At 50.1% G+C, this 70,799-nt stretch overlaps 1 protein-coding gene across 3 annotated transcripts; it reads left to right on the plus strand.

The window, feature by feature from the left end:
* The first annotated feature begins 6,897 nt into the window (after positions 1 to 6,897).
* SIRPA (signal regulatory protein alpha) lies at positions 6,898 to 49,715 on the plus strand. Of its 3 annotated transcripts, none has more exons than XM_036825321.1 (9): positions 6,898 to 7,268; positions 8,122 to 8,209; positions 26,008 to 26,361; positions 32,091 to 32,411; positions 32,997 to 33,326; positions 35,150 to 35,260; positions 38,277 to 38,301; positions 44,767 to 44,806; positions 47,213 to 49,715. In XM_036825321.1, the coding sequence occupies exons 2-9, from the start codon at positions 8,131 to 8,133 to the stop codon at positions 47,465 to 47,467; spliced, it is 1,515 nt and encodes a 504-aa protein (XP_036681216.1). In that variant the 5' UTR covers positions 6,898 to 7,268; positions 8,122 to 8,130; the 3' UTR covers positions 47,468 to 49,715. The 3 variants fall into 3 exon arrangements, with proteins under 3 accessions (XP_036681216.1, XP_036681218.1, XP_036681219.1); XM_036825323.1 differs by lacking the exon at positions 6,898 to 7,268 and adding an exon at positions 7,583 to 7,637; XM_036825324.1 differs by lacking the exon at positions 6,898 to 7,268 and adding an exon at positions 7,815 to 7,821.
* Positions 49,716 to 70,799: the final 21,084 nt, after the last annotated feature.

Genomic DNA, 70,799 nt, shown 5'->3' on the forward strand with positions numbered 1-70,799 from the left:
CACCTTGCTTCCACTAGGCCAATATGTCGCCCAGCAGTCCCTGCCTCTCCTGGAGCCTCTGTTTGCTCATCTGTACAAGTGGGTAGACGTAAGTGGAACAAACTCCAGCCGGGCAAGGCTGACATGCAAGCCCAGTCTTTGCAGAGCGTGGCTGTGAGGCTCCCATGGGGTAAGGGGCCAAGGAGCTCTGGAAATGAGTTCTGGGGGGACCTCCATCCCACTGCCCTCCTCCCTCCAGGGGCAGTGGCGGCGTGGTACCAGCATGGCCACCCGCCACCCTGAGGCCACAGCGCCAACTCTTCAGAAGCTGGGAGCAGGGAGCGTGGTGTGTGCTGCTTCAGCTTCCCCTGAGAGCCAGGCCATTTCCTGCCCAGGGACAGATACTTCCTCTTGGGAACAGGAATGAGGCCAACTGGAATCCTGGCCTCCCCGCCTAGGAAGGAAACCCAAGTTCAAGGAGGACATCTGTTTCTTGAGGAAACCCAGGCCAAGCGGGGGCAGGGGGCAGAGGAACCTGCACCCTCAGGGGAGCCGCCAGCGCCACGTGGACAGAGCTGCTCCCTGCCGGGCTCCTTTCACTCTGTCAGCAGCTGGTGCGGAGGCCCCACTCTGCAGACAAGGCTCCAGGTGCTGGAGAGCAAACACAGAGACCCGCATGGAGCTCGAATGGGGTGGGGGAAAGCTCCAGCGACCAAAGAGTATGTCGTATTTACATGCCACCAAGAAAAATAAAGTGGGTTGGGGTGTAAGAAATGATAGGACACTTTTAGAAAGAGTGGTCAGGACAGGCTTCTCCCAGGAGGGGACATCTGAGCAGAGACACAAAGGAAGAGACGGAGCAAGCCGGGTGGTTAGCTGGGCAGAGTGGGTTCTAGGCACAGGGAGCTGCAAGTGCAAAGGCCCTAAGGCAGGCACCTGCTGGGTGTACTTCTCTGGAATACGGAGAAGATGAGTATGGCTGGAGTGGAGTGAGCTGGGGGAGAGGGGGTAGGCGAGGTCCGAGACGGAGGAGTGGGTGAGATCACAAGGGGCCTTGTGGGTCACACTGAGAACTTTGGGGTTTATTCCAAGAGATGAGAGGCAAGACTGTTGGAGGTTTTGACTGAAGGAAGGACCAGATGAGGAGTCCAGTGAGAGACAGGAAACCAGTGAGGAGATGGAAGGAAGCAGGTGGGACCAGAAGATAATACGGGTGGTAAGAAGTGATCAGATTCTGGGTCTCTTCTGATGGTTGAGCCAAGAGGATTGGCAGGCAGGACTGTGAGTGGGGCGGGGGCGAGGAAGAGAGGGTTCAAGGAAGACACGAAGGTATTTCACCCAAGCAACTGCAGGAATGGAAGAAGACAGGACAGAGGCAGGTGCCAAACCGGCTTCTCACTGCCGTTTGCACTCTCCCTCTCTCTCTCCCTCCCTCACTCCCTTTATGTCCATTAATCCTGCCCTCAAACCTGTTTCCAGACGAGGAAATGGAGGCTGAGATCCACCCAAGATCACACAGCTAGTGAGGGACAGAACCTGCAGTTGAAAGCACGCCTCCCAGCCCCCGAACTGTCTTGTCCCATCACAACTGGAAAGAGTCAGACTCATCTGCTGATTCATTATTTCATTCACCAGATACTTTCATGCTTGCAACACGTCAGCAGGCCTGGTGCTCAGCACCACAGAGGGGCCTGGAAATCAGCAAGCCCCTCCATGGTGATGGAGACCCAGGGACTGTGCTGTGGGGCCTCCAGGCTCATAGCAAAGTATTATAGAAGTCAGAATGTGCAGAGGTTTGGAGCAGGGGCTGGGGAATGAGAACTCCTGGATTCAAAGTCCAACTCTGCAACTCACAAGCTGTGTGCTCTTGCACAAGTCCCTTAACCTCTCTGCACCTCGGTTTTCTCATCTGTGAAATGGGGATAAGAATTGTGTCCACATAAGAAAGTTGGAGTGAGAGGAGCGTGAGAGAATCCACTGAAATCCTTCCGGCCTGGGGCTTAGTTAACAGTCCTACATTTTAGCTGTGATTAGTATTATCATCAGGCAGAGTCAGCACTTGAACACAGGTCCCCTAGTACAGGCTGAGCCAATCAACTCTGTCCTGATGCCACCCTTGCATCTCCACCCTGCAGGGGACCCCCACCCAGAGGTGTAGGGGGAGGCTAGGCTCTACACAGCTGGGCTCAGCTCCAGGCAGAGCCAGATCCCCAGAGCTTGAGAACAGTGTTTAGGGCCTGGCAGTGCAGTCCCACCCCTGACGAGCTCAGGCGAGCTTCCTACCTGCCTGCCTGCCAAGTCGCTTAGTCGCTGACTTCCCCTGGAAAACACTAATTACAGCACGGCTCCCCCAGGCCCTGGCTCTGTGATCTGTCAGAGCCCCGCAGCTTTGGGGCAGTAGCTGCAGTCTCTGAACCAGTACTGTTGCCCCCTCTGCTTTCCCCTGGGCTGGGAGGACAGAAAACAGAGGGATAGACCACCGGAAAGCTGAAACCGTGCTCACGAAACAGTCCCACCCGTCCATTCAGTGGTTCTTTGAGAACCACTGGACCAGCAGCAGCCGCATCACCCGGAACCTTGTTAGAAATGCAGATTCTCAGATCTTACCTGAGACCTACTGAATCAGAAACTCTGGGGGTGGGGCCCTGGGATCTATGTTTTAACAGTCCTTCCAGGTGAGGATGATACCTGCTCAGCTCTGATTCCTGTTCAGCTGTGGCCGGAAGGTGGGGGCTGTGGAGAGGTGATTATAAAATAGGATGCGTTGAAGCACAGGCTCAGAGAAACCCTCCTTCAAATCCAGACTCTGCCGATGTCTTAGCATGTGATCTTGGGCAGGTCACTTTTGTAATTGAATAGATATTTACTGATAACCTACTGTTCACTATTAAGGCCCTGGGGCCGCAGTGCTGGGAGAAAACAATGACAACAGCCAACATCTTTTCCCAGATTAACTCATTTCCCTTACAAGAGACCTTTCAGGTCTGGTTCCATCAATCCCTGAATCTGGGTAAGTGAGGCACAGATGGGCACAGTAACCGGCCCGACGGCTGGTCTGAGGCAGTGCTGGGGTTTGAGCCATAGGATGTGCTCCCACGGCCGGGCACTGGGCCCCAGGGCTAGGCTGACCTGCAGCTAGTTAAGGAGATGGACAACATGCAATGCAGATGCACAACGCTGGCAAGTCGTGATGCATGCAATGAAGACAAAAGAAAGTAGGGAAGGAGGTAGAGCACATTGGGGTGGGGGGAGATGACTTTTAAAAGGGTGGTCTGGCAAGGTGACCTGTGAGCAGAGACCCCTCCAAGGCAGCTTAGAGGAATTATGGGTACCCAGGTGTGGTTTGAATATGTCGCAAAAATATGCCTGTAAAGCACAGTAGATGCTGAACAAACGGGAACTGTCGGTATTATTTGGAGAACTGAGTTCAAATCCTAACCGGCTTGGTCACTCACTAGCTGTGTGTCCCATGTCCGAGCAAGTCACTCCATCCCTCTGAACTGCAGTTTCTGTGACCTCTGGAGATGACCCACCTATGGGTCAGAGAACAGAGCCAGGTACAGTGAGGACAGTCCCTCCTCCGGCCCCCACCGGCTTCTCTCCAGTCCCTCAGCAGCTCCTCTCTGGGGCAGTCAGTTCCCTGATCCAGGCTGCCCAGGAGTCCTTGCTGGTTTTATTTTTATTGCTCTGGCTCCACAGCTGAGGCCTCTAACTCCAAATGGCTCCTCTTGCCCAGAAAAATAGGTCGTTGGCAGCTCCGGCCTCATGACAGGCTCCACACAAAGGTGGCTGGCGGGCCTGCGTGTTGACGCCAAGCCCAGGGTGACGGGAAACGAGGAGCAGAGCCCACAGGGCTGGTGCCCGGCAGCACTGGGTCCCTGCAGGTTCCTGTGTGCCCTGGCAGAGTGACCCTGGTCCAGTCGCTTTCTGTCCCTGGGCTTGTTTCCTCACCTCTGGAGACATAGTGGGGTTGCTAAGGCTTCGAAGACATCAAAGGGCCTGGTACACACGGGGCACCATCACCCCACCTGCGGAGGCAAACTCCAGATATGCTCCCACCACAGTTGCTTTCACATTTGTGCCACCACCGACCCCTTGATGAGGGGTAGACCTTGTTATTCTTATTTCACAGATGAAGAGACAGGCTCATAAAACAAATTTTCCCCAAGTCCAATGAGTCAAGTAGGCAGTCTTGACTTCAAGGCCCTGACCCTCCCCTCCACACACTCATTCAAATCTTCTTTCCACCGATGCTGGACAACAGGGGAGGGACGTGGGCTGACCCCTGGCTGCTGAGTGGAGAACAGACAAGGGTGGGAAGAAGGAGCCCAGGTGGGAGATGATGCAGGCTCAGACCCAGGTGGTAGCAGGGAGGGGTGAGGAGTGCTTTGGTTCTGGATGTGGCGGGAAGGTCCAGCCCGGGGATGTGCTGACACATTACCCCAGGGAGTGACAGAGAGTTGAGGACCAATGCCTGGATGGAGCCACCTCTGGCTCCAGCTCACATTTTTCAGGTCTTTGCCCAAATATCACCTCTTCTGAGGCCTCCCCTAATGCTCTCCTCTCTCATTAGCCCTGGGCCCCTACCCTGCTTTATTTACCCTGCAGCCTATCCCCATCCCACAGACTAGCTATTTTACAGACTGACTGGCTTGCCTCACCAGAATGTCAGTTCCTTGGGGTGGGGTTTTTGCCTGTTTTTCCCAACTGCTGCATCCCCAGTGCCCAGCCTGCTATGAAGGGGGGCTGATTCACCTCAATTATCTGCCATAATCTGTGTGACCTCAGGCAAATTGTCCCCCCACCTCAGTATATCCAGCTGCCCATTGGTCTCAGTGACTTCCCAGCCCTGACAGTCAGCCACGGGTGACTTTTATGTGGATGCTGGGTCAGGAGAACAAGGCCAGGGCCCCCACGTGGGGCGGAGGTGAGGGTGTTGGGAAGCCCTGCTGGGCGCCCTGGCCTAAGGTGCTACATATAAATAGCAGCTGGTTCCACTATTATCCTTCCCTAATCCGCAGTTTCCTAATCCCGGGCAGGTTTGTGTGTGTGTGTGTGTACAGTGAACAGCAGAGCCTTCTGGAAGCCCAGGCCAGAGGCTGCCTCATCTCTGACCTTCAGCAGCAGCCCCGGGCCCCACTTCCACCCAGATGGATCCGGGTGATGGATTTTCCCAGAAGCCCCACTGGTCACCTTCGTGGTCTCAGTCACAAGTGGCCTTGAACAGTTAGAGACTCCCTACCCTCACCTCAGATACTAGGAGGACCCTAGAAAAACTCCTCATTGGTGTCCTGATTCCACACTCCCTGCCCTCCCCAGCCCACTCTCCACTTATAGCCAGAGTGGCCTTTTAAACACATAAGTCAGACCATGCTTAACACCCGCCAACGATTTCTTTCCTGCAGAATAAATGCAGGTGCTTTAGCAAGGCCTGCAAGGCCACCCAGCTGGACCATTCTCCCCCATCCTTCACTCGTTCCCCTCCAGCCAAGCTGGCCCCTGGGCCTTTATATGTGCTGGTCCCTCTTCCTGGAACAAATCCCCAAATCCTCACCTTGCTGCCCCTCTGTGATTCAGCTCCCAGCTTCTCGGGAGGCCTTACCCCTATCTAAATGAGTGCACCCTTCTCACTGTGTAAGCTCGACCTTCTGTTGTTCATTAATTATTTCTGCTTGTCTACCTATCTGTCTCCCCACTAGAATGTAAATTCCTTGCAGACAGGGACATGGCGTGGGTCATTGCTGTACTCTCCCACCCAAAGAAAAGAAAATCCCCTTGCACTTCAAATACTGCCCAGATCCCTGTGGGTTCCCAAGGACTGCTGTCAAATGCTTGACTTATTTATCAAACGCTATGTGGCACTTGGTACATGCCAGGCACTTTTTAAAGTGTTGTATAAATATTAATTCATCTAAACCTCACACCAGTCTTTTTAGGTTGATACTCCTGTTGGCCTCATTTCAGATGAAGAAACTGAGCCACAAAAATGACAAGGTATTTTCTCAAGTCTACACAGCTCACAAGAGGTGGCTGGCAGGATTTGAACCTAGGCAGCACCCTGCCTGCCTCCTTGTCTTAGCACCATACCAGGACCAGGCACTCGACAGGGAGGCTGGGGTAGGGTCCGGGGAGGTGCGGGAGAAGTGGGGGCTGTCACTGTACAAAGATCTTTAGCCTGGGAATCAGAAATTCAAATCTGGTTTCTACCCAGGCCTTGCTGTGTGGCCTTGGGCAAGTCCCCTCCCTATCTGAGCCTCAATCCCCACTCAGTTTATAGGACTGGCCCTTCTCCCACCTTGCTTGATATCGTCCTAACGGCTTTTTGAAGCCAAACTGGCTATTGTTATTTACAATTAGCAGAGGGTCTTCGTCTCCCTTCCCTCCCACAGTCTGGAGCCTTCTTTGTCCGGGTGACCAGAGGATTCCCACCTGCTATCTCTGGCCTGGCTGCTATTGGGTACACAGCTTTCCCTCAAAGAAGGGGAGAAACAGAGAGAGAGATTGAGAAAGGGAGAATGGTTGCTTTTTTCTCACCAGCAGGCTCTGTCCTGCCTCCAGGCCTCTGGCCCCTGCTCTCCTCCCATCCCCTCATCTTCCTCACCGCCAGCCATCTTCCTGAAGCCCAGGCCTTCAAGTTCCCCCTGGCCCCGCACCCCTGCCTGGGCCTTCTGCACCCCTGAATCAGCCAGCCTTGACAGAGAGGAACCTCGCTAAGAGAGCCCACCTCCCCAGGGAGGCCCGGACCCTTCCCTTCGGGTTTCCTGGCCACAGCCCCTCTTCTACTCCCTCTCCTCCCCTCAAGCTTTTCCAGGCGGTACTGAAGTCCTTCCTACACACACGCTATTTTTGTACCATCACTCTTTCCTTCCTCCCCCCCTTCCCCCTACCTTCACTTACTTCCTGCTTTTCCTTCACCTCGGCCCAGCTCTGAAAGAATCGGGGTCCCTCTGGCCCTCACCCACCCCGAGAGGGGCCTTCGGCTTTGGGGCACAGGGGCAGGGCCACTGGGGAGGGGCGAAAGGCAGGCTCCCCCTTCCTTCACTCCCCCGCTCCTTCGCCGCCTCCAGCCTCCCGCGGCGGGAAGCGGGGGACTGGCCGCGGCCGGAGTCCGGAGGTGAGGGGAGGCCGGCCGCAACTTCCCCAGTCCACCTTAAGAGGACGATGTAACCGGCTCGCGGCGCTGACCTTAGAAAAACAAGTTTGCGCAAAGTGGAGCGAGGGGCCCGGGCTCTGGGCAGCCCCGGCGGCTCTTCCACCGTCTCGCAGCCCTCGCCGGCCCGGCGGCGCAGGTCCGAGCCCGGCTGGCCGAAGGAGGGGGCGAGGGGGAGGCGGTTCGGGGCCCGGGGCCGCCGCGCGGGCTTCTGAACTGGCACATCGTCGGAGCCCGGGCTCTGGGTCCAGTCCCGAGCCGAGCGGTGCGCCCCCGGCGGGGGCCGCAGCCTGGGCCCGGGCGGGGGTGCCGGGGCCGCGCGCGCCGCCCTCCCTCGCGGGGCGCGCAGCCGGCGGGCGCTCGGCTGAGGTGCCGGCCGGGCTGGAGCCCCGCAGCTTCCCGCGCGGCCGGCGGGAGGAGGGGGAGGGGAAGGAGGGCGGGGGCCGTGGCTGGGACTGTGGGCCAGAGGAGGCGAGCCACGGCGCCGCGAGGAGCCCGGGCGGGGCAGGTGGGCAGCGGCGGGGGCGGCCGGGCCCGCTGCCCCTCGCCCTGCCCTCGCGTCGGTCCTCCCTCTCCCGCGCTGTCTCGATCTGCGCGCCGCCTTGCTCACTCCGAGCTCGCTCGCTCGCTCGCTCTCTCTCTCCCCCTCTCTCGCCTCTCTGTGTCTCTGGCTCTCTGCCTGGCTCCCTTGGGTCTGTTTCCCCCTCCTGCCGCTTCTTTCGGGCCGTCCCTGGCTTCGTTTCTCGCGTGCTTGGGGTCTCTCCCCCTCTCCGTCTCTCGATCTCTCCGGGGGGCGGGGGGTTCTCCGAAAATCGCGGCGCTGACGGCGGCTCCTAAGCCGCTCCAGGCGCCCGTACCGGGAGGTGGGGGCGGGGGGGAGCCCGGCCGCGAGGAGAGGAGAGAGGAGAGGGGGGAGCCTTAGTCATTTCCCCGCTCCAGTCCGCGCCCGCCCGAGCGCGCACTCACGGCCGCTCTCCCTCCTCGCTCCGCAGCCGCGGCCCATGGAGCCCGCCCGGCCGGCCCCCGGCCGCCTCAGGCCGCTGCTCTGCCTGCTGCTCGCTGCGTCCAGCGCCTGGTCAGGTAAGCACCCCCACCCCCCACCGCTGCCGTCCCCAGATTGCGAGTTCAGGCCTCTCAGACCGCCACTCGGCTAATGTCGAGCAGTAATGGGGGAGAGGTGCCCGTAACCAGGGTTACAGATGCGGAAACTGAGGCCCAGAGAGGGACACGACTTGCCCAAGGTCACACAGCCAAGGATGGAACCCAGTCTCGACTCTGACTGTGCGGCACTATGCTGGGCACCCGGACAGACCCAGATGAGTTGGTTCACCAGCCCCTGCCCAGTCTGATGGCGGAGGCAGCCTGTCAGCGGCTTTCAGAGCAAGGCGCCCCTGGCTTCTCTAGAAGCTCTTATGTTTTCCACATGTTTGACTTCAGGGTCTAAGAGAAGGGGCAGAGGTCCTTCCAGTACTGACGGGATGGAACAGAAGCAGGCTGTTGCAATTAGGGAAGAGTGAGCTATCCCTCTTGTGCGCAGAGTAAAACAGTGTTAGTATGGGGGAGAGAGAGGAAGGGAGGCCAGGGTAGCCCTGGGGTGAGCTGCTGCAATCCACAGATCCTGATGTGAAAACACGGCGGATTGTCCCCGTGGTTGCCCAAGCCTCTCGCTGGATGGTCGTGCTCCCTGCTGCTCTCCGGCCCCTCCTCCTTCCTCCTCCCTTCCCCAGGCTTCCAGGCAACTCCCTGCAGCTCAGGTGCTCTGTGGGGCTGTTACCTGTGGCTCTGAGCATGTCTTTTTGTTGGCCTACATCAAACACCTGGCTGTATCCAGCAGGCGGGCTCAGAAGTCTACCGTGTGTTCGCCAAGGGGTGAGGTCACCATTCAGGAGCCCTGCTTCTTAAAGGGGTTTTGCAGCACCCTGAGTCTCCTGGGAGGAGGTGGGGGGTGGAGAAACTGTGTTAAAGGAGTTGTTGGGGGGAGAATGGGAATCTTGTTTTTTTGGCTCCTTGAAGCTGCGTTGTCAGCAGAGGGGTCTCTGCACCTCCCCTCCCCTGAGGAAGGAGGTAAAGATGAGCTCGGTATACACCTCCCCCCTCCTGCATTTGCCTAGAGACTGGTAACCAGCTGATAGCAGTGAGAAAGGGAGAACTAGCAAACAGCGGGTGGAGGGAGAAGTGGGGGTGGACAGCAGCTTCTCTCTGCCCACAGTTTCCCCTGAACCCACACAGGCATCCCCCCACCTCCCCTCCCCCAGTCTTTCAATTACAGTTGGGTCCTCTCTGGACAAGAGGAAGCCCTGATAGATTTCATGGCTCTCTGGTGAGCCGATCGCATCTCCGATCTACTCCTTCCTGCCTGAGCTGGCCATTTACACCCAGCAAAAGTCCGAGGCCCTGCCCTGCCGTCCTTCCTGGCCTGGAAGTGCACGAGGGTCTCTCTCAAGTGCTTAATTTTCCTGAAGCAGGGAACTGGGCCCAAGTTAATTTCTAAATGTCTATTCCAGACCCTTCTCTAACCAGGACCCCGTGTGGTTCCATCCCTGGCAAATGAGGGGTGACGCTGATTAACGAGTGGGCAGCTGCCTTTCCCAGGGCTGCCTGGGAACACCAACACCCTTCTCGGGAGGAAATTCTCCCCTTTTGCCTGTAAAAACCAATCTATAAAATGGTAAAGGTTAGGCCATAAAACTTCTGGTTCCATCCATTCAGCATCAATAGCCTGAAAAAGTGGAGCAGGCAGAGGGGCAAAGATTAACTTTGAAATAAATAAATCTTAGGAGGGTAGAATAAACTTCTTGGTTGAGGGTGGTGAGGAAGGCGTGTCCACCGCCAGAGCTCAAGCATCCAGCATCCTTCACTCAGTTCTGCGGGTCCTGGTCACCCTCGCCGTGGCATGGGAATTCACCTGGTTTGGCTGAAGGATGGGGCTTCAGACCCTTCTCTCAGGGCTCCAGGCATGGACTTTATGACAAAGCAGAAGAGAGGCAGGACAGAAGGGCAGGAAGGTAGAAGGAGCAGTTGTCCAATTTTCTAAGAAAATGGATTTGTTTGGGAACTCAATGTCAGGCTTAGGAAGGCAGCTTTGGATGAATGACTACTTAGTGTCTCTGGCAGAACTGTCAGCCTGGGAAGTGTCACATGATTGCTATGGCTTCACATGATCACTGTTTGGAGGGTGCTGGTCATGTGAATTATCTTGGTTGGGGGAGGCAGGGAAAGAAGTTCTAAAGATTGCTTTCAGCACAAATGCTGCCAAAGGGAATTCTGAAAAGAGGCTGGTGAAGTCACCCACCTGTGTTCTTGGAGCCAACGTGAGGCCTGTTTCTTCAAACAGCTTCACGGAGGGAGATTGTGAGTCTGGCAGAAGGGCAGGGGGCCGGGGTGGGGACAGCTGGGCAGCCGGATTCTGCAGCACAGCAGCGGTGCCTGACACTGAGCCTGCAGGCTCCTCACTTGGCCCCACCTAGGTCTGGGGACCTCTGGGACCCCTGCTGAACAGACTTCAGATAAACTCCCATTCACTCCTCGCTCTAACTTGGAGAAGCCCAGGCCAAAATGGGGGTCAGGCTGTGGGGGAGGGACAGCTGGCCCTCTGCTGAACCTCTCACCTGTCGGAAGAGGGTAGCGTGCTGGTGACTCCTCTGTACTTTCCTAAGTGGTGAAGTTCATCTCACTTCCTCTTTCACAAGGAGAGAAAGGGGGGCGGAGTGCTTCGGCCCCAAAGAGCTCAGTCTGTGGAAGGTCCTTTAAGGCCTTGGTGTTCTCTGGGTACTTTCTTGCCATTAATTATTCCTTTACCAACCCCGTGGAGACTTGTGGTGTGATTCATTCCTTTACTTGCTGTCATCCAGCACGTATGAAGTCCTGATGGGAACCGTGTGTTGAGAGAAGGGAGGAGAACCAATGTTCCTTGAATGTTACCTGTATTCCAGGCTGTGTGCTGAGCGCCTCATCTGCGTAATTCCATCAATCAGCGAAGCAAAGCATGAGTTGGCTGTTATCCCCATTTTGCAGATGAGGAAAATAAAGTCCAGAACTGGGGAAGTAACTTGTCCAAGGAGTAAGTGGTAGGGAGCCTGGATTTTGAATCTTGTCCTCATGGCTAGGCAGCCTTTGAGGGAAGAAATTCAATGACTTAATCAGGGTTACTTAGTCCAAGCTGAAGAGAGCCAGAGGGGCCCCCGCCCAGCTCAGATGGAGGTTTGTGGAAGGGTTCCTTCTGGGGCAGAAGTTTTTAACTGAGCCATGGTCATTTCTCTAAAAGCGCCCAGAGGATGCAAGCACTGGCAGCCCCTTGGTCGTCATAAACGACAGCTCTGGGGGCAGTGGGGCTCCCGTCAGAGCCCCCGATCTGGGCTGCCGAGCTCTGGAGGCCCCAGAGCTGGAATCTTCCTCCCTGCATCTTCCTGGTGCCCTTTGCGACAGATGGAGAGGGGGTGTGTGAGAGGAAGGCAGTCTAAAACTGTTGTACAGATCCCACACACGCTCGCTTGCTGCTTCCAATGGCTCCGTGCGACAGATTATTTTCTTATTTGTAGTCCTGGACTGATGGAAGGTGCCCCCCGCTCCGCCTCTTTTTAATGTGCTCAGATTTCTGGTCTGTCAACACAATTCTAATCATGTCACTCCCCTGCTCAAAACTGTTGAGTGGGTCCAAGTTTTCTTTTTTTAAAAAAAAAACCTACAACAAGGCCTGGCTCCCTCCCTGACAGGCCCTATTTCTCAGCTACATGTTTTCCAAAGAGCTGACCTGTTGAGATGCTGCTAAACGACCAGGTTTCCTCCCTGCAGCCAAAGCTTTCCTGGCAGCTCAACTGCATTGGCACCTAAGAGACCCTGAGAAGGCCTGCAGTTGTAGAAGCCCCAGCCAGACCTTGTTTACTCCAGGGCTCCCCAGACATATGAACAAGAAGCATTGGGTTTGTTTAATGCCCATTAACACACGGCCTAACCCAGTTTGGTAAATGCCTTTGTACAAATCCACACCCTCAGCTGAACTTTCTCATCTCTGTGCCTTCACTTATGCTGCTCCTGCCACCAGAGATGCCCTTCCCTGTACGTCCCTATCTTCATATGTCTGAATCCTACTCAGCCTTCCATTTGTGCTGCCTCGTGTTCCGTGGGATCTCTTCCTCCTCTGAACGTTCACCCCAGGATTTATCTAAGGCTACTTATCACTTTCCCCTTGCTTTATCACATATGAGTGCATGTTTAACTCTGGTTCACATAGTGGTTCTGCATTGTAGCCTCTCCATGTACAGACACAGCATACCCTACTTGGACGATTTATTGAGCTCTGTGTTTCGGTTTCCTCACCTGTAAAATGGAGATGACATCAACAACTGTATTTCAGGGACTAAGTCAGCCAACCCATGTATAACGCTTGAAGCCATGCCTGGCATGTAGTAAGCGCTCAGTACCAGTTTACTGCACGTTACATTCAACCAGTGTTGTAATCGTCATTGTTTCGTTCTGTTGCGTATTCTCATCTATGGGAGTGGCACTGATGTTGGTAAAGCACCCAGCACAGCTCCTTGCACACAGTAGGTGCTCACAGAACAACAAAAGCTGTTGAGAGTGAACACGAGATTGGCATTTTTCCCTGTGGCTTTTGTGCGGTTGGGGAGGACAGGTTGCGCAGAGACCGACCAGCTGGCGTGACGGAATAGTTACTGGGACTGAGCGCCCGCCATGGGCACAGCCTGCCTCTAGGTGTCTCTGTCCGGATCCACAGGGCTGGAATTGTGGATTCCTAGACCTGGAAAGCAGGAGGGGGCCTGAGAGAGCCATCAGTCAGCACCTCTTTGTGCAGCTGAGAAAACTGCAGCCCAGAGGGAGGAAGGGACCGGCCAGGCTCACACAGCAGATCCCTGGCAAGGCCTGGGTGGCATGCCAAGCCCCCTGTCATCCAGGCCAAGGCTCTTTAAAACTGAGCTGTGCTGGAATTTTCCATCGTTAAAGCTAGAAATCTGACAGGATCCCAAATTCCCTGGAAAATACCAAAGTAATAATAATGGGAAACATTGTTTCTGGCCACTTACTGGGCTCAGCACTGGGCATGTATGATCCCAGTGGTACTCAGTTACCCTGGGTGATGTGCATGGTTGCCATCAAATCCATCTGACCAGTGAGGAAACTAGGCTCAGAGAGACAGAGCAACTTGCTCAAGGCCACACAGTAAGTGGCAGAGTCAGGACGACCATAGCACCCATGAGGTACACTCACTAGGCGTCACTTCGCCCTGACAGGTAGAAACACTGAGGCCCTGGGGTACTGGCGTCCTGCCCTCTTGGCGCTCCTCTCATATTTCTGTCAATCAGTGTATCCTTCTGGGAGGCAGAGGCAGCGGGCGTTCCCAAGATGTGTCTCTGTCCCATACTGAAGAAGGAATCATCTATTTTCACAACTGAAACTGCTTTTCTGTTAACTTGGGCGTTCCTGGGACGGGTCTTTTGATGGAACCTTCCGCAAGGTGGATTTTCCCTGCCAGGTGTCCTGCCAGGCCCTCAGTCCAGAGAGATGCAAAACAGCTGAGGTGGAAGCTGGCCATTATACAGAATTGGTTCTTTGTGTCTGTAAGATTTCCTGGCACGTCCGATTGGGAACGCAGAGTGTGAGATGGCTGCAGAGTAAGCCAGGAGCTGAGGGAGATCAGGTGCCCAGATCAGGGGGAGACTGGAAGCCAGGAGTGAGGGATGAGCCTGCAGGCTAGGGGGCCGGAGCCGGAGCGTGTGGGTGGCAATGCCATGGTGGGCTCTAGTGCCCTCATTGTTCAGAGCCTGCAGTGTCCTCCAGAAGTGGCAGCCCATGCTGGAAGAAAGTAGTGCACGGTGTGCTAGGGACCAGCTGAGCTGTGAATCTGTGCTGCCTCTTCCTTATCTTTTTATTTTGGAAAATTTCAAACATTTGCGAGATGAGGAATGGTGTGAGGAACCCCAGCTTCAACACTCATCTGCCATTCATGTTTCACCTGCCCCTCATTTTTCTGGGGGTGGGAGGAGGAGGGAGGATTGTAAAGCAAATGGTAGACATCAGGCATCATTTCATCCATCAATACTTGGATGTGTGCCACTGTCTAATCCTTACAGTGAGCCAAAAAGCATAGAATCCTTCATCCCCATTTTATGGATAAGGAAACTGAGATTCCCCAAAGCTGAGCTGGGCTCCTCCCAAGGCCACATAACCAGTGAGAGTTAAATAAAGCTGGATCCAAGGCTTGGTTTACTCAGCCACTTTTCCGTCCTTATTATTGTCATTTTAATTACAGATATTCATTCAACAAATATTTTTGAGCATCTATGTGCCAGGGGTGGCTCTAGGTGCTAGGGATACAACCACAAACAGACAAAAATACCTGCTCTCATGGCACTGACACTCTAGTGAGGAAGGAAAAACAGACCCAAGTAAATATTATGTCAGGTGGAGACAAGTGCCATGCAGAGAACTAAAGCAGGTCGAGGGAATAGAAGGTTGAGTGGGGAGAGAGGGAGGGCCTCTCTGAGGAGCAGAGGCCTGCATAAAACTGAGGGAGCAACCATGAGAATATCAGGGGAAGAGCAGGCCACACAGAAGGAGAAGCAAGTGCAAAGGCCCTGAGGCTGGGATGGGTTAGCTGTGTTCCAGGAATAGCCAGTGAGTCTGGACTTAAGGGAGATAGGCAGTAGGGGAGTTAGGAGAGGTCAGGGCCAGACCAAGTAGGATCTGGTTCACTGAGCACTTGACATTGAACGTGTGAGGTCATGTGATATGATCATTACTCTGTACATCATCTCATTTAATTCTCACCACACAGTTCTGTAAGATGGGAACTATTATTATACCCATTGGACAGATGAAGAAAGAGAGATTCAGAGAGGTGAAGTGACTTGCCTAAGGTCACACAGCTTATAAGTGCAGAGCTAGGATTTGCGCTCAGACCCCTAAACGCTGTAGCATCCTCATCACTGCTTTCCTGTTTTCACTCTTACCCCCTCCAGTCTCTTTACCCATAGCAGCTGGAGTGAATCAAATCCTCTTTGTCCTTCTCCAAACTTTTCAGTGGTTCCCACTGCCCTTAGAATAAAATCAAACTCCTTACAATGATCCCTGAGACATGGCATTTTCTGGACCACATCCGTCTCTCCAGCCCCAACTAGTACCACACTTGCCTTGCTCCATGGGCTTCAGCCACAGCAGTCTTCTTTCTGGCCTTCACATGCACCAGCTGCTTTCCTACCCCAGGGCTTTTGCACTTGCTGTTCTCTCCTACTGGAACACCTTCCTTGGTCTTTGCTTCCTTCAGGTTTCAGCTGCAATCTCACCTCCTCGGAGATGCCTTTTACAACTGCCCCATTCTAAAAGTAGTTCTGCTTGTTATTCTCTATCGTGGCATCAAATTCGTTTGCACTCCTAGCCATTTCTATATTTGTTTAATTATTTCAGCCCTGTCTCTCCCACTAGAATATAAGCTACATGAGAGTAGGAACTATGTCTATCTTATTCACTGCTGGGCCTCCTGGGACCTTACACAGGGCCTGGTAACAGTAGGCAGATTAATACATATTGGTTGAATGAAGAAAGATGCTCATTTTAAAAAGGGAGCTCAGAGCCATGAGGTCACACAGGCAGTAACCCTGGTTGGAAGGCAAACCTGTGCTCTAACCACTATACAGTCCTACCTCTGTAACGGGGGCCATGACCACACTGCAAATCCCTGCCTATCGTGCTGAAATAGGGATCCCTAAAGTATCAGGAAGCACAAAATATCAGTGCCAGCTGGGATGGAGGTAGGGGCCCAGAAACCCTGGAATTGGTACTTAAATTCTGGCTATACAGAACAGCTTGCCCCAGTGTAGACACCCTGGTGAACCAGCAGGCAAACCATGAAACATGACGCAGTTCGTGCTACGCCCTTTTGGCCTTGATTTGGTTTGGAGGGCCTGACTCGGCGCCAGCCTCCCCCAGAGGGTCTTTCATTGCACAAAGCTGTGTGGTGCAGTGGGTGAAGTTGTGGGTGGAGGCAGACTGCTCCGCAGCCCTGTGACCTTGGACAAGTGGCTGTACCTCTCTGAGCCTCAGTCTTGCCCTCTGTGAAGTGGGGGTGATGACAGCCTGTGTTGCTGGGTCCCTGCGGAGGCTGGTGAAGCCTGTCGTGCTCCTGATGATACCCGTGCTCAGTGCTCATTAACCATCATTACTATTACTGTTATCTTTGTGTGATCACCATTTTATGGTTGGAGCTCTACAGAGCAGGTGGAGGTCCTGCTCCATCACTTACCAGCCGGGACTTGGAACTCACTACACTGCCCCCCTGGGCCTCAGTTTCCCCTTCTGTGAAGTGGAGGCTCAGCTTGGCTGCTCTCCTGCTGGTCCCTTCCAGCTCGGATGCTCCAGCCAGGATGCCTCTCTCACCCTTCATCTTGATGGTACCCCAGAACCCCTCTCTAGCAGGGGAGGCAGTGGAGAGGTACCCACTTTGTGGCACATTCCTGAGTGAATCCAGCATGTGCCACTTCTTGGCTGTGTGCTCTGGAGCAGGTGTCTTTCCCTGCTCTGAGCCTCAGTTTCCTCATCTGTAAAATGGAAATGCTACCACTCTTTCCTCCCGCACAGGGATTGTTGAGGGTTAAGGGAATTAAGAGCTGTGGAAAGTGCTTTTGTGAACTGCAAAAAGCACTATAAAAGGCATCAGCGGATAGTGTCAGCTTGGGGAAAAATCTTGTCCAGAGACTATCTGCTGTGGGCAGCAGAGTGTGCTGAAACCTTGGCAAATGTCATTTAATAAATGCGTGTTCCTTTTAAGGGGACCTTTATCTCAGCTGGGAAAATGTGTGTACGTCCTTGGCAGCCTGAGAATCCAGAATCCTGAGCCAGAGGGGACCCAGTCACAGGGGGAAGAGATCGCACGTGACTGACCTCAGTGTTTGAGTTCTGCCTCTGCCCCTTCCCTGCCTCTCAGGGTCTCAGCTTCCTTACCTGTAGGAAGGGGCTGGTGACAACAGCACTTGCTTCACTAGGCTGTCGTAACAGTTAAATAAATGAGGGCTCCCTGTTATGTGACCTCATCCACACGTTGTACCCATGAGACCGTGGCTGGGCATCACCAGGACCTGTCCTAGAGTAACGGCTGGGCCTGGAGGTTGGAAGGACACCACCTGGGTTCTCAGCCTCTCCAAGCCTCACTTCCGGGCCTCAGTTTCTCCCTCTGCAAAATGGAGAGGTGGGAAGGAGGTCCTTAGGTTGTCAAGGAAGTGGATGGTTGGTGTTAGTGTCCCTGCATGCTCTCCCAGCCTCACCTGGCCCCCACCAGGCCCTGGCAATATGAAGGGTGCTTACAGCGCACACGTATCCATAGTTCTTTCCTGCTGCTTTGCAAACAGGGCTGCGCTGCGAGCAGTTCTTCATTGCCTCCAGGTCCCATCTAAACCTAGCAAATGCTCCTGGGGCTCTGACCCTCCCTGCCCCCGGCCTCCCGCCAACAGTGCATACAGCCTGCCCACAGGTCCAGCTCCAAGTGTTCTTGTGCAGACATTGGGGCAGAGCTAGTTCTGCCTCAGAGAGAATCATTAGCTCTCAGGCTTAAGGCTGTGATCCTCCGTCATCCTCTTCATCCTTAAATATCATCCACTGCATGTAACAGTGCCCTGCACCGAGTGCTTCCTCTGTGCCAGAGCAGCACTGAGCTCTTTACACACATTAGCCTGTTTCATCTAGAAGAGCCCTAGTGTTATTATTATTATTATTATCATCATCATTCTCATTCTAGAGATGGGAAACCGGAAGTCCAAAGGGGTTAAGACACTTCCTGGGGTCTCATGAGTGGCAGAGTTAGAATCCAAACCAGAACATACATTCAACAAATGCCAGGCACTGGTATAAACCTGAAGGAAACTGCAGGGAACAAAACTAAGTCCCTTTCAAAGGGCTTATAAGTAAATCTAGGGTAGGGAGATAGATGCTAATGAAATTGACAAATGCTTGTAACGTGTCAGGTGATATGTATTGTAGACACAGGGTGATATGTGTTGTAGAAAAATAAAGCAGAGCAAGGGACATCGAGGGGGGTAGTGTCTTATATACCATGCCAAGGAAGGCCTCTTAGGCCAGAAGGAGGTGAGGGACCCAATATGCAGATATCTAGGGGATGAGAGTGCCAGGCAGAGAGAATGGCAAGTGCAAAGGCCCTGAGGTGAGTAGAGAATCTGGCATGGTTGAGAGCAAGGCTGCAGGGCCCTGGGGGCCACCGAAAGGATCCTGGGTCTCACTCTGAGTACGGTGAAGGGTGCAGGAGGGTTTTGCACAATGGAATGATGTTACCTTAGGTTTTAGAGGCTCCTCTGGCTGCAGGGAGGATACGTGTTACACAGAGGCGAGGTGGAGCAGGGAAGCCGGTTTGGAAGCTGAGATAAGGATCTAGGTGAGGAACGGTGGTGCAGTAGAGATGCTAGGGAGAGGTCAGAGTCTGGCCAGATCTTGGAAGGTGAGCCAGCAAGCTCTGCTAATAGCTGGCTGCGGGTCAGCAGAAAGATGGGAGTCGAGGAAACGTACAGATCTCAGGCCAGCTCTTCCAACCACTGAACATTTGGCCTTGGGGAGAGAGACGTTGGTACCCCCTTGTTTACAGGTGAGAAAGTGGAGGCTTAAAGAAAAGTGACTCTGCCAAGTCACTCCACTAGGGCTGAGATATACAGATCTTCTGGCCGCAGAGCCCAAGCTATGGACTGTCGTGGCACCATAGGAGTTTACCTGCTGCATGGAAGGGGCTACCAGGGTCTGCCCTTTCCCTGCAAGGGTATGGACAGTACCCAGTTCTCTGAGTGCCTGGAGTGGGGGTGAAGGAGAAAGTACCCTGGGCCCACTGGGCCCTCCCCCACCTTATTCACAAGGCCATGTGTATCCTCATTTGTGCTGGTTCCAAGTCAGGTGCTAGTTTCCACCGCAGGACCTTGGGCATCTCCACCCAATGGGTACCAGTAGACTGCTCCCAGTGATGACCTGCGACTGAAGCCATCCTTTCAGGTGCTAGTTTAGCCCAGTCCCTAGCCCTTCCCCAGCTTGCTCACAGCCATTGAGCATGTCCCAAAGACTCTGCCCTGGTCCCTGAATTGTGCCAAGCCCTTTTCTCTCCTCTGCACCTTTGTGCAGAGGAAGAAAAGTTCCACCTTCTTGAATGCCTTCCCTTCTCCCCAGCCTCTGTCAGCTTTCAAGATGCAGCTCAGGGACCACCACCTCCAAGAAGTCTTCTCAGATCTCACCCCTCTTCCAAAACCCTATCCCCAAGCCTCTTCTTGCTCACTGATCACCCTGCACATGATCATTGCCTGTGTCCGGGACTCTGTCCGGGACTCTGATCCATCTTACTTGGCTCTGTGTCCTGTGGCATCTAGGACAGGGCCTAGCAATAGAGTGAGGTTTGAAAGGGCATGAATGAATCATTCTGACTCCAGAGGAAAATCAGTGCCTAGCTGCAGCTGGTACTCCTGAATCAGAGCCCCAGGCTCCCCAGTTGGGAACTGCAGAGTCTACACAGCCATCACCCATGCAGCCCCCTCCTGAATGCATCCTGGGAACCGTCTGCCCCACCCAGGGTCATGAGCTTCAGCAGGGCATTTCCAGGCTGGCTTCTTTACCACTGTGCCCTACGGCTAGCACCCAGTAAGTAGGTGCTCAGTAAAGTTTTGAGTCTCTGGTCAAGGGCAGGACCCTGTGCCAGGGGCCATGCAGCACTTTGCCCACCAGGAACCAGATTTGAGGGAAGCATCTTCCCTGCCCTCCTTCCTCTCTCACCACCCTGTATGTGCCAGGCATGTTCACCACTGGGTACACTCACACACTCAGGTGTGTGGACACACAGTGTACAAAGACAGTGGTCTCCACACACGCTGGGCCCCTGCTCCCCAGCACTTAAAGCACACACACCCTCACATTCACACTCATGTATACACAATTTCCATGACACACATGCCCTTCCTGCGCGCACACACACACACTTGTGCACACAGCCCACTCCTATCCTCCCCTGCCCACACACACATTCTATGCACCCACATGCTCACACCCCTCCCAGCTATCTACCTGTTCACACCTCAGGTGCAGACAGACCCTCTCATGCCACCAACAGGTTCACACCCACATTCAGATACTCTTCCTGGGCACAGTTCACGCCCCCCTCCTGCCCCTGGTCCCTGGTCCTCTTCTGGCACACTTCTGAGCTGCACCAGAGCACGTTCCTGCACACACGAGCATCTTGTGCACGTGCCCACCCATGCACATGTGTGTGAACACTTGTCCTTGGCACACTTGTGCACTCGTGTGCCCACTCCTGCATCTGCCCTCTTTCACTCCTGTGTGCATACTCCCATCCACACTCCTGCACTACACACTCTCGTACACAGACATCAAATCATAACCCAGAAGATACCAAAGGCAGCACCTGATGAGGCGCTGCTGTGTTGGGGGCATAAACCAGCAGCCCCCTGAGGATGGCCGAAAACGATCGAGGTCAGGAAAGGGGGATGCTGAGCTGCCCCAGCTGTGGGGGCCGCGGTGGATGCCATCTTGGCATGCCGAGCCCTGGGCACTGCCAGACCTCCGGCCATAGCCTCCCAAGCCCCGGGCTCCTTGAGTTTGTGGAAATCTGAGGGGTAACCTCCAGCCTGTCCCCAAGACCCCTGCTCTGGTGACCCACTGCTTCCAGGGGCAGGCAGGCTCCCATGCAAGTGGCAGTGAGCCGCCCATCAGGGAAAGGCTGGCTCTTGGGAAATGTGCATTTCAGCTTTGCCTCTGCATCCTGATGAAGCAGCAGGAATCACACCCAGAGATCACAGTGGCCCTGTTTCCCTCCCGGCAAGTTTCAGTTCTAAGTTGATTTGTTTTTTCCATTAGAAAAGCATCCATGCTTATTTTTTCACTTCTGATGAAATTGTTTTCATCTTTTCTTAATCTCAAAAACTACACGATTGTTGTAAAAAAAAAAAAAAATCAAAGATATTTTTCCAAGTCCAACGGTCAGTTTTCAGTCCCCACCTTATTTCATCTCTCGCACCCTCCTTGGCCTATTCGTGGAGGACAAAGTGGGCCCGGTGGGGGGAAGCAGGTCATGGGGAGGGGGCAGGAGATAAGGTCAGAGATGCCAGCAGGAGTCCCTTGTCTAAAGGGTTGGGGCTCAGTCCAAATGTAGCATTGGAGTTATTTCTTTAAAGTCTATCTTGTCTGCTCGTGTGCAAGCCCCATGAGGCCAGGACACAGCCGTTCTGCAGCCCTGAGCTGAGGGCCTCGCTCACAGGAGATTCTGGTAATTCATCACTGTCCACCCATGCTGTGAGCTCCCTGCATCCTGTGGACAGAGTTCCTCTTACAACAAGTACAAGGGGCAGTTCCACCCACTGTGCTGACTTCTTCCATTAGATAACTTACTCACGTGTTTTATTTCATTACTTAATATTTTTCCAAAAGCAACAAATGTTCACTACAAAAAAGAGAGAGAGACTTCAATATATTATTTGCTGTAAAATAGAAAATATGCCTCTCCCCGTGTCCACCCACCGCTGGTGCCATTTCCCAGTCGTAACTTAACCTTAACATCGTGATGTTTATCATTCTAGGCCTTTTCTCTAGACAATTTGATCAGTCAGTCTGCAGATACTTATTGAACATCTGTTCTGCGCCAAGCACTGTATTTTCTTATTACAAAATGGGATACTGTAAATATTCTTTAATAGGCATCCAGTTTAGAAAATCTGAAAATACCCAAAATAGAAGGAAAAAAAGGAAAAACCCATTAGATTCATGATCCAAAGAGATTCATGATCCAAAGAGAGTTGTGTTTTATAGCTTTGTATAGTACCTTGCAGTTGTTTATTTATACGTAGTTTTAGTTTACAATGTCATGATCATACTGAAAGCAGTTTTCCTGCTTTTTTATTGCACAAGTAACACAAACAGAAGACATAAAAGCAAAATCCCTTGGAAGTCTACTACTCACAGTTAATTACTACTAATCTTTAATATCAGATATACATTTTTTTCAAAACTAGAAGTTTGGGATCACACTGAAAACATCACTCAGGAACTGACTCTGATCTTGTAATCTATTTCTGTGTCCATAATTGTAATCCTTACGTGTAGGCTTGGTCATCATGTGAGTTCGTCATCAGGGGATCAAGAGCCTCCTTTTCTTGGAAATTAGAATATTTCCAATTTTTTATTTTTATAACAACACCTGAATGAATGAAACAAAATGTTTGCACATATCCTTAGTAACCTGAGTATGATTTTACATATTTATTCACTCATATTTTAACATCAAAATGTTGATCACAGTTACCTTTGATGGTATTCTATAAGATTATTATTTTCTTTTTATACTTTTTGTTTTCTCTAAATGCTTTGCAATAAACAGATTTTTATTTGCTAACCACAGTATCATTTAAAATTATGCCATGCAAAAATTTCCAGACTACTACAGTTTCACAGTGATGGTTTTTTATGGCTACCTGTAATTCCATCTAGTGGACAGGCCACTGTTCACTTAACCATCCCCTGTCATTGGCCACTTGGGTTTTTTCCCAACTTTTTCAAGATCATTACATGGGAACCCCACTCCATATTCGGGGTCATGTCCTTATGGAAGAGCCCAGCAAAGGCTGGAGAACAGCTTTCACACCTGTGGTACCTCCTGCCACACTGCTTTCCCGAAAGGATGTGCCAGTCTCCATTCCCACCAGCATCATGTGACGATGTCCAGCTGCCCTCCTCTCCCAGAGACAGTTCAGGCTGCTAAACCATCGCTTTCTCTGCCAGGAGGGCAGGAGAGAGCGGGAAATGGGTTTGTCAGTGATGCCAGCATGATGACCCCAGGCCCAGAACTGCAGGAGTGATTTTTAACAAGGCCGATTCCCAGAACAGAACCTGCAGAGAAGAAGAAAAGCAAGCAAGCAAGGGAAAGACTCTGCTGGAAACACACACACACACACGCAGATTAAAATAATATTTGGCACTTCTGTCGCACTTTTAAAATTCTTCAAACGCTTTATAAACACTAGCTAATTAATTAAGCCTCCTAAATCTGGCTGCAGTTGGTGGAGAGAGCTTGAGAGGAGCTAAAAAAGGCGGGGGGGGCGGGGGCAGCCCCACACAACTCCAGATTTTATTGTCGCCTCCTGGCTGTGACTGCAGGCCTCCGGCTGCAGCACAAGAATAGCCCTGCCCCAGCCGCAGGCCTGGCTCCACACCTCCTCTCCTGCTCCCGGCTCCCTCGCCAGCTGCTGACTCACAGCCCTGTGCGATGGTATTGATAAGGATAATAATAACCATCATTGATTGCGTGTCTATGGGCCAGGCACAGTCCCGGGCTCCAGGCTCGCCATCTCCCAGATCTGCCTGTGACAGTCCCTTTAACAGATGAAGAAAGAGCCTCAGGGAGAGGATTTGCCCAGGAGCAAGTGAAATCCCTCCTTCCTTCATTAATGCGTTCATTCAACGTGTATTTATCAAGGGCCCGGTGTGTGCCAGGCAGTGTTCTAGGTAGGGGGCTGGAAACACTTCCTTGTGGATCCTGCATCCTGCTTGGGGGGAACATGACAACCCAGGGAAAATCAAGTATATAATAATGTATCTGTGATCATAATGGGAACAGAAACTAAAGTTTAACCAGCACCTGTGCTGCAGGCACTTACGTCTGACTGTGTCCTCATGACTATCTTGGGGGGGTGGGTGCCAGTACCGCACTTTGTGGAGCACGGAGTGGAGGCCCTGGGAGGGCGGGTGCTGAGCTGGCTAAGGGGGGACCGTGCTCTCACCCGAGCCTGCAGGCCCAGCGCTCATGCTTCCTGCCGGTGGCAGTTCTAGCCTAGTCTCCAATGTAGAACGCAGACCCTTCGGGAACGGTCCTGGCTGGATGCTCTTGGCAGCTGTTGCTGCTGCCTGGGATCTCTCAGGGCCCCTGCCTGCCTCTGTGGGCTTCCTCCGTGTGCCTCTCACACACCTGGTCAACAGTTCTACCCCAAGCCCATGTCCTCTGCAGACAGTGGTTTCTTCCCTGCACCATGAGGGTCAGGCTGTCCTCAGGCTGCCACTCTGCATTTCCACTCACTGGCCATGAGAAACGGGCAATCCCTGGCATGGGAGTCAGGGCTGGGACCACAGGAAGGGGATGAGAGGCCCGTCCTGAGGCCCTGGGCTTACCTGCAGTGAAGGAGTCTGTGGCTGGGTAAATTCACAAGGTCTCTCTGCAGCTCAGCCAGAGGTGAGGGGCTGCTCGGGGCATCAACTGCAGCCCTGTCCAAAGTACAAGGCAAGGTGGCCTCGGTCAGGACAGGACAGGGTCACATCAAAGGTCAACCAGGCAGAGACCAGTTGGCGCATCTGCATCTCTGCCAGTCTGCTGCCCCTCCGTGTCTCTGTCTTATTCTCTCTTTCCCCCCGCCTCCTTCTCAGTCTCTCACTCCGTCTCTGTCTGTTTGCCCCTCCCTCTGCCCATCTCGGTGGTTCTCTCTCTGTCTCTGTGTGTGTGTGTGTATGTGTGTGTTTCTCCAAGGTCTTCATGATCTGTCCTTTCTGCCCAGCCCACACCTTGTTCAGAATCGAGGCCCCGGCTGCACCTCACTCCGAGCATCTACAGCACCTCTCACAGCATCTTCACCAGGCCCGTCCATCTTCCTCCTGTGTCCCCCTCCCTCCCAACCTCCTCTACTGGGAGTCCCTGTTCATGTGCCCCAGTCCTCTCCAATCTGGGGCTCAGGTCCCTCCCCACCGCCAACCTCTAGGACCCCTTCCAGCTGTCCAGCCTGGGAGCCCTTGAGGCCCGACCTGGGTCCAGCCCCTGTGTGTCCCAGCATCCAGCCCGGGCCTGGCCTGAAGGAGCATTAGCGAGATCTGGTGGGAGTGAAGTTTGAGCAGCTGGCCCTCCTCATTTATTCATTGTGTGATGACAGTAGCTTCCCCTGTGCCCAGCCTGGTGCTAAGTGACTTCTGCGTGTGATCTCATTTTCTTTTCAGAACACGCAGAGGCCTGGGGGTGGTCTACCCATCTTGTAGATGAGGAAACTGATACTAAAGCAATGCATAAACTCAGGTCATGGGTGAATAAAAAGCGAGCCAGGTCTCAAACCAGTTCAGATGGCTCCAAAGACCAGACCCTTCTTTTTGACACTGTCCTGGCCTAGGCATGTTGTTTGTTCCTACTAGAGATCTGTGGAGACGGGGCCATAGTAACTGACAGATGAGGAGACTGAGGCTCAGAGGGCAGTAAAGGGACCTGCCCAAACTAAAGGTGTCACGCAATACCCAGTGTGCAGTTATCGAGCATGCTCACAGGCCTCCCTGTGGGATCTTCACGGTCGCCTGAGTGATGGCCAAGGTCACACAGCAATAAGCCTTGAGCCGGGACTCACACCCAAGTCCTTGTACTTCACAAGTCCACGGCCTGGACAAGCCCCAACTGCTGAGTACTTTTCCAGGGCCTGCTTCCTGAGCCAGACCCAAAACAGAATCTAAGCTCCTTGTAGAGCCCCCCCCGCACACCATGCTGCCACCGACCTCTGAGCCTTTGCCCAGGCTGCTCCCTCCTCAGGAACACTGTGCCCCTTTCTTTATTCCTGGTAAATTCAGATTTGAATTGAGAGCCCAGTTCAGACATGACTTCCAGAGCGGGCTCAAGTACTCAAACCTACTCTCTGCCACATTATTTAAGCTCTCTGTGCCTCACTTTCCTCTCTTGTATTAGGGTCTCAACGTTACAGGCTCATTGTGCAGGTTACATGTGATACACGTGCAAGGTGCTGAGTTCAGGTGTGGCTCATGGTGCACGAAGTCAATGAAAACTGTTGTTGATAAACACTTGAGAAAACCTACAGGATCACATAAGGATGAATAAGTAACTGGATTGTGTTTCCCTCCAGGAGTTGCAGGTGAGGACGATCTGCAGGTGATTCAGCCTGAGCGGTCAGTTTCAGTTGCAGCAGGAGAGACGGCTACTCTCCACTGCAGCGTGACCTCCCTGTTCCCCGTGGGGCCCGTCAAGTGGTTCAGGGGCACAGGGCCAGGCCGAGAGTTAATCTACAGTTTCAAAGGAGGCGCCTTCCCTCGAGTAACAAATGTTTCAGATACTACAAGGAGAAACAACACGGACTTTTCCATCCGCATCAGTAACATCACCCCAGCAGACACTGGTATGTACTACTGTGTGAAGTTCCGGAGAGCAAGCCCTGACGTGGAGGTTAACTCTGGACCAGGCACTCATCTCACTGTGAGTGGTGAGTATGGCCTGGGTCTCCTTTGTCCCCCTGGTCTGTGACAGCAAGTCAACAAGAATGCCCTCCACCCTTTGAGAAGAAAGAAAAAAAAAAAAAAGAATCAAGTGCAGCAGTGGGTGCTTATATCATGATCTGATTTCACTCCCTTCTGCAGATCAGGGAAACTGAGGCCTGCAGAGGTCGTGCTACTTGCCAAAGTCCCCACAACTGGTAAAGCTGGGAAAAGTCTGGAACCCCAGTCTGCCTGGCTCCACAGCCCTTGCCTTTTCCATCCCGTCTAGCCCTTTGGTTCCAGGGATGAGGGAACTGAAAGTCTGAGTGACTTGCCCCGTCACAGCCCAGGTATCACCTCCTGCCTCCAGAGAGTGCTCCCCTCAATGTGGCTGAGTCTTCTCTTTATTCAGCACCTATTGAGCACCTACTGTGTGCCAGGCCCTGCTCCAGATGTTGTGGAAGCAGCAGTGAACAAAGCAGACAAGGGCTCTTCTCCCATGAAAATTATGTTCTTTCCCCTTCCAAAGAGAAGTCTCTCCAGGGCAGGGTTTCTTTATTTCCTCTTCAGAAACATCGCACTGAGAAGAAATTCTTACAGCACAGGTTCAGTGTTTACTCTGACGGCCCAGGCTAGAGGAGATGCCCAGAGGTTGGGTGTTTCCTGTGGGTCTGTTGGGAAAACCCTCCTGTGATTCAGGGACCGACTCACACAGTCACTGAAGGCTCCCAGCAGAGCTGGGTCATCTCAGAAGGTCCCTCCCCAGGGAAGAGGTTCCCCATGTGGGTGACTTAGGGGCTGCCCCATTGAGGCAGCAAAGGTGCTCATTTAGAGTTTTCTGACAAAGACCCTGGATCCTCTTTCTGACTCCTGAATCCTGGACTGTGACACAGGAGGGACCTTTAGACACCATCCAGTGCAACCCCCAAAGTACACATGGGGAGCCTGAGGCCAAGATGTGACAGGGACCTAGGCCACAGCCACGTGGTCAGTGAGGGGATCCTCCCAGAACCCGATCTGATTCCGGGCCAGGCTCCCTCCTGCACCACCATTGGAACTGGTTTCATGGAAGAGCCTGGCACATAGAGGGGACAAGATAAAAGCTCCTTGAATTAGCCATTGAACAGGGAGCCTTTTCATAGGTTTCCCCAAGGTTCAGAATGCCCCTCACATTCAGGCCCTGAGGCCCAAGGTGACTGGGAACCTCTCCCTATTTTTAGCCACAAATCCCTCATTCCATATCAGCACCTGGAGCTGCCCAGTGTTTCAACAGCTGCAAAGCGCTCAGCATATGGAGACAGCGTCTGTCAGTCTTTTGTTGACAAATATCAAGTTGTTCCCAAACTTAGGATATTGGAACAGCACTGCAGTGGATAATCTTGTCCTGCATCACTCTACTCAAGTGGGAGATGCCCGCTGGAAGTGGCATTGCTAGATCATGGACTATGTGTATTTTAATTTGTGTGGATATTGCCAAATTTCCCTCCTAGATGTGGTAGCAATCGAATCTCCCCATTACCCCTGGACATAGGGAAGGTGCCTTTATCCTGACTTTGCAGCTATTACTAAACTTCCCAGATGGTGGTTCCCTTGCCCAGCCAATCACAGCTAATAAGTGGCTCCTCCACCACCCAGACCAGCTGCCTCCCAGGAGGCGGCTCACCCTCCTCCCCAGGCCGCCTGCCCAGAGGATTCCCTGGATGAGAAGGGGGCGAGGGGAGGGGGCCAGGGAACAGCAGCCTGACAGACGCTGAATCTTCCTCATGGCCTTTGCTCCCTATGACCAGTGCTCAGAAGGAAGGGCTGTCTGTTTTCCCTTCTACAGATAAGGACACTGAGGCTCAGAAAGGGGTGTGGCTGGCGAGCAGGTAGGGGAGCCAAGACTGAACCCCCAGCACCCTGACTCACACCCTGCTCTCTGCACACCCCGCTGTGCTGGTCAAAGTGTAGAGAAAGCTTCAGCCCTCTCCTATAAAATCCTGTATTGTTCTGTTCTTCAGTAATAACTATGAGGAAAAGTCCTGTGTGAGAGGCAGGACTACCTTTACAACCATGATCAGACAGATACTACAGTGTCTCATGATGTCCTGAACGTGTTCCTAAAAGACACACTTAAAAGAACCAGGAATCGTTTTTCCACCATTGTTGTGATCTTGCTCCTTCACTCGGCCTCATGCGGGAGCAGCTCCAGGAAGTATAGCGTGGACAGCACAGAGAGGGACCACTGCAATCCCAGCAGCACCATGCACGCCCATTCCTGGCTCAGCAGACTGAGGAGGAGGAGGAGGAGGTGTTCCCTAGCGGGTGCTGGGGCCCCTACATGAGCAAGAGTTCATATTCTAGACTCAGGGGTCAGGAGCCCATGTCTTCCCTTGTTGCTACAGGGTCCCCAGGCCTGGGCACTCAGAGGCCACTCCTCCCTGTAGTTGCTTGAAGTCAAGAATCTCCGAGGGAAAAAAGGGGAGGGTGGTGGTCAGTGTGGGGGCTTGTGAAGGTGGGACGCTTGCTCTGCTGATGGACATGAAAGCTTGGAGGTGACAGGAAATACTTCTGGGACACAGTGGGGGGCGGTGAGGAGACAGTCCCTTCATTTCTCTCAGCCTCAGTTTTCTCATCTGTAAAATGGTGATCATCATGTTCTCCTTTCAGGATAGTTGGAAGGATTTGAGGTGCTCTGTCTAAATCACCAGCACAGAGTAGGGGCCCCCCAGTCGAGGTGTTTTTTCAAGGCTGTGACCCAGTTCCCTGTACTGGGCCCCATTTGCTCACGTGTAGAAAGAGGATAATCACACAGCCTTTGCAGGATGTCCTGAGGGTACAATGACCTGGTGACAGGACAGCCCCTCAGGGAGTGATGGTGCTGGCCTCCCAGGTTGTGTGATCTTGGGCATGTCTCAGTTCCCTCTAGTCCTCAGTTTCCCCATCTGTGCAATGGTGGTAATCACGCTGCCTTTCAGGAGTCTTTGATGATGGAGAGGATCTAGGAAGCCCTGGATGGAGTGGGCTGGGTGTCACTGAGCTCAGTGCACAGCGGTTGAGAGCATGGGCCGAGCCCCCACTGCCTGGGCCCCCATCCCAGCTCTGCCCCATCCCGGCTCTGGGACCTCTGACGAGTCCCTCCCCACATTGGGGCTCGGGGTCCTCATCCATCAGTGACAGCACTGCCCTCACAGAGCTGCTGCAGGGACTGAATGAGGGACGCATGTCAAGAGCTTAGAGCAGAGCCTGGCACCCGGAACGTGTTCCACCAACGTGAGCTCTGATGTGCCGGAGCCAGAGGACCTCAGATGGGTTACTTTCCCTCCAGGACTAAGTACAACTGGGGTTGGGGTGGGGCTGGGTGCCTTTCAACCTCAGCTGCTCACTGGAATCACCTGGGAGACAGTGACGAGCTCCCCAGACCCTGTCCCCACCCTAGAAATTCTGATTTAATTGGCCAGATGTGGGCCTGGGCAGGTGAGTGTTTTAACTCCTGCAGAGGATGCTGGTGCCAGCCAGGATAGAGGAGCCCTGATCTACATGTCCTCTGAGGTCACAGAGGGAAGGCTGTGGTTTTTCCCTGACAAAGGTGGGTCCCCCGTGGTGCCTGAGTTGTAAGAACAGTTCTTCCGGGTGTGGGTGCTTCAGAATAGCCCGTGATGGTGACAGCTCTTAGGAGGCCCAAAGAAGTCAGCCTGAGTGGAGAGGCAGAGACACCTCCCCAGTGAGCTCATCTGGGCTGAGAGGGGCTTCCTGCCCACTCAGACCACCCTGTTCAGACCCGAGCTTTACCTCTGGGGAAACTTTCCCATATTTTAAACAAGTGTGTGTGTGTAAACAGGTGCTAGAATCCCTGCAGACACTCCCTGCTCAGCCCAGAGCCCTCCTGCCTCAGTACACCACAGTGACACTGACCAAGTCTGTGTTCCCTCCTTTCAAAATGCTTCCAGCTTCTGTAAAGGGCTGACCTGCAGGAAAATGCCTATGATCCCCTGTGTGTTTTGAAAGCCAGTTCCCCCAAATTTTTCCCTGAGGGGATTATTTTTAAAAAGAGGGAGAGAATCATAATTTGGTGGTTTCCTACTCCTTTATTCATGTGGATTTTTCATGGCAACTGCAGGGAACAAGGTTTGAGACTTTTCTTGCTTTTTCCATAATACTTTTGTTTTGCCTTCTTACTTAGAGAATAAATACATAGTTTCAGACCTAGGAATGACTAGATCTTATGATTAAGATGTTATTGTGTTATTGATTAAGCAACTATATGCCAGGCTCTGTGTTTTACATACATCCTCACTCATCTTACCAGGTGGTGCTTTACCCACTTTGTCTAGAATCAGACACTGAGGTTTAAGAATAAAGATCAGACACCCTAAAATCATTCAGTCCTGTGTGCAGTGAGATGAGCTCTGACCTTTCCTCGCTGGGTGCCCTTGGCCAGCTGCATCCTCCCTGAGCCTCATCCCATAAATGGGGCCACTCTCGAGCCTCCCTCTCAGGACTGATGTGGGGAATGAGAGAGCTGAGGTTCCTAGAGGGATCAGCCGAGCATCAGGCTCCCAAAAACTCTCTATAAGTGCTAACTGATCACAGTATCTGCTCCCTTTAGTTACGTCCAGGATGCTGGTGTTTTTATGACTTGATTTATTCAAGTAACACCTCCTTACTATGTCCTCAAAATGTTTGATGAGTTTTAGGAAGCAAGTTAAATATTTACAAATGCAAATATTTATAATAGTTGCTGTCTGCCAACTTTTACAGGAGGTGTTACGTAATAACGAACAATTTGGAGACACCCTAGAGGGCCCTTCTACAGGGAGAAACTGCCCTCACTTTTGATATGCTGATTTGTGTACATTTTCAGGACACAAGAGGTGCTTCTGCTGCTTCATAGGCCTGTGTCTATGTCTCTTCTGATTTAATAATGATTAAGAAATTCACCACCTTTGGTTTCTTAGTACTCAGTGATCTTTGTTTCAACCTAAAACTGACCCAGGAGAAGAACCCAGATTCAGAAAAACATCCCTTTGCTCCCTTCCTTTCAAATTCAAGGATTGGCACATTAGTCCTACTGGAATATTTGCGGAAAGAATGAAAACTATGCAGTAAATTCATAGATACCTGAAGGGACAGCTCTGGATATAAATACAGTCTGGGTTAAAGAGAGATCTGTGTTTGTTTAATTTTGTGAATCATCTTGTGTTTTACTCATAGCAAAAATGCTCCCACTGCCTGATTTAACCCTCACTGCAGCCCAGGAAGGATAATGCTGTCCCCTTTCACAGACGAGGAGCTGGGAGGTGCCATGGCCACACCTCTCGTTGGATGGCCAGCCTGGTTCAGCTTTCACGTGGTCCCACTATGACCCTGCTTCCCCTGCATTTACTTCTGTAAACACTTCTCCGAACTTACCTAAGTTTTCCAGGGGGAGCCCAGCTAGGAACAGTTAACAGGAGCGTAAGACCAATCAGTACTTTTGTTCCTTTGCCCAAACTGGTGGGAAATCACCTGGCTGATGTAAGAAGGTGGACTTTGAACTCAGGCCTGGAATTCGATGTCAGCCCTGCCCCTGACTCAGAGTCACCTCTGGGAACCTGTGTGTCTCCTCTGTCAGATGAGCATGATGACACTGCCCTCCCAGAACTATTTGAAGAATTTAAAAAATAATATGTGTGGTGGTTCTTAACCGTGTCACATTTTTATCATTAGTGATGATAATTACAATCATGTTCATCATTTATAAATGTTCCTTTTGTAGCCAAACCCTCTCCTCCTGTGGTATCAGGCCCCGCAGTGAGGGTCACACCTGAGCAGACAGTGAGCTTCACCTGCAAATCCCACGGGTTCTCCCCCAGAAACATCTCCCTGAAATGGTTCAAAAATGGCAATGAGCTCTCAGCCTCCCAGACCAACGTGGAACCAGAGGGAAACAACGTTTCCTACAGCATCTCCAGCACAACCAAGGTGGTGCTGGCCCCGGGGGATGTTCGCTCCCAGGTCATCTGCGAGGTGACCCACATCACCCTGCAGGGAGACCCTCCTCTTCGTGGGACAGCCAACTTGTCTGAGACCATCCGAGGTAGATGCCCCTCACGCCAGCCTAAGCCCGCCCCTGCCCTCAAGGCCCCAGCCTGTTCCTCCTCCCTGCTTTGTGCTCCAGGCCTCAAATTGCCTGGAATCTACTTCCTGACAGTCCTGCCCCATCACCAGGCTCCTAGAGGAGCTGGTCACTAACTACTGTTTTAATGGCAGCTGCCAGGTGGACACCCATCATGTGCCAAGCACTGTGCTAAGTAGTTTCCTTTACTTTATCAATTGTTTCTCCAACTACTGAGCTCCTACTATAAGCCAGGCCCCTATGTGCTTGGTGATTTCATATATTTTGCTGCAGTTATTATATTCCAACTGCATGCCAGGGGCTGTGCTTGTAGATGACACACATTATTAACCTAATAGGAGCCCAGTCCTTGAGCACCTACTGTGTGCCCTGCAGTGTGCTTCTGATTTCATTTATATGCAAAGAGACCCTCGGTGTTTGAGCACCTGCTGCATGCCTGACTCTGTCCTCTGGTGATTCCCTTGCTGTGCTGCAAGCTGTTATCCAGCCCCTCTCCTGTGACCTGCTGGTTCCATAAGGTCAGAGCTTCTGCCTATGCTGTTTCAGTTCCGCCGACCTTGACGATTACCCAACACCCCATGGCGGGGAACCAGGTGAATGTCACCTGCCAGGTGAGCAAGTTCTACCCCCAGCACCTACAGCTGACCTGGTTGGAGAACGGAAATGTGTCCCGAATAGACATGACCTCGACCCTCATAGAGAACAAGGACGGGACCTTTAGCCGGACGAGCTGGCTCCTGGTGAACTCATCTGCCCACAGGGAGGCTGTGCTGCTCACCTGCCAGGTGGAGCATGACGGACAGCCGGCGGTCACCAAACACCATACGCTGGAGGCCTCTGCTCCCCAGAAGAACCAGGATGCAGACGAACCTCTGGGTGAGGCCTCCACTCCAACTGACCCAGTTCTTTACCTTTTTTATTTAATATTAAAGGTAGTAATTCATGTTTATTATAGAACAATCTAGAAGACAATAGGTGTAAGATAGAATTTTAAAATAAGTTCCCTCCCCCAAATCCCACACCCCCAAGAGTGACCACTGGTAAGAGTTTGGTATATTCTTTATAGATCTTTTGACATAAATATCCATGAAAGAAAGAAAGTAGGGAAGGAGAGAGATCGTCCTGTCCATAGCGTCCTGCCTCTTGCTTTCTTTCACTAACAGTAATTGTGTTCACCATTCCATGTCCGCCCACCTCCCTCCGGCTTGCTCTTTCTTACCTGGGCCTTGTCTCCCTGGCTGCCATCGCAAGGGTGCCCCACTGGGAGTAGGGATGGGAGCTTCAGGGTGTCTGCGGCTTATCTCAAGTAAAATCAATGCTGCACTAAATGTCCTTGTACATATTCTGTTACATGAGCAGCTATTTCTGTGGGACGATTCCCAGGAAACATTTCTAGGCCCATTTAAGGTGATGGTGACGCTGCCACCCTTCTGGGAGAGTGAAAGGTGTCAGCCCCCATCCAACCTGTTGTCGATGTGTCTCCCTTCTTTCTTCAAAACGGCAGCACCTAGTTGGCGTTTTGGTACCACCGTGGAATGTTCCATCACCTGTACGCTTGTACGTAGCGACCCTTTGAATGGATTAGAATAGAGTCCATTTCCTTCCTTCGTGCATCCTTCAAGGGAACAGCTCTAAAGAAGCCTTGGGGCCTGTCACGGTGCCCTTTGGTGCCACCAATGGCTGGTTTTCACAGGATGAGCCCTGCCCTTGGAGACAGGTTGTGTGGATCTACTCTGCCTGTCACAGTCTTGCTGGGGAGCTTAGACAAGTCAGTGCCCGTCTCTGGGCTGCTCCGCCTGCCCCTGGCAATGTTGAGGGAGGTGACCCTGGTGACCCCCCCCCAGCTTTGAGTCTCAGCTGCTGGGACCATAGCTGTCGCAGCATTGTAGCTTCAGGGCTGGGTATGCAGTAGACACTCAAGAAATACTTTTAGAAAGGATGAAAGAGTGAGTTAGCTGGTTGATGTGCGAGCTGGTTTGGTTAGGTAATCCTCAGAGCTATCCAATGAGGTAGAGATTACTATTGGCCTCAGTAACATAAGCCAGTGTGTGAGGGGGGTTTAAATGACCTGCTCAAGGTCACACAACAAAGGGCATTGATTGGAACCCACGTGTCTGAGACCTGCTCCTGGCCTCCCACTGTGCCCTCACGTGGGATCACCTGCCTGTGCCCGGCGCCACCCCTGCCCTGTCTCCGTGTCCCATGTCCTGGGTTCAGTGCTCCTAGGCCCAGGCCCTGGGCACGGACCAGGGCACAGCCTCGGGGCTCTGCATGTCCAGACGCACGTCCGCCACTCCTCGCCACCCCTGCCCCCTGCGCTGTGTGATGCCCCAGCTACGATTAGGAGTTCCGGGCAGACCTGCGCCCCTGTGTGGCCGCTCCACGGCTCACTCAGATGAGGAAGAACATATGTCTGTTCCTCGGGAGGGAGATTCCCGCCCATGCCCTGCAGCTGGGCCTCTCCGAGGCTGATGGCAGCGTTTCCCCCCTGTTACCTCGGCACGGTTTTTGCACTGCCGGTGGGTAACCCATGAGGAGAGGTGTGTGCAGACCCATGGACGTGCCCATGTGGCCTGAAATGTCTGAGCCAGATGTTTTCAGTTAATGAAGCCTGCCTCGTGGTGAATAGGGGCAGTGGGTTTTCCTTTTTTTTTGTTTTAAATTTTCCTACAAGAAGCCTCTATTTTGTGTGGTCCTAGACAAGGCTGACAACTGGAACAGTATCTTCATCGTGGTGGGCGTAGTGTGTGCCCTGCTGGTGGCCCTGCTGATCACCTCCCTCTACCTCCTCCGAATCAGACAGAAGAAAGGTGGGTGCTTTCCTCAATTCCTCCTCATGAGTTTGCCCCTGGGCTGTCCTTCCCAGAGGGGGAGGCCTCACACAGTTTAAGCCATAAAGATGTCCAGTTAACTCCCGGTAACAAGAAGTCCAAAGGTAACAGTGCCATGGCTGTGTGGGCCCTTCACCAGGCTGGAATCTGAGTGGGTCAGCACCCCCGCAGCCATCACTGCTCCAGGCCTCACATCCTCACAGGACCACTACCAAGGTGGGAAGCAGGGAGATGCCAGGGTGGCAAGAGGGCCTCAGGGAGGAAACAGTGTTTCCCAGGAGCCCCGGGCAGACTTCTGCTTTCCCCTTACCTGTCCAGGTTACATGCCCAGCACCCTGGCAGGAGGCTAGAAGGGAGTGGGGATAATACCACAACTTACTTCTGAGGCCGTTGGGAGGATTAAATGGCTGACTGTGGGTACAATGTTAGTAAGATGCCAAGCACACAGCAAATGCTCAATAAATGTTAACTCCTGTCGTCAGTATTGTACATGAGCCTGGAAACATGAGCCATCTCCCTGGAAAGCTCCCTTCACTGTGGCAAGATGTGTGGCCTTTGACTGCAGCAGGAGGGTATAAGTTCAAATCCAGGACATTATCCCCTTGTTTGCACGCTCATGCACGTGCGTGGGCAAGCACGTGTGTGCGTGTGTGTGTGTGTGTGTGTGTGTGTGTGTGTGTAGTTGTTACTGTGACCAGACCTCTGACTTTGGAGTCAGACAAACTAGCGTTCCAGACCCTTGTTTTATGCTCTAAACAATTTGGCCTCCACGAGCCTCCATTTCCTCACCTATAAAATGGATGTGGCAGTGCCTGCCTTGGAGGATAGTTATGAAACAAACAAGCTCATGTGAAACAGCAGCTCTGACACACTCAGACCTAAAAAGATACATGTTCTCCTTCCCACTCTTGAAGGAGACTATTTTAAGCCAGTGTTTCTGAAACTTTTTCGGCTACAAGTGATAGAAATACATTGCATGTCTCAACCCAATGCACACACACCCCGTCTATAAAATTGGAACTCTGATATTTTCCTTTTTGTCATATTTTGTACTATATTCTTTTAAGAATGCTGGTTGTGACCCACCACATGCCGCAGCTTATAAAGTGTGGTCCTGAGCTGTGCTTCTGCGCCCAGACCTCCAGGCAGAGCTCAACAGGCATGTTGGGCATCAGCCACGCACCCGTCCTGCACCCCCTTTCCTCTGGTCCCCAAGTTTCCCTCCCTGCTGGGCTGGCTGGAGGGACTCAGCTCTGAGACACTGCCTGAGCCTCCAGCTCCCGTCCAGGAGGGCTGGCGTCAGGGCCCGCATATCTGGAATCCAGGAGAGGTTCTGCCGGATGATCTACAGGGTGGTTTCCCTGACATTCCTGGAGCCCCCGCACAGGGAGGACTCCTCCTCAGGTGGGGAAGCAGGGTCTGTTGCCCACCAAGAGTGACAAGCCAGCCCTTGGATGGAGCGTTCACGGTGTCCACTAGTGTCCCAGTCCCCTTTGGAGCCTCATCCCTGGCCACCACGTCAGGCTCCGGCACATGTGAGCTCAGTACCATGGGCCTGGGCATCAGTGACCCAGCGTTCCAGAGGGGGGAGGGGGGTTGGGGAACTGCAGATGCTGGTGAAGGCCACCCAGCCCTGAGTGGTGCGTCTGCTTGTGTGCAGAGCCCAGCTCTCACACATAGGCTCTAGAGACAGTGACAACTGGCCCTCAGTCAGATCTTCTGATGTGCCAGGCACTGTTCACAGACCTAACCCCACTTTACAGATGAGGAAACTGAGGCATGGGAAGGTTATAAAACTTGCTCAGGGTCTCACAACTGGTGAGTGCTGAGGCCAGGATTCACACCTGGACAGTGGGTCTCCAGGGACTATGTTTGAGACCACTCTGCACTTCACCTCCATCCTAAGGAGACACCCCTTCTCCCTCATTGGTCCCTGGAGGTATCTGCCATCCTCTACCTCATACTCACAGTGAAATATCCTAATTTCAACTCTATCACTTACCAGTTGTGTGACCTTAGGGAGTCATCCAGTGTCCTTGGTGTAAAATGGAGATGATTGGTCCCGTCACTGGACTCCCTGAGATGACTCATGACCCAGCACTTGGCAACCCATCAGCCTCCATTCAAATGTTAGATGCTGAGCTGCAGCATATAACTGGTGCCACTCACCTAAAAATCCAGTACCTGCCCAGGCGCCAAGCGTTAATCTGGCAGTGAGAATTCTTGCATTGTGGCAGCCTCCAGCCTGTTAAAATGGGGTGCAGAGCACATTTGCCTGTGCGTGTTGCTTTTTAATTACAATTTTACAGCAAAATGAGAGTCAAATGGTGGCTGAACCCTAGTGGCTTCTCTGTGGGATGCCCCATATCACAGGCTTAAAATCTCTGAGCCAGATGGACCCTTTGTTTCCTCCCAAGATCCTTTTTTGGAAAGTGGTGAGATGAAAATGAGTGTCCAGCCCAACCCTGTGAGTTAGAGCACTGAAATCCAAGCTCAGAGAGGGGAAATGACCCACAGAGGGTCACACAGCAAGTGAGTTGGTGGCAGAAGTGAGATTCACACTTACCCCCCTACCTAGCAGACCTGCTAAAACCTGTTCTCCAGCAGTGAAGGGCCCTGATGGGGACCCAGGCTTGCTGTAGGGTCTCTGGTAAGGTGTGTGATGCATGGAAGTGAGGCTCAGACAGAGGTAGGGCAGTTGACCTCTCCCAGGCTGAAGGCTGCTTTGGGATCTGACCTTTGGCAATTCCCAGAGATGGGAAAGCAGGAAGGCCCAGCTCACTCTTCCTCCATGGAAGATAATGGGCCGCCCACCCCAGTGGGGTGGACATGGGGTTTCCTGTGGTTTAGAGGTGATTTCAATTATTCCTCCCAACATCCTTTGAGGTAAACCTCTGTCTCCTCTTCTACACACACACACACACACACACAAAGTTACGTGAGAAAAGTGTGTTTCTAGGTTAAATAACTGGCTTTTGTTTTTTCTCTCTTTCAGCCAAGGGCTCCACTTCTTCTACACGGTAAGTACATCACTGCGCTAGGGTGATTTTGTAGTTATTTTGTTGTTTGCCCCCAAAACTGCAAAGCATAATGCACACCCACTGACCCTCACTCCTGCGCCAGTCAACCGTTCTATTTCTTTCCTTTGTAAGCTCTTCTCACCAGGTCCATCTTTAATTACTATCTCAAATGAGGGGATTTGAGGGGATTTCTGCACACAGAGGCACTGATTTCTTGCTTGCTGTCCACAAACAGTGAGACCCTTATCAAATCCCATTTGGACTGTGGCAGAAACCTCCTGTACATTCTGCCCCCGAATCCAAATTGTATACTTTGCTCTTTCCTTCGTTCACTAAATATTCATTGAGTGCTTTGGCACAGACAGCCCTGGCAATGCTGGCATGAGTAGGATAGAAGCATCTGTGCCCTCCTGAAGCCCGTGACCTGGTCAGAAGCTAAGCCGATGACATTACATCACAGATGGTACATTAGTTTGTTGATTCACATTATCGGTGATTTTTGCTGAGTCTCTACTGTGCACCAGCTCTGTTCGGAGCACTCAGGATACAGCAGTGAACAAGAATCAGTCTGGGCCTTCATGAGGCTCAGATGTCAGTGAGAGAAGCAGGCAGTAAGCCTGGAGGCAAAACAGTATAATGCCCTGTCAGGTGGTGACGAATCAAACACAGCAAGGGGATGGAGACTTGGGGGCAGGGAGGGAAGGGGCAGGACCTCCTCTGAAGAGGACATATGAGCAGGGACCTGGAGCTGGGGACCTGTGAGGGGACACATGCTGGGCGAGAGAGCAGGCGAGGCAAAGGCCCGAGGTGGGCAGTGCCGGGAGGATGGGGGAGGCCAGCAGTTGGAGCAGAGGAGTGAAGGGACAGGAAGGGATGATGTCAGGAGGTGCAGGCCCACGTACCTTAACTGTGGCCCATGCAGCAGATGGGTGACTAATCCAGACTTTGCAGCTTTGGGGAAGGCCCCCGACATTCACCCCAGCAGAATAGAGGCAGCACCCCATCATCTACCACGTGAATGTACCTGCATGGAAACATGAACGTCCACACCAAGGACGATAAATACAAACTATAAATAGCTTCATGTTGGTTCGAGACAGGTTTTGCCACCAAATGGGTTTTGCAAATCTTTTGATATTTTTAGAGCTTTGTGGATTTCAGAATTGCAAAGCAGAACTGAGGATCTGGAGGGGAAGCCAGGGGTCTAGGGCCTGTAGCTGTTAGGACTCAGGGTTTTACTTCCAGTTGGATGAGGAGGCTTAGGAGGGAGATGATCTGACTTTGTTTTAAAAGTATCACCCTGAACACTCTGTGTGGACCAAGCTAAAGGAGGTGAGGGTGGAGGCAGAGAGGCCAGAGAAGAGGCTGCTGCAGTAGTCCAAGCAGATGGTGGTGGCCTAGACCAGGGTGATGGGATGGGCTTAGAAATGGTCAGATTCCGGATATATTTTGGAGGTAGAGCCAAGAGAACTTGCTGATGGATTGTAGGGTCAAGGACAATACCAAGGTTGGGGGCATAGGGGTGCTGTGTCCTGTGTTGGGGACCACAGATGTAGGGGGGAAATACTAGGCACTGCGGTTGCACACAGCAAGAGCATCTGACCTGTCTGAAGGGCCCTGAGAAACACTATGTGTCCCTCCTGCCCCACAGCGGGAGTCTGTGGTGCCCTTGGGAGAGAGCCTTGCTTTCTGCTCTGACCTCCACAGGTGGCTTCCTGCTCTGAGCCCTGGCCAGCCTCCCGGCTTCCCCATCCCTGAACAAGCAGAGCCACCACTCCAGCAAAACCAGGCTCCTCACTGCCCCCAGGGAAACGTGCTTCCTGTTGCCGGGCCTTCACCTGTCACACTTCCCACCCAAGTACACTCTTCTCAAGGGCAAGGCTCAGCTTCCATCCTTTGCCTAAAACCCCTCAGTGGCTCCCTGTGGCTCTCGAGGTAGTCCAGATGCTCTCCTGAGGCCCTCAAGCCCCTCGTGGTCCAGCCCTGCTGTGTTGGACAGTTTTACTTCCAGCCACTCCTGGAGCTCACATTCCGTGGCTCAGCCAACGCTGCCCCCCTTCACCTCCTCCCTCACGCTGCATCCTCGCTCTCCTCGCCCTGTGCGCTGGCCTCTCTCCCTGAGATGTGCTCCCCAACCCTGCTCCTGAACCACCCAGGGTCTGCACAGCTTCAGGGGGCGGCAGTCACGGCAGGCTCTGAACAGCGCCCCCTGGAGTTGTACCACATGGAAGCTAGTGTAGGCGCCCCTCCTTTTCCCTGGTTACCTCTTGCTCTTCCTTCTGGGCTCAGCAAGGGTGTTACCTCCTCCAGGGACAGAGGCCCCTCCTGGGAGCTCTCCTGATGCCCCTGGATGGACACCCCTGTGTGTCCAAGTTGTCTCTGCACTTGTCCCCATAGTATAACCCACCCCTCTTGAAGGCAGGGATTACTTCCCTCATGTTCACTGCTAATTGCTGCTGAACTTGGCACCATGCCCAGAATGGAATAGGTGCTCAGTAATGGTTTGTTGAATAAATGAATGAGCAAATGCCATCCCAAACCACCACAGCAATCCCCGATCTCTAACTTCCTGAATCCCTAAAACTCTCCCTGTCAGTGGCTTCACAGCCCCAAATATGGAAGGATCTCTCTTTTTTGTTTTGTTTTTATTGTTGTCACTATTTTTTACGTGTCATCTCAGTTAGACAATACATTTCTGGAAGAAAAGGGGTGTGGCAATAATAATAATGACAACAGCGTCAGCGCCTAACATTTATTGAGCATTCACTGTGTTCCAGGCACAGATCTATGATTTTACCTATATTAGCCCATTGATGATTTAATTATTGCAAAAATCCTATGATTTACTATTGTCCCAGTTTAATTCAACAGAGGCTCTCAAACTTGAGTGTGTAGCAGAATCCCCTGGAGGGCTTGTTAAAATGCAGATTACTGGCCCCACCCCCTGAGTTTCTGATGCGGAATTTGTATTTCTAACAAGTTCTCAGGTGGCACTGGTGCTGCTGCTTCCGAGCTGGACTTTGAGAACCCCTGCTCTAGAAGCTTATTATTGTCCCTATGTTGTGGTTGAGGAAACTGAGGCTCAGAGAAGTCGTGTGACCTTCCCAAGGTCCCACAGTTAGTAAGTGCTGAACCACGAGTCAACCAGATTTCTCTGACGCTGAAGCTGAGGCTTTTCATCACTGATCCAGTGCCTCTTGCTGCCTGTTTCTTCTTCCCCAGAGAAGCCAGCCGTTTTCTGCCTGTTTTTTATTTTTCCAGCATGAGCCTACCGAGGGAGCCGTGAGATCACTTGCTCCCTTTCATCTCTCTAAGCCAAAGCGTTAGCTAGTGAGCGGTAATGGCACTTTCCCATGCAGCCGCCAGCTTCAGCTAGGCTGACTGGGGTCAGACGCTTTCCAGAGGACATTGGCATGGGTAACAGCCCAGCACCCAGGGAGGGGGCGGGGCAGGGGAGGGGGCAATGCCGCCACTTTGAGCTCAAAGGGCCCATCAGGGTGCAGGGCCAGTGGGGGGACTGGCTATTTCTAACTCCCTAGGTTAGGAACGTACAGGAGAATGTTGTAATCTTCCCCAGCTCAGATGAGAGAAAAATGTGGCTCTGCTCCCTTAATTGGGCACTGGAGTTCATTCGGTCGGCCATTTGTTCACTTGTCAGACATTCACTGAATTTATTCTTGGAATATTTAAGGCTTCCCTGACTCTTTCATTTATTCATCTGGATTGAGCGCCAGGCCTTAAGCTGGGGGATTGCAAAGAGGAGCAAAAAAGACACTAGCCCTGGTCTCGTGGCACTTTTGATCCCATGGGAGAGATGTTCATTCATTCAGTCATTCATTCAACAAACATCTATGGCATGCTAACGGTGCACCGGCCCATTACTAGGTGTCAGGGCTCCGGTGGTGAATGACACGGGCCTAGTCCCTGCCCACATGGAGCTCGTGGTCCACAGGGAGGCAAGTTACCAAACAAGCTAGGAGGTTAATACACGACGTGCTGCAGGCACTGACTAAATAACACAAAGTCAGGCGCAGAGCAGAGGTTGTGGGGGCAGGGGTGGGTGTGCGGTCGGCGGTCAGGGAAGGCCACCTAAGGAGGGGACATTTAGGAGACAGCTGAGGGGCGAGAAGTCTCTAGCCATGGGAATATCGGGGGCAAGAGTGGACCAGGCAGAGGGAATGGCCAGTGCCAAGACCCCGAGGCAGGAGCAGTTGGACGTGGTCACAGACTGTGGAGGAGGCAAGGGGGCCAGAGCTGAGTGATCGAGGGTGGAGACAGAGGACTAGAGCGTTTGGTGGGGGCACATCACGCAGGCCAGGCAGTCAGGACTCGGAGATGGATTTCACTGCGTGGTGGGAAGGAGTTGAGGGTTTTAAGCAGAAAAATGATATGACATCGCAGATGCATTTTACAAGTGGGGAGTGGAGTGCAGGCAGAGCAGGAATAGAGCAGAGACGCCAGAGGCTCCTCAGAAATTTTAAACCTGGATGGTGGTGATGACGGAGTGGAGGGGTTCGATATGTACTTTGGAGGCAGAGTCGACAAACCTTGCAGTGGATTAGACACAGGTTTTAAAGGAGGAGGGAGGAGAATCAGGGGTGATTCCCACTTCCTTAGCCGAGCACAGGGATGAGTAACAGCAATGCCATTCACTGAGACATGAGGGACCGGAGGAGAGACAGACATGAAAAAATGGATAACTGCTTCTGGTCTGTAATAATTGCTCTGAGAGAGGAGCCCCAGTGTTCTGAGAATGGAGTTTGGGATTCAGTGAAGGTTTCCCTGAGAAAGAACTATTTGAAACAGCCCTGAGGGAAGAGAAGGAGTGAATCAGATGAAGAGGCAAGGAGGAATGAGTGTGCAAAGGCCCTGGGGCAGCCTGATTGTCATTCATTCCAAGTCAGTTTTGAGCACCCATACCTATGTGGTGAAGAAGCATGGCAGACAGCCAGACGCACAAACCAGATGGGAAAATATGCCAGAAGTTTGAAATTGTCACGGAGCGGCAGCCCAGCCAGCCCAGCACTGTCAGAGCCTTCCCAAGGAAGTGACAACGTAGTTGAGTCTTGAAGGATGAACAAAGGTTAACCAAGAGGAAAGGTGGTTGAGGGGGTTCTTCAAGGCTGTTGTTGACATGTAAAGTGGGCCTCATCAAGTAGCCCTTGAGAAATATTGGGTGAGTGAGTAAGTGGTTGAATGAGGGAGAGGGAGTGAAGACCCCTAGGGAGGTCAGCCAGGGACAGACTGCACAGGGCTTACGAGCAGGGCAAGGCATTGGACTTGAACCAAAGGCAGTGGGAAGCCAGACCCGTTGGAAGCAGGAGGGGTATGGATGGAGCTGAGTGAGTGATGGTCCTCTCCAGACGATGTCCCTGCTCCTGGAGGGCCGTTGCTGTGGCCACGTGGGGCCCGTCCTGCCCCAGAACTGCTTTCTGAGCCAAGCGCTCATGCCAAATCCATTAATAACCCCACTGCCAAGCCCCATTGCTCATTTCTGACATGATCCAGGCTAACATCCCCAGACTGGCCAGCTTGAGAATTTACACAACTCCTGCAGAACTAGTGGCTCTGGTTTGCTCACCACCTTGACTGTGACCCTGCAGTGAGCCAAGCCACAGCCTCCAATTACAGAATCAAGTGCTTGAAGAGCTTCTTTGATTAACCAGAACACTTGGTCCTTCTCTTTTCCTTTCTTAATGGTGACTTAGATGTGTATAATATAGAACATTGGGAAAACATGGGAAACTAAAAAGAAGAAAAAATACCACCCAAAGACCCCTGCTGTTAGCATTTTACTATGTTTCCTTCCAGTGTTATCCACACATTTTTCATAACTGAAATCATTCCACAGAGAATTTTGCTTTTATACTTATCATTTTAATGTAATCATTTGTAATTTAAAAAAAAAAAACTTCCTCATAAACCTTTTAAGTCTTTATCTACAAATCTATCCTAATTTCCTTAACCAGTCCTAGTTGGTGGAGCTGTGAGGCGTAAACCTTCCTCCCCCATCTCATTCTGTGGTAAATGCCTCTGTGCATAAAGCTTTTTCTATATTTTGAATCCCACCCCCCAACCCGGCCAAGTGTGCGATTATGAGTCAAAAGATGAGGACAACTTCCAAGCTCTTGACTTTGCCAAGCAGCTTCCAGAAAACGTTGTGCCGGTCGGCCCCTCCCACCAGCAGTGTGTGAACCTGCCAGTTTCACTGCACCTTCCCCAGCACCAAGTATTATAATTTTTAAAGATCCTTGATGATAAAGTAGGTTAAACAAAAAAAGGTAGTGCATTGCTGAAAAGCCCTTTGGTCCAAACATGTGATAAGCAGTTGTGTTTCTGTTGGGAATCGCTCATCCATGTCCTCCACCCATATAGGAAGTGGAACCTAAATGTTATTCTTATCCATTTGCATGAGCACTGGAGATAGTGAGGGTATTTTTATCTGTGCGTCTCTTTCCTTTTTAGGTTGCATGAGCCCGAGAAGAACACTAGAGAAACAACCCAGGTACGGTGCTTGGTGAGATGCCCTTCCTGGGAAACAGGAACAGGCTGGGACAGACTCTCCCAGCTGGAGCAGCGGGAGGGGGGACTCAGGAAAGCAAGGATCCTCCACCCCTGGCACCCGCCCACCCTGGTGAAGGAGTCTTAATTTAGAACAGGATCTGCAACTCCTGTCGATGCAAGGAAATCATACCACCGAGAGTCTGTCCCCGCCTGTCTGACTCAGTGCCAAACACTGCACAGCTTAGAAGGGCACCGTCCACCATGTGTTCTGTCTAAACGGTGCCCTGGAGTCGGGCTTAGTGTTCATCACGCCATCCAGCCTCCGTGCACGTGCCCAGCCAGTCCTTCCACCAGGGGCACCCTTGCAGCCCTGTGCCTCTCACACGGGGTAACACGCAGCACTGCGCTGCCTTTGCTGATGGGAAGACCCCATGTCATTAATGACCTCACGCAAGGGCACGCTCCCTTGAGCTGGCACTTTCGCCCCAGCATCACTGAGAGGATTTCAAGGCACCATGGCTGGCCTTTTTCCGAGAACTCTGGCCCTGTCTGCACCGGCTGACGCTGTCAGACCTTGGAGGCAGAGGGCTCTTCTGAGCCTTGTAAGGAGACAGGCCCTACCCTGAACCTGGAATGAGAACATGGCAGCTGTCCTTGACATTTCCCTGGCAGTTGTCATCGTCATATCTGTAGTCTGTTGAAGAGAGTCAGGGCTGGTGAGAGGCACCGTGCTTCTAGGCCAAAACTCTCCTGACCCAGCACAGCCCCACCCCGCCCTTCCTGCCTCCAGCGGGTCCTGGGCATGAGCTCAGGTGGTGATTAGAAATCCAAGACCATTTCCAGTCATGGGACAGGAAGGCCTTCTCCCCCGTCATTTTACTTTCTGGGACTTTCAAAGTCGAAGTTCTTTCTGGAACTTTGCAGGGAAAGAATGACGGCGAAAAGAGCACTGAAACTTGTACAGAATTCACGGTCAGTTGGGACTTCCTGAGCACCTACTATGTGCCAGGCCCTGGGCAGTGAGCAAGGCTCTTGTGGAGCTTGCAGCCCTGTGACTAGGACTCCCAGTGCTGTGGGCCGTCGGACCACAGCTTTAGAGGCCAGCAGACCTTGGCTCTTTTCTAGCTGTGTGACTTTGACCCAATTATTTAACTTCTCTGGCTCTCAGATTCTTCACCGTAAAATAGAGTAAATAATTCCTACCAAGCAGGGTTGTGATAGGGCCTAAATCGGGTGATCCACGTGAGAGCAGGGCGCCTGTCAGCGGTTGGGGACTGAGGTTATTTTTGTGCATCAGGTAGGATCATGGGTGTTGGTAGCTCCCCTCCACTTCTACAGCGCAGGTGCCAGGCACAGAAGGAGCAAAGTATGTCATGCATGATGGGTAATTTCAAGGTGGCATTGTGGGTAATAAGATGAGCATGTGGGAGAGGTTCAGGTTTGCCAGGTGGCAGATGACAGCTGACACGTGCTGAACATATGTGCACTTGGCATGAGCCAGGCTCCGTCCTAAGAGCTTTACCTGGACCATCTCATTGGATCCTCCCAGTGACCCTGGCAATAGATACTATTATTAGACCCACTTTACAGATAGGGAAACCAAGGCCTAGAGAGGCTAAGTGAACTGCCCAGTCCCTTAGCCAGAGAGAGCAGAACCAGGATTCACACTCCGACTTCTGCCTACAGAACATTTACCTCCTGTTCACTGCTGGCCTCATTCTCACACACCCCTGTCTTCTGTCCCCCAGTCCCCAGCTTCACCAGAAGCGGGGCTGAAACTGTTGCCATCCATTTATCCGTCCACCACTCATTCATTCATTCATTTAACATCCATGGGGCTTCTTCTGTGTCAGCCTTGGTTTCTGCATTATAACAGATGCCTAGTGAATTTTTCTTGCATAAATGAGTAAATAAGTGAATGTCTGCATCCACTGGGGGGTCGGCATCTTCTCAGACCTCCAAACAGGCACAGACAGCCCTAGGTGGTGGGTGCTGTGATGCAGAAGCACAGACTGAGGAAGCACAGAGACGGACCCAGCTGAGAGGAGGGTCTTAGGATGAAATTGACAGGGTGGATTGGGTTTCATTACAAGAAGAAGGAGGGCTGGACACTCTAGGCAGAGGAAAGAGCATCGGGAAAGGCAGGCAAGGACTGCAGGAGGGGGCGACTTTGAAGCAGGGACGTGAGGCGACTACACTGACGGTTAGGAAGACCCTTCAGGCTGTGTGAGGAGGAGGCTGATTGGAAGGGTGAGGCTGGAGACAGGTGACCTTGGCCGGAGAAGAGGGGGCATGAACTAGGGCTGAGCCAGTGGAGGCCAAGAAGAGACAGAAGCAACCAGACTTGGTACTGAGGGTGAGTGAGTGGCTGGGGGCTCCAGAATGACCTTCTGTCCATCTCATTTAGATCCAGGACAACAACGACATCACATATGCAGACCTGAACCTGCCCAAGGGGAAGAAGTCCACCCCCAAGGCCGACGAACCCAACAACCACACGGAGTATGCCAGCATTCAGGCCCGCCCACCACCTGTGTCTGAGGACACCCTCACCTACGCCGACCTGGACATGGTCCACCTCAACCGGAACCCCAAGCAGCCAGCTCCCAAGCCTGAGCCATCCTACTCAGAGTACGCCAGTGTCCAGGTCCAGAGGAAGTGAACAGGGCCGTGGCCATCTCTAGGGTCTGTCCCCATGAGCCTTCCTGCCCCATTGCGGGCAGCCTTGATGAGGACAGCCAGCCCAGTTCCTGGAGGGCCAGGGTGGAACAGGACCCAACAGTGAGGGTAGCTCTTGTCTCCCCAACCCAGCTGGCTCTCCAGCATTTCCAGGGCAGCCATGGCCCCTCTTTGTGGCCACACATGGAGGCTGATGTTGCCAGACTAGGCAGGGAACCGACCTGGGAACTGGCCAGAGCCATCAGGGGTGCAAGAACTCTCACGCCTCTGTCCATCAACTGTGGGTCTTTGTCATGGTCTTGGAGACCACTGACTGCCTCCTTGACACTCTGCAGCCCGATCTTCCAGAGTGAGGAGGGAGAAAACCCACCTCCTCCTCCCAGCACCACCCACCTGGGGCTTTGGGGAAAGTTCTCCCTTTAGATCGAACTGCCCATCCATGGAGAAGAAGCTGGATGCGCATCCCGAGACTTGGTGCCGTGGCGGCCAGCAGTCCTGGCCTCCCCTCTCTGCACTGACCAGCCACAAGCCCCGGGGAGGAGAGGACCGTCTGAGGAGCTCCTCTGCCACCAAGGACTGAGGGACAAAACGCCCCTCTTCTTCACGGCCCTCGAGACCTGGAGGACCTCCAACGGTGATACTCCACGTGGCCCCACCTCTCCCTTCCATACCTGAGCTCGCTTCCTTCAGCAAGCACTAACTCACAACCTCTCGCTGTGGACGCCTGTAAATTATTGAGAAATGTGAAATGTGCAATCTTGAAACTGAGGTGTTAGAAAATTTGATCTGTGGTGTTTTGTTCTGTATTTTTCTTAAAACAACAGCAGTGTTATCCTGGCTCTTTGTCATGTGTTGAAGTGCGTGGTTGGGTCTTGTGCAGTCTAAGGTTGAACGGTCGGTTGTTCTGGAGGGATTCTCTTACAGCAGAAACTGAGTCCCTCCCAGTCCCCGAGGCTTGAGGGTGGGGAAGAAGGTTCCAGGTTGGCTGCTCCATGGAGACACTTAGCCTTCTCTCCACGAGGCTGGTACTTCTGCCTTCCGAGCCCCCAGTGTGCTAAGTCTGAACCTGCCTGTGCTTCTCCAGGCTGCCTCCTTCTCCATCTGGCCAAGACCTAACGCCTCAGTCTGCTCACCTGTACAGAGGGGAGAGGAAAGATGCCATCCCTCCCCTCCATCGCTCACAAGCACTTTAGGGCCGTGCAGGGTAGGAAGCTGTGCCTGGCTGTTTTCCCCATTCCAGCTCTCTGAGCTCATCTCTGAAGGTGGAATCTTCCATTTCTGCTCCCAAACCCTGTCGAGATCAAACTGGAATAAATCAAAGACAGCCAGGAGGACTGGGCAGCTGTGAAGCCAGGAATGACCCACCTTCTGTCCCTCTGTCTCAAGAGGTTGGGCAGAGGCCGTGACCCTGTTATCCTCAGACCCCGCAACCCTCCAATTCAGTGTGGGGGCCTGGCTGGGCCCAGGGCAAGCAGGTGTTGCAAGCTCTGTTTATTCGGTCTTCACGTGTAACTGATCAGCTCTCAGAGCTGAGATGCGAATCTTCACTGCCCCCTGGGTCCAGCCATTTGATGCCCAAGGGATTCCTGGCTCAGGCTGTCAGAGCCAGAAGCTGAGCCATCCTGCCCATCAGCAGGTCCTCCAGGTGGAACTCCGGGAGCCGAGGGCAGACCCAGCTCTCTGGGGGACGGTGATCTGTTTTACATGATGGCATGCAGGAACTGGCTGAGCCAACAGGCCATGTGGGCAGCTCTGGCCCCACAAGCCAGAGTTTCTCTGTGGCATCTAGGAGCACAGTGGCCCAGCCACCTGGCTCGAGCTATTTCCAGATTCCAAAAGGTTGGCTTGTAAACCTTGGTCTCCCTCTCTTCTGCCCAGAGAGAACACACGCATGTGAGCACACACACGCACACACACAGAATTTTTAGAAAATGTTTTCTTGGTGCCATTTTAATTTTATTTTATTTTGAATTTTGGAAGGGGAGTAAGGAATGAGGCCAAGGAAGTCACGTAGTTTAGCTTCAGCCTGGCAGCCTGGAGATTCCCATACCTTGTGAACCAAACCCCAGGAAAAGGAAGCAGTCGAAACAACAGTATGGAAGGAGCATGGTTTTGGGAGTTTATTTTCAAACTGCGGGGAAGGAAACAGGCCCTATTTTGTATATAGTTGCAACTTAAACTTTTTGGCTTGCAAAATATTTTTGTAATAAAGATTTCTGGGTAACAACAGCCCCTCTGGGTGTTGAGTGTCCTTGTCTCTGTGAGTTTGTCCCTGTGCCCACGAGCCTGGGAGAAGATCATGCGGGCCCCAGGGCTTGGAAGCGACTTCAGCGTTTGGTCCTCTCTTGGGTTTTATAGACACAAAGACTTTGTTTCCCCTGGCTCAGAGGGAGTCAGGGTAAGGCAACCCAAACACCTGCTTGAGCAGAATTCCAACAGAAAACCAAGTTTGAATCCCGGCTCTGCCACTTTGTAGCTGCGGGAACAAACCACTCACCTCTCTGAGACTCAGGCTGATCATTGGCACAATGGGGACCCCCCCCTCTAGGGTTAGTGTGGGGATTAAAGGGGCTAGGGTGCTCGGCACATGGCAGGCCTTCACTAAGCGTTGGGTCTTCCTGCCCTAAACATTGCACAGTGGGGTCTGGTCACCCCTCACCACCTGTGGGATCTTGGACAAGCAGGTCACCCTCTCGGGGCCCCACTTTCCTCCTCTACCAAATGTGGAAGCTAATGCTTGTCCTAGAATAACCCTGCCAGATGATTCATGTCTCGTGCTAGTATATAGTAGGTTCTCAATAAATGTTAGTTTCTTTATGTCTCCTCCATAAGAATATTAATAATATTAATGACAGTTATATAATGATGGCAACATAACATTCATAGTTAGTGCTTACTGTGTGTCGGCACTTGATTAACCCCTTTATACCTTACAACTCCAGGTAAATAATAGCACTGACCTTGTTTTATAGACAAGGCACAGAGAGGTGGTGTAACTTTTATGGGGTCACACAGCTAATGAGTGACGTTGCTGAGACTCAAACTCTAGCTGCCAGCTTCAGAGCCCAACTTTTAGCCACGAGTTAATATAAACACATTACGTATTGGCACTGACTATGCAAAATTATTAGCAGTAATAATAGCTAATGCCTGCTGTGGTGAGTAATATGCCAAGTGCTTTACAGTTATTAACTCATTTAATCCCCCAACCACCATGTGAGGTAGGAACTCTTATTATCCCTGTTTTACAGATGAGTCAACCAAGGCACAGAGAAGTTAAGTCATTTCCCTAATGCCCCATGGCAGAGCCCAAGTAGTCTGGCTCTTCCCCATTATGTTTTTTCTTTTTTTTTTTTTGGCTGCATCGGGTCTTTAGTTGTGGCACGCGGGATCTTTGTTAAGGCATGCAGGATCTTTCGTTGCGGCGTACAGGCTTCTCTCTAGTTGTGGCGTGCGGGTTTTCTCCCCCTAGTTGTGGCGCACAGGCTCCAGGGCGCACGGGCTCTGCAGTTGGTGGCACATGGGCTCTCTCGTTGAGGTGTGCGAACTCAAGAGTTGTGTCTTGCAGGCTTAGTTGCCCCACGGCATGTGGGATCCTAGCTCCCTGACCAGGGATCGAACTCATATCCCCTGCGTTGTAAAGCAGATTCTTTACCACTGAACCACCAGGGAAGTCTCTCCATCATGTCTAATTCTCCTAACTGTCCAGTAGTGGTGGTGGCTGTGCCCATTTTGCAGAGAGAGACAGAAATTTGAGGCTCAGAAGTGCACATGACCTGGCTAATCTCACACAATGAATCTTTAGTCAAGCTGGGACTTGCACTTGGATCCACAAGCCCACCCGGGATCAGCCCTGAGCCCTTGGCCTGATCCATGTGACCACACAGGAGGCAAGGAGCTTCCTGCCGGGCTCAGAGAGGTCACCTGCCTCACCCGCCAGGACATTGGCTGTGACAGAGAACTCAGCTCTCCTCCCTTGGCCCCAACTTGTGAAATACGTGTGCTGCTTGCAAGATGAGGTGTTCCAGGCATGAATACAGGCTGAGCAGGTGGGGAAATGCCTTCGTTCTCTGGGAAGGCGGGAGTGGGGGCGCAGACTGCACATCCAGGCAAGGAGACCTGGGGATGTAATTCACGCAGCGCCTGGGCCTCGCTTCTCCACAGCCCGTATCTCTAGGGCTGAGGTTGGCAGGCGAAATCTAAGTTCATGGGACCCAAGTGACCCTCTCCCTCCTGCCGGGAAATAAGTTAAGCATTCGGCATTTATCAGGCACCTCCTCGGTGTTCCTTGCGCAAAGGAGAGCGATAGGACCCCCGCACCCCGCCCCCATCCCTGAGGACCCGTGCTCTCACCTTCTGCAGCCCCTGCCCACTTTACATTATAATCACGAAAATCTCTGCTCCTTCTCAAGGTTCTAATGCCCAACTGTAAAAGCGTCTGCGTCTTCTAGCATATTCACACCAGCCAAGATTCGATCCACATTAGTTTATTTTATTTAGTTTTAACATAAGCCCTTATACATATCAGAAAGTCTCCTAAACTCTGTACAAATATTAACTTATTTAATATCAGTTCACTCCAGCCTCTTAACACACCTGTAAGGTAGGTCCTAAGATTACCCCCGGTTTAACAGAGAAACTGAAGCACAGAGATTACGAATTTTGTTCAAGAGCCTCTGTCCATCTAGACAGTGGTGCCACCGTGGGTATGGGTGGGCACTGGATGGGCATGATGGGGACTGGGGGCTGCTGGGGAGACAGCAGTGGCCACATACACGGTTGGGGTGCACTGGGCTCTATTGGGAGCCAGGAAACATCATGCGGTCTCATCCCAAGGCGTCGGGGTGGTCTCGCTCCCCTGTCCGGTCACCAGCCAGCCAATGTACCCTTGGGCCTCCCCGGGGTTCAGCCTGCCACCACTGTGGCCCCCTCTGTCCCCCCCTTAACCATGGCACTGTGTTTGACTAGGATCTGGGTCTGTTTTCTGAATACAGGATTATAAAATTTTAAATGCTTTCCAAAGAGACATGTGCCCCAGATGTTCAAAAACAGGCAACAGCTTGGTGGCAGAGGTCAGAGGGGGGCTATCCTTGGAGGAAGTAGTGAAGGGGAGAAGGCCTAGGGGCCCTCTGGGGTGATGGGATGCTGTTTCCCCACCCAAGTGGTGGTTATGTGGGGACTTGCAGATATAAAAATCCATCAAGTACATACTCAATGTCTGCATTTCTCTGCATACAAGTTATACCTCGGAGTTCTAAGAAGACTGGTGCCCTGGCCCCCTGGGGATTCAACCCCACCCCCAACTTTGTTGCCTGCCCCACCCTGACACTTTCTTAAGATGGAGTCCACGCCTTATCTTTTGTCCAGGAGCTCAGCCCAGGGCCTGGCCCAGGTGAGGGATTAGGGAGCGTTGCTGAATTCCCTTGAAAGATAACATCCAGGTGACCACAGCAGCACATGAAACAGTGACGAACCATTTATCTGTCATCACTTCGTCTACTGAGACTCCCTTAATAACCCCCCTCCTTCCCTCCTCACCCTGAGCCCAAACCCCTCCTCTCTCCACCCAGGGGTGTCAAGACAGCTGTGCAGTCCTCACCCTGTGACCTTGGGCAAATGGCTTCGCCTCTGAGCCTCCATTTGGTCACCTGTGAGATGGGGGAGTAGTAGTCTTCAGCTCAGGGGGCTCTAGTGAAGGTTAGAGAATAGATCAGCCCCTTGCAACAGTGTGGTGCAGATGGCAGTCAACACACACACATATTCACACACGCTCACACGCACACTCACACACATATACCTTCACACACATTCACACCCACACACACATTCACACCCCCACTCTCACATGCCCCCCACACACACAGATTCACACACATTTATACACACAGTCTCACACACACTAACACACACACACACATACACACACACACACACACACCAAGGCCAGGTTCTCAGAGGAGCTCAACAATGGTGGCTCTCCTCTCCTGGCTGAAATGATTTTATCAAGTCCCTCCCTCCCTCATTAGCCTAGGATGGCTCCCTCTTACCAACTTTGGGGAATCCAACACCCCAGCCTGGTTTCCAGGGTCTCTTTCTTACACCCTACCTGGTCTATTTAAGGACAATTCCTGCTCCTCCCCAGCCCAGACTGGACTCTGTGGCCAGGCTGGTCTCCCTGTCCCAACAAATACCAGATGGAGCTGCCTCTGGCTGCCCTGGCCCCACAAAGAGTCACCTTCCCTTCCTCCAGTGACTAAGTACCACCCCCAACCAGACCATAAGCTCCCCACACCAGATCTTCATTTCCTACCTTTGGGATGCAGCCCGTGGGAGAAGGGGGACTGAAGCCCACAGGATTGCAGGGAACTGAATTCTGTATTTCACTGAAACTTTACTTCCTTTGCAGGTGGGTGCTATGATGCCCATTTCACAGATAAGAAAATTGAGGCTCAGAGAAGTGAAGAGATAAGGTCAAGATCACTCATTCAGCCAATAATTATTTCTCAGGCTGTGAACCTGGCCCTGTGCAAAATTCTGAGGATACAATGTTGACAAAAGATGACCACACCCATGTGAGCCCACGAAGGGTGAGGGAGCCAGAGCTCCTAGTAATAATCCCAACACTGCATGAGTAAATGATAAAACATGACAAGTACAGAATAGCAAAGTCAAGAGCTTGGGTATATATCCCACAAAACTAACTAATCCTTTAGTGGGCCTTTTAAACAATGCCCCAGTATGGCAACGAAAGGAAGTGCCACCTTCTTTGCCTTATTTCTGAGTTTTGGACACTTTTTCCTATTAGGAGAAAGTACACAGGCCTCACTCAACCTGCATAGGGCAGAGAGGCTTCCTGGAGGGGTAATTCCTGAGCTGAGCCCTAAAGGATGAATAAGAATGAGCCAGAGAAAGAGGGTGTGGAGGTGCCAGTGCAGGCTCTGCCTTCCCTGTGGGGGCTGGCCCTGTGTTACTCTCCCCATCACTCCCTCCACTGGCAACTCCAGCCTCCCGACACTTCCTGGCAGGAACCACGGGGCCTTTGCACATGCTGTTCCCCCTGCCGGGAACACTTGCTACGTCTTTCTGGCTTGTCCTCCGAATCAAAGATGGGCTGGGTTCCTTTGTTGAACACCATGGTAACAACCTGTCCAGAATTTCTCCGTTGCAGCCCTGGTCACAACTTGTAAGTATACATTGACCTTGTGATGACTTAACACCCCTCTCCTCCACTGCACTGGGAGCTGCCTCAGGGCAAGGGGTTGTCAGCTTTGCTTACTAATGTAACTCCTGTGCTCAGCTCACAGGCTGTGTCCAATAAATATTTGTTGGATGGATGGGAGGAGGGATGGAAGGATGGGAAGATGAATGGATGGATGGATAGATGCATGGGAGGATGGATGTCTGGATAGGAAGGAAAGAAGGATGGAAGGAAGGGATGGAGGGAGGGAAGAAAGGTGGGGAAAGAAGAGCATGCACAAAGGCCCCGAAATTGGAAACTGCACGGCATCTTAGGAGAACTAAAAGTGCCCCAGCTGGCAGGTTTGGAACTAGGACTCAAACCCCAGTCCATCTGACTTTCCCAGTGAGTCACTCTGCCTCTCATCATGATCCTGGGTTCAGAGCAATCTCTTCTTAAAAAATTGATGCACTCTCCCCAGCAGGCAAGGAACCAGTGACCCTTGTCTGAGCCTTTGATGCCTCATCTGGGGAAACTGGTACCACACTTAGAAAACAGAATGAGAGATTGCAAGGTCTTTCTCTACCCTGAAATTGCACAACCCAAGCACAGCTGGCAAATGGCCCGACTTGGAGAGCTGGTGGGGCTTGGCCGCTCGGCAGACGTGTCCTCCTGGCCCCACTTCAAGGACAACAGGCCAAACCTTCGTGGTGGAAGGGGCTGTTCCCAGGCGCCCGGGCCTCCTGCCCCCGCAGGCCCGCTCGGGGCAGGGTCAGCTGGTGTGGCAGCCGGCCGCGTGGATCTGGGCCACAGACCTGTCTCCAGAGTGAGGCCGGGTGAGAGTTTAATGGTGAGAAGGCGATGGCCTGACTGCGGCTGTCGGCTCCGTCCTGCCCTGGCTCCTTCCGTGCCAGTAAATGGAACCCATGCACATGCAGATGAAGGCATTACCGCTAATATTATGTGCGAGATGCAAAGGCTCTTGGGCAGCCCGGCTGGGAACTGCCATTACCACAAGACCTTTCACTGGAAAATTTTTCTTGGGGCAATTAAATCTTCAGCTGTCTCCTCGCAGGGAGTGCCAGCTTGCATTTTAATTATCCTTGAAAGAGAGAAGTAGGGGAAAGGACACAAGGAGAAGAATTAAAAAATAACAGTCTGCTTTATAAACACAGCCATCATCTCACGGCTGTGCATCTATTCAGAGGGTCCTCCCCAGTCGACCCCGCAAAGCCCTTGACCCTCTGGGCTCCAGGCTCCCGGTGACGTTGGAAGGGCCCCTCTCTGGGGACCAGGGGGAGGTGGTGGGAGAGCATGGCTTGAGTGCAGGATGCAGGGTCCTCTGTGCGGGGATCGGTGATGCGGCCACACTACTCAGGGTCCTGTTTCTCCTTCAGTGCATTTTATGAGGTGGAAATTATTAACCTCATTTCACAGAAGAGGAAACTGAGACTGAGAAAATCACTGGTAATAACATGAGTTACAGCAATAAAAAGGAACAAACTACCGATATACACAATAGCATGGATGAAAACACATTGAGAAAAGGGAGCCAGAGGCTGGAGCACACACTGTAAGACTTCATTTATATAAAGTTCCAGAACGATCAAAACTGAGCTATGGAGACAGAGAGCAGACAAGTAGGGGCCAGGGGAGAGGGGGTTGACCGTATGGGCAGAGGGAACATTTGCGGAGGTGGGATCGTCCTTTGATTGAGGTTGTGCTTACATAGGTGTATATATATCCATCAAAACTCATCAAATCGTATTCTTCAGATGAATGCCTTTTATTGTTTGTAAGTTACACCTTAATAAAGTTGATTTAATGATAATAATAAAATAATACTTGTTAATATTTATCTAGACCTTACTCTGTGCCTTGCCTTATTGTAAGTGCTTGCCACGTGCTGAGCCATTTATCCTTCACACTGATCTGTGATGTAGGCACAGCAAGGGCCTCATTTCCCAGATGAGGAAACTGAGGCACAGAGACGTTCAGAAACTTTCCTCAGTTGATGTGGCTAGTAAGAAGAGGCAGAGCCTGGGTTCAAACCCAGAAAAGCTGGCTCCGGAGCCTTATCGCCTTGAAAGCAAAGTTCAAAGTTACCCAACTAGTTCTAGAAGCAGGATTAAATCCCAGGTCCTTCAGCTTGTGCACTGGCACCAACCATACTGGTGTCCTTGGTCTTCCCTGAATTTGCCACACGTGCTTCTACTTCAGGGTTGTTGCCCTTAGTGTTCCTTCTGTCTGGAACGCTCATTATTTCCTCCCAGTCTGTGTCCAAATGTCACTATATCAGAAAGACCTTTCTTTATTCTTTGACAGATGCCAAAACATGTAAAGACCTCCCGAAAATTTATCTATTGATGACAACATTTTTTTAGGTATTATGTTGTATATGCATTTTTGGAAAGTGAAAGGAAAAATTAAACTCTGTATTGTAATTTAAGCAATTAAAAATAACTATCTTTTATAAAGTTCAGTTATGCTAGGTGAATAAGTTTTAAAGATCTGCTGTACAACGTAGTGCCAATTGTTAACAGTATGGTATTGTGCACTCCAAAAAAACAAAAACAAAAGGACAAGGGAACTTTGGAAGGTGTTGCATATGTCTATTATGTTGATCGTGGTGATGGTATCACGGGTGTTCGCACATGTCCAAACTCATCAAGTTGCACACATTAAATACGTGCATTTCTTTGTCTATCAATTAGACTTCAATAAATCTGTTAAAAATAAATAAATAAATAAATCCCAGGGCCTTTCCAACATGACAAAACTGGCGGAAGGGGGCAATCCATTCATTCGAGAAATATTTACTCAGCACTTACTGCAAGTCATACTGTGTACACAGAGAGAGCAACTGACAAGGTCCCAGGCCTTTGCGGGAAATGGAGGGAGGCATGGGGGAATCACCAAATAATCACAAAAATAGACGTGAATTTGCAGCTCAGAGGGGAGGTGCAGGAAACCAAATGCACAGTCCAGACTGGGAGCTGCCCACGAGCACTCCCTCACCCATTTGTGCAGAAGCAGCTCTGCCTGGCAGGCACCAAAGGCCTGAGCCACCTGCTCCTAACTTGACTTCCCTTCCAAGCTGTGTATTCCGCTGAGGCAGGACAAGTTTTAGAGTCACATCTTTCAAGAGATGCGGCAAAGGCCCTTTGAAATTGCCTACCCTGGTCTTAGCACCTTGTGCCCAGAGCTCAGCTATGTCAAGAATGACCCCTGCGCATTCCCCTGGCTGGGCCACCCAGGGAGTCACATTCCTGCACAGTGGGAGCAGCTCGATGGGCGACAGCTGGGAGCCCTGGGGCCCCATGTGGACAATGGCCTTGAACCAAGTACCCAGGCCCTGGGGAGACCCTGGGTGGCCTTGGATGCAGGAAATGGAACAAAGCTTTCAGGCAGCCAAGGTCAGGTCTGCTTCCCCAAACATTCATAACCTTTGCTGTGAGCTACCATATCTTGAGGCCCCGAGCTGGGCACTCTGGCGACATTATCCAATTTATCCTTCTCAGTAGCTCTGGCCCACCACCCTGGGTTCCCAGGTGAGCACCAAGAAGGGAGCTGACTTGCCTGAGATCACACAGTGCCCTAAGAAAAGCATTGACGTCTGGACCCTTCGCCTGACATCCCAGGGCCTCCTGAACCTCAACTCACCCCTCTCCACCCCCTGAAATAATCACTCTACACCCATTTAGTGAATATATTTTTGGAAGTCAGACTCTGGATTCATTTTCTGGCTCTCGACTTTCCAGCTGTGTGATCTTGGGCAAGTTTCCTGACCTCTCTGTGAAAGTTTCCTCCTCTATAGAACGGTGCCTAAAACTGTGCCTACCCCAAAGTGTTGCTGTGATGATCATATGAGACAAGACAATGTAAAAGTGGGTATAACGGGCCCAGATGATCATTAGCCCTCAAAAACTGGGAGCTATTCTTATTGTATAGGCTACTTTTTATTTTTTACATAAATGGGTTCATATCCAACTACTTTATACACTTGGGGCAGGCACCCTTCCAGGTAACACATAGAGATCTACTTCCTTATTGTAAAAACTTCATGGTGTTCTTTTTATTTTTTTTTGAATTTTATTTATTTTTTATACAGCAGGTTCTTATTACTTATCTATTTTATACATATTAGTGAATACATGTCAATTCCAATCTCCTAATTCATCCCACCACCACCAACCCCCCTACCCCACTTTCCCTCCTTGGTGTCCATACGTTTGTTCTCTACATCTGTGTCTCTATTTCTGCCCTGCAAACTGGTTCATCTGTACCATTTTTCTAGATTCCACATATATGCATTAATATACGATATTTGTTTTTCTCTTTCTGACTTACTTCACTCTGTATGACAGTCTCTAAGTCCATCCACGTCTCTATAAATGACCCAATTTCATTCCTTTTTATGGGTGAGTAATATTCCATTGTATATACGTACCACATCTTCTTTATCCATTCATCTGTCGATGGGCATTTAGGTTGCTTCCATGACGTGGCTATTGTAAATAGTGCTGCAATGAACATTGGGGTGCATGTGTCTATTTTTTTTAACATCTTTATTGGAGTATAATTGCTTTACAATGTTGTGTTAGTTTCTGCTGTATAACAAAGTGAATCAGCTATATATATACATATATCTCCATAACCCCTCCCTCTTGCATCTCCCTCCCACCATCCCTATCCCACCTCTCTAGGTGGTCACAAAGCACTGAGCTGATCTCCCTGTGCTATGCAGCTGCTTCCCACTAGCTATCTATTTTACATTTGGTAGTGTATATATGTCCATGCCACTCTCTCACTTCTTTGTTTTTTTTTTTAATTATTTTATTTATTTATTCATTTTTGGCTGTGTTGGGTCTTCGTTGCTGCATGCGGGCTTTCTCTAGTTGAGGAGAGCGTGGGCTACTCTTCATTGCAGTGTGCAGGCTTCTCATTACGGTGGCTTCTCTTGTTGCAGAGCACGGGCTCTAGGCACATGGGCTTCAGTAGTTGTGGCATGCAGGCTTAGTAGTTGTGGCTCGCGGGCTCTAGAGTGCAGGCTCAGTAGTTGTGGTGCACAGGCTTAGTTGTTCCGTGGCATGTGGGATCTTTCCGGACCAGGGCTCGAACCCGTATCCCCTGCATTGGCAGGCGGATTCTTAACCACTGCGCCACTAGGCAAGCCCTCACTCTCTCACTTCTTCCCAGCTTACCCTTCCCCCTCCCCATATCCTCAAGTCCATTCTCTAGGTCTGTGTCTTTATTCCTGTCCTGCAACTAGGTTCATCAGAACCATTTTCTTTTTGTTTTTTTAGATTCCATATATATGTGTTACCATATGGTATTTGTTTTTCTCTCTCTTTTTTTCTTAAGGAATCAATCTTTTTCTCTTTCTGACTTACTTCACTCTGTATGGCAGACTCTAGGTGCATCCACCTCACTACAAATAACTCAATTTCGTTTCTTTTTATGGCTGAGTAATATTCCATTGTATATATGTACCACATCTTCTTTATACATTCATCTGTCAATGGACACTTAGGTTGCTTCCATGTCCTGGCTATTGTAAATAGTGCTGCAGTGAACATTGTGGTACATGTCCCTTTTTGAATTATGGTTTTCTCAGGGTATATGCCCAGTAGTGGGATTGCTGGGTCATATGGTAGTTCTATTTATAGGTTTTATTAAGGAACCTCCATACTGTTCTCCATAGTGGCTGTATCAATTTATATTCCCACCAACAGGGCAAGAGGGTTCCGTTTCCTCCACACCCTCTCCAGCATTTATTGTTTGTAGATTTTTTGATGATGGCCATTCTGACTGGTGTGAGGTGATATCTCATTGTAGTTTTGATTTGCATTTCTTTAATAATTAGTGATGTTGAACATCTTTTCATGTGCCTCTTGGCCATCTGTATGTCTTCTTTGGAGAAATGTCTATTTAGGTCTTCTGCCCATTTTTGGATTGTGTTTTTTTTTTTTAATATTGAGCTGCATGAGTTGTTTATATATCTTGGAGGTTAATCCTTTGTCCACTGATTTGCTTGCAAATATTTTCTCCCATTCTGAGGGTTGTCTTTTCATCTTGTTTATAGTTTCCTTTGCTGTGCAAAAGCTTTTAAGTTTCATTAGGTCCCATTTGTTCATATTTCCATTACTCTAGGAGGTGGATCAAAATAGATCTTGCTGTGATTTATGTCAAAGAGTGTTCCTCCTATATTTTTCTCTAAGAGTTCTATAGTGTCTGGTCTTACGTTTAGGTCTCTAATCCATTTTGAGTTTATTTGTCTTTATGCTGTTAAGGAGTGTTCTAATTTCATTCTTTTACATGTAGCTGTCCAATTTTCCCAGCACCACTTATTGAAGAGGCTGTCTTTTCTCCATTGTATATCCTTGCCTCCTTTGGCAAGAATACACAACTAATTATAGTTGGATAGCTGAGCATAGGTGCATGGGTTTATCTCTGGGCTTTCTATCCTGTTCCATTGATCTATATTTCTCTTCTTCTGCAAGTATCATACTGTCTTAATTACTGTAGCTTTATTGTAGAGTTTGAAGTCAAGGAGTCTGATTCCTCCTGCTCCGTTTTTTTCCCTCAAGATTGCTTTGGCTATTTGGGGTCTTTTGTGTCTCCATACAAATTTTAAGATATTTTGTTCTAGTTCTGTGAAAATTGCCATTGGTAATTTGTAAGGGATTGCACTGAACTTGTAGATTGCTTTGGGTAGTATAATCATTTTCACAATATTGATTCTTTCAATCCAAAAACATGGTATATCTCTCCAACTGTTTCTGTCATCTTTGATTTCTTTCATCAGTGTCGTATAGTTTTCTGAGTACAGGTCTTTTACCTCCTTAGGTAGGTTTATTCCTAGGTATTTTATTCTGTTTCTTGTAATGGTGAATGGGATTGTTCCCTTAATTTCTCTTTCTGATTTTTCGTTGTTAGTGTATAGGAATGCAAGAGATTTCTGTGCATTAATTTTGTATCCTGCAGCTTTACCAAATTCACTGATTAGCTCTAGTAGTTTTCTGGTGGCATCTTTAGGATTATCTGTGTATAGTATCATGTCATCAGCAAACAGTGACAGTTTTACTTCTTCTTTTCCAATTTCTATTCCTTTTATTTCTTTTTCTTCTCTGATTGCTGTGGCTAGGACTTCCAAAACTATGTTGAATAACAGTGGCAAGAGTGGACATCCTTGTCTTGTTCCTGATCTTAGAGGAAATGCTTTCAGTTTTTCACCATTGAGAATGATGTTTGCTGTGGGTTTGTCATATATGGCCTTTATTATTGAGGTAGGTTCCCTGTATGCTCACTCTCTGGAGAGTTTTTATCATAGATGGGTTTTGAATTTTTTCAAAAGCTTTTTCTGCATCTATTGAGATGATCATATGGTTTTTATTCGTCCATTTGTTAATATGGTGTATCACATTGATTGATTTGTGCATATTGAAGAATCCTTGCATCCCTGGGATAAATCCCACTTGATCATGGTGTATGATCCTTTTAATGTGCTCTTGGATTCTGTTTGCTAGTATTTTGTTGAGGATTTTTGCATCTATATTCATCATTGATATTGGTCTGTAATTTTCTTTTTTTGTGGTATCTTTGTCTGGTTTTGGTATCAGAGTGATGGTGACCTCATAGAATGAGTTTGGGAGTGTTCCTTCCTCTGCAGATTTTTGGAAGACTTTGAGAAGGATGGGTGTTAGCTCTTCTCTAAATGTTTGATAGAATTCACCTGTGAAGCCATCTGGTCCTGAACTTTTGTTTGTTGGAAGATTTTTAATCACAGTTTCAATTTTTAATCACAGTTTCAATTTCATTATTTGTGGTCTGTTCATATTTTCTATTTCTTCCTGGTTCAGTCTTGGAAGTTTATACCTTTCTAAGAATTTGTCCATTTCTTCCAGGTTGTCCATTTTATTGACATAGAGTTGCTTACAGTAGTCTCTTATGGTGCTTTGTATTTCTGCAGTGTCCATTGTAACTTCTTTTTCATTTCTAATTTTATTGATTTGAATCCTCTCCCTCTTTTCCTTGACAGCTAAAAGATTTATCAATTTTGTTTATCTTCTCAAAGAACCAGCTTTTAGTTTTATTGATCTTTACTATTGTTTTCTTTGTTTCTATTTCATTTATTTCTGCTCTGATCTTTATGATTTCTTTCCTTCTGTTAACTTTGCGTTTTGTTTGTTCTTCTTTCTCTAGCTCCTTTAGGTGTAAGGTTAGATTGTTTATTTGAGATTTTTCTTGTTTCTTTTTTTTTATATAAATTAATTTATTTTTCACTGCATTGGGTCTTTGTTGCCATGCGCAGGCTTTTCTCTAGTTGCGGCGAGCAGGGGCTACTCTTCGTTGCGGTGTATAGGCTTCTCATTGTGGTAGTCTCTCTTGTTGCAGAGCATGGGCTCTAGTCACAGAGGCTTCAGTAGTTGTGGCACGCAGGCTCTGGAGCCCAGGCTCGGTAGTTGTGGCACATGGGCTTAGTTGCTCCATAGCATGTGGGATCTTCCCAGACCAGGGCTTGAACCCATGTCCTCTGCATTGGCAGGCAGATTCTTAAGCACTGTGCCAGCAGGCAAGCCCCTCTTATTTCTTGAGGTAGGATTGTATTGCTATAAACTTCCCTCTTAGAACTGCTTTTACTGCATCCCATAGGTTTTGGATCGTCGTGTTTTCATTGTCATTTTTCTCTAGGTATTTTTTGATTTCCTCTTTGATTTCTTCAGTGATCTCTTGGTTATTTAGTAATGTATTGTTTAGCCTCCATGTCTTTGACGTTTTTTTCTCTGTAATTTATTTCTAATCTCATAGCATTGTGGTCGGAAAAGATGCTTGATATGATTTCATTTTTCTTAAATTTACCAAGGCTTGATTTGTGACCCAGGATGTGATCTATCCTGGAGAATGTTCCATGTGCACTTGAGAAGAAACTGTAATCTGCTGTTTTGGGGTGGAATGTCCAATAAATATCAATTAAATCTATCTAGTCTATTGTGTCATTTAAACCTTGTGTTTCCTTATTAATTTTCTGTCTGGATGATCTGTCCATTGGTGTAAGTGAGGTGTTAAAGTCCCCCACTATTATTGCGTTACTGTCGATTTCCTCTTTTAGAGCTGTTAGCAGTTGCCTTATGTATTGAGGTGCTCCTATGTTGGATACATATATATTTATAATTGTTATACCCTCTTCTTGGATTGATCCCTTGATCATTATGTAGTGTCCTTCCTTGTCTCTTTATTTTAAAGTCTATTTTATCTGATATGAGTATTGCTACTCCAGCTTTCTTTTGATTTCCATTTGCATGGAATATCTTTTTCCATCCCCTCACTTTCAGTCTGTATGTGTCCCTAGGTCTGAAGTGGGTCACTTTTAGACAGCATTTATATGGGTCTTGTTTTTGTATCCATTCAGCAAGCCTGTGTCTTTTGGTTGGAGCATTTAATGCATGCACATTTAAGGTAATTATCGATATGTATGTTCCTATTACCATTTTCTTAATTGTTTTGGGTTTGTTTTTGTAGGTCCTTTTCTTCTCTTGTGTTTCCCACTTACAGAAGTTCCTTTAGCATTTGTTGTAGAGCTGGTTTGGTGGTGCTGAATTCTCTTAGCTTTTGCTTGTCTGTAAAGCTTTTGATTTCTCCATCGAACCTGAATGAAACCCTTGCTGGGTAGAGTAATCTTGGTTGTAGGTTCTTCGTTTTCATCACTTTAAGTATATCACACCACTCCCTTCTGGCTTGTAGGGTTTCTGCTGAGAAATCAGCTGTTAATCTTATGGGGGTTCCCTTGTATGTTACTTGTCGTTTTTCCCTTGCTGTTTTTAATAATTTTTCTTTGTCTTTAATTTTTGTCAATTTGACCACTTTGTGTCTCAGCGTGTTTCTCCTTGGGTTTATCCTGCCTGGGACTCTCTGTGCATCCTGGACTTGCGTGGCTATTTCCTTTCCCATGTTAGGGAAGTTTTCAACTATAATCTCTTCAAATATTTTCTCGGGTCCTTTCTCCCTCTCTTCTCCTTTATAATGCGAATGTTGTTGCATTTAATGTGTCCCAGAGGTCTCTTAGGCTGTCTTCATTTCTTTTCATTCTTTTTTCTTTATTCTGTTCCATGGCAGTGAATTCCACCATTCTGTCTTCCAGGTCACTTATCTGTTCTTCTGCCTCAGTTATTCTGCTATTGATTCCTTCTAGTGTAGTTTTCATTTCAGTTATTGTATTGTTCATCTCTGTTTGTCTGTTCTTTAATTCTTCTAGATCTTTGTTAAACATTTCTTGCATCTTCTCGATCTTTGCCTCCATTCTTTTTCCGAGGTCTTGGATCATCTTCACTATCATTATTCTGAATTCTTTTTCTGGAAGGTTGCCTATCTCCATTTCATTTAGTTGTTTTTCTGGGGTTTTATCTTGTTCCTTCATCTGGTACATAGCCCTCTGCCTTTTCATCTTGTCCATCTTTCTGTAAATGTGGTTTTTGTTCCACAGGCTGCAGGATTGTAGTGCTTCTTGCTTCCGCTGTCTGTCCACTGGTGGTTGAGGCTATCTAAGAGGCTTGTGCAAGTTTCCTGATGGGAGGGACTGGTGGTGGGTAGAGCTGGCTGTTGCTCTGGTGGGCAGAGCTCAGTAAATCTTTAATCCATTCCTCTGCTGATGGGTGGGGTTGAGTTCCCTCCCTGTTGCTTGTTTGGCCTGAGGTTACCCAGCACTGGAGCCTAGAGGCTCTTTGGTGCAGCTAATGGCAGACTCCGGGAGGGCTCATGCCAAGGAGTACTTCCCAGAACTTCTGCTGCCAGTGTCTCTGTCCCCGTGGTGAGCCACAGCTGCCCCCGGCCTCTGCAGGAGACCCTCCAACACTAGCAGGTAGGTCTGGTTCAGTCTCCTATGGGGTCACTGCTCCTTCCCCCTGGGTCCTTATGCACACACTATTTTGTGTGTGCCCTCCAAGAGTGGAGTCTCTGTTTCCCCCAGTCCTGTTGATGTCCTGCAATGAAATCCCGCTAGCCTTCAAAATCCAATTCTCTGGGAATTCTTCCTCCTGTTGCCAGACCCCCAGGTTGGAAAGCCTGATGTGGGGCTCAGAACCTTCACTCCAGTAGGTGGCCTTCTGTGGTATAATTGTTCTTCAGTTTGTGAGTCACCGACGCAGCAGTTATAGGATTTGATTTTATTGTGATTGTGCCCCTCCTACCATCTCATTGCAGCGTCTTCTTTGTCTTTGGATGTGGGGTATCTTTTTTGGTGAGTTCCAGTGTCTTCCTGTCGATGATTGTTCAGCAGTTAGTTGTGATTCCAGTGCTCTCGCAAGAGGGAGTCAGTGCACATCCTTCTACTCCACCATCTTCTTCTTGCCTTCATAGTGTTCTTATACTCATACATTTGTTCATTCATTCATTCACTTGTCAAACATATGTATCGCAGCAGCTTCTATGCACCAGGCAAGGGCACACAACGCATTAAGTCCTTGCTCTCAGTTCTAGTGGGAGAGACAATTAACAAGCATACAAATGAATAATCGAGATCATTTCACCTTATGCCGAGTGCTATGAAGAAAGTAAGATGGGGCAAAGTGGTGGAGAGACACTGTATGGAGAACGGAAAACTAGACACAGTGCTCTAACTTCCTAAGGATATGGCATTTATACTGCCACCAGCAGAAAAAGAAGGGGGAAGGTAAGTAAAACCCTAGGCTAAAATATTCCAGGCAGAGGGATCAACAAGGGCAAAGGCAGTGAGGATTGAGCTCCGTGTGGTCTGGCTGGAGAAAATGAGCATGTTGAAATAATGTTGGAAAGTGAGGCTGGCACCCAGGAAGTAGGGACTGTAGACCCTGGTGGGGAGCTAGGATTTTATCCTGAGGGAAACAAGAAGCCAGTGAGTAGAGCAGAGGAGCAGCCTGCTCTAATATGCATTTTTACAAACCACTCTGGCTGCTGGAAAGGAAATGAATAGGAGGGGCACTAACAGAAGAAGGAGGAAGGTCACAAATTCCTCACTGATGGAGGCTTGGGCTGTTTCTATTTTTTCCCTACTTGCAAACAATCTTGCAATAAACATCATTGCACAGAAATTCCTAGAAGTGGGATGGCCAGATCTGACACATGGACACTGTTATCGTATCCAGATTGCCACATCGCCCTCCATGTCACTCCTTTCAGACACACAGGAGTCCCAGTTTCCACTGGAAACTTTCTCCACCTGCTTTGCTCCTGGAAACACTTCCCCCAACCTCTCCAGACCTGGCACAAAACCCGCCAGTCTCATGCGTTTATATTTCTTGTTGCAATCTGGAATTACAAGTTGCTAAGAAGAAAATCTCAGAATCAGGCTAAGTGGCTAAAAAGACTGCCAGGGGGCTGCCTTTTCCAGTGGGAGACAGAGAGAGGTCTTTACACCGCTCCCCCCACCCCCACAAAGAGGACCAATTTACCCCTATTCTTTCAACCACAGGAATTTGCCTTTTTTTTTTCTGCTCAGCTGTGAAAATAAGGCACGGCACCGTGATGGCAGTGGAAGCAGGCCCTGAGGTTACAAATGATGAAGGGCCAGTTGGAAAACCTTTCTCCCTACCACTCTCTGGGCACCAAGAATGGAGAGAGCTGCTATCCTCTGAGCCCTCTGCCTCCCACCCTTCCCAGCCCCCACCAGCCTTCCCCAGCTCACACCTTATCCGTGTGCCCTGGTGGCGGTCACCACCTGCTGGCCGGACTCCTGGCTTCCGTTCCACTCCAGCTCCACTGCCAAACTTTCCTTTTCATAAGTGACCTTTTTAAAGAAAGTGTTTTCTTTTCATAAGCAGTCACAGCATCTGCAGTAGCGTTGAAGCATAATTTTACTCTCTTCTCATCACTTAGGGCTTATCTGTGTTGTTTATTTGGGGGAAGGGGAAGGGCTGCTAAGATCTGAAAGATTCATAGCTAGTGCGCATGCTGCGTCTGATTTTAACCTTGACATTTGGAGATGATTTTGAAGATGTTTTCTTTCCAAGGCTGACCTAGTGAGTTACTTAATTAAGAGAGGATTTTGCAACAGAATGTTTCTTAATATTTTAAGACAAGGGATTTTTTTTTCATAGCAAAATAGATGGACAATAAACTCTTTGATACAGGCAGTCATTATTATTCACCAACTAATTAGGAGGTGTCAGCTGTCAGACTGGACTCATTGTCTCACTTTATCTTCTCAGTAGCTCTATAAGGGAGGTAAGAGTTTTGTATACATTTTACAGGTGAGGAAACTGAGGCATCAAGAATTTAACTTGCCCAAAGTTACAGAGCTAGTCAAGGGCAGAACTGGGATGCAAACCCAGTGCTCCCTTCCTTCCTAATTGTGGTTTTCACCAGCCCCAGGGCCTTGAACTATGTCATCCTAACAAAGCTGGATCTGTGTGTCCCAGAATTCCTCTCCTGTATGGTTCTGGGTTGACGTTGGCCACAGAAGACATTCTGTTCAAGGTTTCAAAGGCACATGTGAAGAAGCCACCATCATGTGACACTCTGGAGTCATTGCACGGTGCCGGGGAGAGTGGCCGCCCCACATGTTGTTGATGACCTGCTGCTCATCTTTTGCTGTAGGGGGGTCGGGGACAGCACTCAGAACCGCAGACCCTGCAGCTCCCAACAGACCTCGCTGAGCGTCCGGAGCCCTGGGCGCGGTGTGCATGCAGCCCCATGTGCAAGGGCACCGGCTCTCCCTGCAGGTCACTGCGGCATTGAGGTTGGGGTGGGGACAGAGAGAAGCAGGTTCCAGTTTATCCCCGCTCTCCTCTCCACAGCAGCTCTCCTTCCTGCCTGCTGGTCCAGAGAAACTTCAGCTGCCACTAGGTGCAGAGGCGGCACCCTGCACAGACGCCCTGCCAGCTCCCACACTGTGTGAGGTCACAGCCCTGTGATGGTTCCCTCCTTCTGGATCACTTGTAAAGGCTCTTCTCTGATGAGACCCTGACTGATGCACAGGGGGTTGAATTTTATTTGGAAAGCGGCTTGCTCCCTTCCCCCTTAATTTCACAAATTGAGCAAATAAAAATACAGAAATCCCAATTAAATTTGAATTTCACGCACAAAAATGAATACCTTTTTTAGTGTAAATATATCTCATGCAATATTTGGGACATGCTTTTCTTTTTTATGTTTATTTATCTATTTATTATTTATTTATTTTCTTATTAGTCATCCATTTTATACAAATCAGTGTATACATGTCAAACCCAATGTCCCAATTCATCACACCATCACCACCCCCAGCCCCCGCTGCTTTCCCCCCTTGGTGTCCATACGTTTGTTCTCTACTTCTGTGTCTCAATTTCTGCTCTGCAAACCAGTTCATCTGTACCATTTTCTAGGTTCCACATATATGCGTTAATATACGATATTTGTTTTTCTCTTTCTGACTTACTTCACTCTGTATGACACTCTCTAGATGCATCCACGTCTCTACAAATAACCCAAGTTCACTCCTTTTTATGACTGAGCAATATTCCATTGTATATATGTACCATATCTTCTTTATCCATTCGTCTGTCGATGGGCATTTAGGTTGCTTCCATGACCTGGCTATTGTAAACAGTGCTGCAATGGACATTAGGGTGCATGTGTCTTTTTGAATTATGGTTTTCTCTGGGTATATGCCCAGTAGTGGGATTGCTGGGTCATATGGTAATTCTATTTTTAGATCTTTAAAGAACCTCCATACTGTTCTCTGTAGTGGCTGTATCAATTTACATTTCCACCAACAGTGCCAGAGGGTTCCCTTTTCTCCACACCCTCTCCAGCATTTGCTGTTTGTAGATTTTCTGATGATGCCCATTCTAACTGCTGTGAGGTGATACCTCATTGTAGTTTTGACTTGCATTTCTCTAATAATTAGTAATGTTGAGCAGCTTTTCATGTGCTTCTTGGCCATCTGTATGTCTTCTTTGGAGAAATGTCTATTTAGGTCTTCTGCTCATTTTTCGATTGGGTTGTTTGTATTTTTAATATTGAGCTGCATGAGCTGTTTATATATTTTGGAGATTAATCCTTTGTCTGATGATTCATTTGCAAATATTTTCTCCCATTCTGAGGGCTGTCTTTTTGTCTTGTTTATGGTTTCCTTTGCTGTGCAAAAGTTTTCAAGTTTCATTAGGTCCCATTTGTTTATTTTTGTTTTTATTTCCATTACTCTAGGAGGTGGATCAAAAAAGATCTTGCTGTGATTTATGTCAAAGAGTGTTCTTCCTATGTTTTCCTCTAAGAGTTTTATAGTGCCCGGTCTTACATTTAAGTCTCTAATCCATTTTGAGTTTATTTTTGTGTATGGTGTTAGGGAGTGTTCTAATTTCATTCTTTTACATGTAGCTGTCCAGGTTACCCAGCACCACTTATTAAAGAGACTGTCTTTTCTCCATTGTATTTCCTTGCCTCTTTTGTCATAGATTAGTTGACCATAGGTGCGTGGGTCTATCTCTGGGCTTTCTATCCTGTTCCATTGATCTATATTTCTGTTTCTGTGCTAGTACCATACTGTCTTGATTACTGTAGCTTTGTACTATAGTCTGAAGTCAGGGAGTCTGATTCCTCCAGCTCCGTTTTTTTCCCTCAAGACTGCTTGGCTATTTGGGGTCCTTTGTGTCTCCAGACAAATTTTAAGATTTTTTGTTCTAGTTCTGTAAAAAATGCCTTTGGTAATTTGATAGGGATTGCATTGAATCTGTAGATTGCTTTGGGTAGTATAGTCATTTTCACAATATTGATTCTTCCAATCCAAGAACATGGTATATCTCTCCATCTGTTGGTATCATCTTTAATTTCTTTCATCAGTGTCTTATAGTTTCCTGCATACAGGTCTTTTGTCTCCCTAGGTAGGTTTATTCCTAGCTATTTTATTCTTTTTGTTACCACGGTAAATGGGAGTGTTTCCTTAATTTCTCTTTCAGATTTTTCATCATTAGTGTATAGGAATGCAAGAGATTTCTGTGCATTAATTTTGTATCCTGCAACTTTACCAAATTCATTGATTAGCTCTAGTAGTTTTCTGGTAGCATCTTTAGGATTCTCTATGTATAGTATCATGTCATCTGTAAACAGCGACAGTTTTACTTCTTCTTTTCCAATTTGTATTCCTTTTATTTCTTTTTCTTCTCTGATTGCCATGGCTAGGACTTCC

Source organism: Balaenoptera musculus, chromosome 15 (genome assembly GCF_009873245.2).
Source record: "Balaenoptera musculus isolate JJ_BM4_2016_0621 chromosome 15, mBalMus1.pri.v3, whole genome shotgun sequence".
Taxonomy (NCBI): domain Eukaryota; kingdom Metazoa; phylum Chordata; class Mammalia; order Artiodactyla; family Balaenopteridae; genus Balaenoptera; species Balaenoptera musculus.

Excerpts from the sequence above, each read along its gene's own strand:
- SIRPA (XM_036825321.1), top strand. The coding sequence starts at position 8,131 with ATGGAGCCCGCCCGGCCGGCCCCCGGCCGCCTCAGGCCGCTGCTCTGC. Across the intron at positions 26,362-32,090 it reads CACTCATCTCACTGTGAGTG|CCAAACCCTCTCCTCCTGTG; the intron begins GTGAGTATGGCC and ends TTCCTTTTGTAG. Across the intron at positions 35,261-38,276 it reads CCGAATCAGACAGAAGAAAG|CCAAGGGCTCCACTTCTTCT; the intron begins GTGGGTGCTTTC and ends TCTCTCTTTCAG.